This window comes from Carya illinoinensis, chromosome 13 (genome assembly GCF_018687715.1).
Source record: "Carya illinoinensis cultivar Pawnee chromosome 13, C.illinoinensisPawnee_v1, whole genome shotgun sequence".
Classification (NCBI taxonomy): domain Eukaryota; kingdom Viridiplantae; phylum Streptophyta; class Magnoliopsida; order Fagales; family Juglandaceae; genus Carya; species Carya illinoinensis.
The window spans coordinates 7,177,933-7,250,021 of NC_056764.1; the positions used below are offsets into that span (position 1 = coordinate 7,177,933).

Sequence of the window (72,089 nt, forward strand, 5' to 3'; positions counted from 1 at the left end):
TAGAGAAAGCAATATAAGTGAAAACTTTGCTTGGGGAAACCTTCTTGTTAGATGTTGGACTAATGACAACTTTAGAAAATTCCAACGGAAACAAGATCATGTTTATGCCGCGCACTGTGGGCGATATGTACAGAACTTTTCTTTTTAGCTGTACTAAATCCGCAAGCTAAGACTCTTCTTTACTAGCGATGGATGATGCAAGGCTTTTTAGAAATTCATGATCACTCATACCAAACAAATTACCATGGACTGAAGGAATGGAAATTTTGGTGTAATTGTATAACGGGCACGACCATACCATTGGGTTTTGTCGTTTTTCATAAACATTATCAATGATATCGATCTTCTTGATCTTTTTACGTTTCTTCTTGGTTCAGAAAGGTAAAAAATCACCTGAAAACATCTTTCATTTAAATGGCATTTTCTTGTCTGCTAATGACAGAATACTGTTCCTTTGATGTTTGAATTGATTAAACTTGGTGTTATGATCATTCGATGAACTTATATCGTTTTCCACTGACCCAAAATAAGAACTTTCAATTATCTTATCCAGGGGAAAAGAAGAATACTGCATATCCATATTGGAAAAACAATTGGCAAGCGTCTTACCTACAGGGCCATCTGTAATCTAGCAGTCACGCTGGCAGGACAAAATTTGATTGGGAAAGAGGTTCTAGAAGAAACTGACCTGACAGTTCAACCGGGAAATGCCCGTTCTGCACGAGGAGCTCAAGATGGTGAAGCACCGAGAACACCGTCGCGGACATGGTCATTAGTGACGCCACCGGAATATTCCTCCGGTTCCCCACTTCGACAGCCCATACCAAATAAGTATCGGCCACTATGGCACTCACCGGATGTTTAAGCCGGTCCAGGAGCTCCTCAAAGGGCGCTTCCATCTTCGTGCTGATGGCCTCAAGGAATCCGGGAAAATCTTTACCACGAACACGCTCGGAAGGTATGACGTTGGGTATAGTGACGAAGCATATGTTAGCCGGCTTGGTTTGTTCGCCGATGATGCCGAGCCACTCCTCGGTGACGACGAAGGTGACAAGAATGGATGGGCTTTTCAAAACTAGTTGCTTGCAAAGGTTCATCATGGGGTTGATGTGGCCTCGAGCGGGATAGGGCATCGCCACCACGCCGCAAACGACGGATGAATCTGTTATTAAATTTGTAGGATCCATTTCTGTGATCTGTGATAAGAGAGATAATGCTAATGATAAGAAAGATTCAAGAATATACAGTACTTGTGACAAATGTGCACCCTAAGATTAAAAATAAGGGCGGTGGACCGAATGCAGCATTTTATTGTTTATTGTTTATTTTTTATTTTTATTTTAAAATTTGAAAAAAAGTGATTTGTGGGATATCCACCGCTATTTTGAATGAATGGTTGCCGACAGGAAAACAGGGAAAGAGACTCCAACTATGTTCTATTTTGAACACTATGTAAAGTACCTTAAATGCCCAAAACTATGTAAGCAAATTATAAATGTTATGACACATGATGGCAATGCATCAGTAGTATCGAAAACCATCAAGTGGCTAGTAAGACTGTTCAAGCGGGTCGGATAAAAATCTAACCCGGTCTGGAACTCGGATAATCGGAATCCAGTTTCAGATTTTGGCCTGAAATCCGTATTGTAAAATCCGGACCTATTTGGTCTGGATACGGGTTGTCTAACCTGGGTACTGGTTTTAAAATCTGGTATCCAGGTTTATTTACCAATCCATTTCTAATAGAGTTTTCAATTAGCTTCCGCCGCCCCCCCTTTCGTTTCATCTCTCTCTCTCTCTCTCTCTCTCTCTCTCTCTCTCATGCCAAAACCTAGCTTCCTCTGCCGATCAAAGAATCACCTTCATCCTCGTGCCCCTTCTTCCTTGTGCTGTCGTCTCTATTTTGTGGCTTTGTCTTCGTCGTCGTCATCGTCTCTCTCTCTCTCTCTCTCTCTCTCTCTCTCTCTCTCTCTCTCTCTCTCTCTCTCACGTCAAAACCCTAGCCTCCTCTATTTTGGGTTTGTTTTGATGAGAATGTTTGAACGTTTGTTCTCTTTGTAATGGCGTGAAAGTTTTTATGGGTTTGCTTGTTTTGTTTTGGTTTGGAACCTGTCGGATGGGATTTTTACAGGTGTGCTAGTTTTGCTCTGTTTTGTGTAAATCTAGTGAACTGGGTCTCTTTTTTGTGTTTTGTGTAGATCTGGTGAACTGGATCAATCTGTTTTGTGTAGTTTTGTTCTCGTTTTATTGCTTTGTTGGATTTATCTGCACCTTGCTAACAATATGGAGTCTATTTTTGTAGGTTTTTCTTGCGAACTCTATTAGGGAGATGGCAAATTGGAATATGTTTGTGGTTTGGTGTTGAAGATGAAGGAAGTATGTATAATGTTGAGTACACAACATGTGAACTTGGGATTCATATTTTTTGAAGTAGGCTTCCCGTTCTTGTAAAAAATTAGAAAAAATATAAGTTGAGTTTCATTTATATATTGGTTATTTGGTTTTATATAAAAAATTAGAAAACATATAGTTATGGTTTTATATATTTGTTATCTGTTATATGAGTTGATATAATGTGTTTTTTATTACTTGTTTGGTTCTATCCCTCCACGAGGAGCCATTAATTAGTTGATTGCTAGCTGCATGCTAACTGATTTCTATTCTTCCCTTTGCATTTCCTTGTTTTATATAATAGATCTGACTTCGAGTTTTGAAGATTTTAAATCCACCTAGTCCTTGTATTGCATAACTTAGAAGAAATCCATTGGTTCTTTCAAACATGAAATTTGTAAGCCATTGGTTTGCCTTACAAGCAGTGTCCTTGGTTCTTTCAAACTTGAAATTCTTCATTTCGTCTGTCTCATGTGGTGCCTTTGGATGGAGAGAATGGTCCGTGCTTCGAAGATCAGGAATGTTCCTTGGATGAGCTCAAAAGATTCTTTTTAACACTTTATTTTTATGGGCCTCTGTCATTGATTTCAATGAGGCTAGTTCTCATGGTTTCCTTGTATCTATTTTTAGTTCTTGTAACTGGGTGTTCTTGTTGTATACCTCCTGTGTACTTGGACTTAGACTCCTATTTTTTCTTATCAATGAAATTTTATTTTACCTATTAAAAAATTTTATCAATAAAGTTTTGCATTTTATTTGTGGTGTCCTTGGAACTTGTATTGATAAAGTTGGACCAATGATCTATATATCTGGTCAGACTTATGTATGTACCAAATTGAGGTTGGGACTAATCTATTATCCATTAGGAGATGTTATATGATTTAAAGCTAAAATATGATTATGAAAAGCTTGTAAATGAGTGGATTCTTATAAATAAAAAATAGATGAGTTGATTGCTTTTGTCGTGGTGTATGTGTTTGAGCTTGTTGCAAATGCATGCATTTATTGTAGTCGACTACTAATGAACTTTTTAGTGAGTCAGGTGTATGTGGTTGATTTTAAAAAGTTTAAATTAACTCCTATAGGTTTGCTGTTCTACAATGTGGATTAGCATTCAACTGTTTTTCTGAATTATTTCATAGCACTATGCACAACCTACCAATAATTGGTTTATTTTAAAAAGTTTGCTTGTGTGTATTTTTTTTAATTCTTTATTCTTTTGGATGTGCACTTACAAATTCTTTTTTGGATGTGTCATCTTCACTCAGCTGCATAACCTATAAATTTTTTTTTTACCCTGCTGCATATGAGACACATTGGTTTAGTGAATGTTTTGAGGTTTCTTTTAGCTATTACCATAGTGGATCTCTAACACTCAAAATAATCACACGCCCACCATATTTACCATGATAGAATTCTTGTTGAAGCTCTGTGGCTTGTCATTTTGGACAATTGTTTTTGACAGAATTCTTATATTTGTCTGGTCCAGATATTGTTAGCTGCATTGTGGAATTTGTGGGCTGTTGAGGGGGTTACAAGCAGTATTTATTTAACTGATTTCCATGTGTTTTGCTTTATATATATATATTAATGTGCAAGGGGATGCCGTGGCATGTAATAGAAGCTCGATGTGCAAGGGGAGTAATGAAGAAGATCTGGCACCAAGTAGTCCAGAATCTCTTCCTAAACTGATAATCATCAATCATGACAAGTGTTGCCAAGATGACTAACACAAGAGGGGGGGTGAATTGAGTTGTATAAAAAAAATAACAATTATAAATCAAATATATAATATAAAATATAAACAAAATATAAAATAACAATAAATATAAAGAGTAAGGGTAAGAGAGAATGAAAGTTTTGAATGAATGTTGTATACTCTTGGTGTTGTGAATGTGAAGCTCTCAATTGATCTATTTATAGGCATATGAGACTTCATATTCAAATTTAAAAAGATTCACATGTCAAAGACAACATCATTCACTTTTTCAAAAAATTCAAATAAAATGTTCTTCTTTTTCAATTGTCAAAGACAACATCATTCACTTTTTCAAAGAATTCAAATAAAAGGTTCTTCTTTTTCAATTGTCAAAGACAACATCATTCACTTTTTTCAAAAAAATCAAACCTAATATTTTACTTTTGGCATATGACAAAATGAGCACACTTTCATTTTCAAAAAATTCAAACCTAATCTTTTACTTTTTGTATAAGTCTAAAAAAGCATCAATTACTTTTGAAAATATTCAAATAAAACATGCACATGTGAAAGATGACAATCAATCATCTTTAATATTTTCAAAGTTCAACCCTTTAATCAAGGCATGCACATGCAAAAGATGACAATCAATCATCTTTCAAAATTTTCAAATTTAATTTTCAAAAATATTCATGCACATGTGGAAAATGTATTTTAATGCTTTATGATAAAATATTAATTTTGAGCATTAATCCTAATTTCGAATTTTGAAGAGATTTACAACATTACTATATAATTTTAATGTGAATTTGTTCCCTTCTTGCTCATGCTTATTTCCTTGATGTGCTTGACTCCATTGTGTAGACAACTTGAGCTTGAGACTTCTTTATTCTTTGAATTCATTTGTTATCATCAAAATCCATGTGTAGATTTATAATCACATGAAACTTGAAACCTTGAGTTCAACAATCTCCCCCTTTTTGATGATGACAAATATTTGATAGAACTTAAAACCTGTATTAATACTTAAGCTCCCCCTGAAAATATGCGTTAGTTTTTCAAGCAAAAGTATAAATATAATTCCAAGCATATATAACAAGTTTAGCAATTTAAACAATGTTAATATTCTAGTCTAAAACTTCTCCCCCTTTTAGCATTATTAAAAAGGATCGGCAGCAAATAAATGAACTAAAGAAAACGATGAGTTTAATAGTCACTGTAGATAGTTGAAAAATGGAGCCGTCCGTGACCCGACAAGTGCTGCAAAGCCTCGAGGCCTAACTCTATGAATTTAATACGGCTGAAGATTTAAACAATCGCCTGATGTTGTTGACAAACGGGATTGAAGGCTCCGAGTTTCTATAAAAAAATGATCATTTTCATTTATCGGATGCCAAAAAAATAATCGCTTCTTGACCTGAGTTCTGTTTTTCCACAACGATAGAATGGCTGAGCAATTCTCTTCCACTAATGTTCCAGACTTGAATCAGGAACTCTTGACGCATCAATCATCAATCTTCTCTCCTGAGGCCGTCAATACCATGATAGGAGCAGTGAACCGTTTTTCTAGTAAGGCTGATTCTGAGATTATTGCAGAATCAAGAATGCTCAGTAGTCAATATGCTGCCTCTGTTACGATCTTGTCTTGAAGGTTAATGGCGAGAGTGAGTGAGATTGATCATCTTAACATGCAAATATCTGAGTTACGACAGAAGCTTGCTAATAAGGATAGTGAGAATAAAAGGCTAAAGCAAGAAAACCAAGAGTTGAAAAAATTTGCAGATTGGTATGCTCATGATCTGCAACCACGAATAGAGGAGCTGGAACGAGAAAGGGTTCAGATACAAGGTCAACATCGGCAGATAACAGCAGAGGTTCACCGTTTATTAGAAAAATAGGGACAATCTACTGTTAATCTCGCTGGGTTAGTAAGAAAACTTTTGACAATATGTGTCCAGCATATCTTGTATTTCTTTTGACTAAATAAGATTTGAAGAGAAAATAGTTTGTCTTATTCTTTATGCTATCTCTATAAAATCAGTCCTGAAGTTCATCCAACCCGCATCAAGTTTTCATCTCATCTCTATAACTCATCTGCATTCCTTCAGCATTCTCGTTTTAAGCCTTCTATTTTTTTCTCAATGGCTCATTCTTCTAACATTTCTCTAGATCCATCTATGAGGCATTCTGCATCTCAACCTCCTGTCCTTTCTGCAGCTGCCATTGGTGCCATGTTGCAGCAAGAAAATAATAATCAGACTAATAAGTCAGATTCTGATGCTATTTATGACTTGGTGAGTCTTGGGACTCGCTACTCTTCCTCTATTGTTGCTTTTTCTCAGCGGCTACAAGCCAAAAATCATGAAGTTGAAAGGCTCAAAGAACAAATTGTTGTACTTCAACGAATTGTTCAAGAGTCTCATACAAGGGAAGGAATCATTCGGCAGAAGAATAAATAGTTAAAATCTTTATTAGATTCTTCATTCCGCTTGCCGGTTCCCATGAATAAGAATGACATGATATTGTATGAAGAGAATGAGCGTCTCAAACATGAGGCTAAGAATCTCAAGTTTATGTAATAGTATTTAAAAAATCTATCTCTATTTTTATTGACTCTGGTCTATCTTTTAAGAGATATTCATAACATACATCATACCTATTTCTCTTCTGATCATACATAATCTATCTTCTGGTAAAGGTTTTGTGAAAATATCTGCTAACTGATCGTGTGTGTTTGTGAACTCTAATATTATATCGCCTTTTTGCACAAGATCTCGAAGAAAATGATACCTTATTTCAATATGCTTAGTTCTAGAATGTTGTATTGGGTTCTTTGAAAGATTTATAGCACTTGTATTATCACATTTGATTGGAATGTGATTATACTTGAGTTTAAAATCTTCAAGTTGTTGCTTCATGTAGAGAACTTGAGCACAACAACTACCCGCAGCAACATATTCTGCCTCAGCAGTAGATAGTGCAACAGAATTTTGTTTTTTACTAAACCAGGAAACTAATGCATGACCTAAGAAATGACATGCTCCACTAGTGCTTTTTCGATCTATTTTACAGCCAGCATAATCTGCATCTGTATAGCTGATTAGATCGAAAGATGTGTGCTTAGGGTACCATAACCCTAGGTTAATTGTACCACTAAGATATCTAAGAATGCGTTTAACTGCAATTAAATGTGATTCTTTTGGAGATGATTGAAAACGTGCACATAAGCACACACTAAACATAATATCTGGTCTACTAGCTGTTAAATATAATAAGCTACCAATCATACCTCGATATATCTTTGAGTCAACTGGCTTACCAGATTCATCTTTATCAAGTTTAGTTGATGGGCTCATTGGTGTTCCAATTTCCTTAGCATTTTCCATCCCAAACTTCTTCAGTAATTCCTTAATATATTTTGATTGATTGATGAATGTCCCACTTTTTGCTTGCTTAATTTGCAATCCGAGAAAGAATGTAAGTTCACCCATCATGCTCATCTCAAATTCTTCCTGCATAGTCTTAGCAAAAACTTGACACATATTTTCATTAGTAGCACCGAATATTATATCATCAACATAAATCTGAATCAAAAGAATATCATCATTTTCATATTTAATGAAAAGAGTTGTGTCGATTTTTCCTCTTGAAAAACCTTTTTCAATCAAGAAACCACTGAGTCTCTCGTACCAAGCTCTAGGAGCTTGTTTAAGTCCATATAGTGCTTTTGTAAGTTTGAAAACATGATTTGGGGAAATATGATTTTCAAAACCTGGAGGTTGCTCAACATATACCTCTTCATTTATAAAACCATTTAAGAAAGCACTTTTAACATCCATTTGAAAAAGTTTGAAATCTTTATAACAAGCATATGCAAGTAGCATTCGAATAGCTTCTAATCTTGCGACAGGTGCATATGTCTCATCATAATCGATTCCTTCTTCTTGATTAAAACCTTGGGCTACAAGTCGAGCCTTATTTCTAGTAATGACTCCAGACTCATCTTTCTTGTTTCTAAAAACCCATTTTGTTCCAATAATAGTATGATTTTTGGGTCTAGGAACAAGTGTCCAAACATCATTTCTTTCAAATTGATTCAACTCTTCTTGCATAGCTAGAATCCAAGATTCATCAAGAAGTGCGTCATCAATATTTTTGGGTTCAATTTGAGATAGAAAAGCAGTATGATTACAAATATTTCTAAGAGATGATCGAGTACTTACACCTTGTGAAGGTTCTCCTAAAATTTGTTCCACTGGATGATCTTTCACAAATTTCCACTGTTTGGTTGCATCTTGTATTAAATTTTGATGATCTTTCCTGATGGCTCCATGTTGAACTTCCTCTATTGCTTTCTCTTTGTTGAGATTGAGACTTTATGTGTTATTTATACCTTCTGTTTCTTCATCAATAGATTTCTTGGAGAGTGGAGAATTAGATTCATCAAATACTACATGCATAGATTCTTGTACAGTCAAAGTCTTTTTGTTGAATACTCTATAAGCTTTACTATTAGTAGAATACCCGAGAAAGATACCTTCATCAGATTTTGCATCAAATTTGACTAAATTATCTCTGTCATTCAAAATAAAACATTTGCATCCAAATACATGAAAGTAACCAATGTTGGGCTTTTTCTCATTCCAAAGCTCATAGGGGGTTCTATCTAACTTAGACCTTAACATAACTCTATTTATAACATAACATGCAGTACTTACCGCTTCGGCCCAAAAATAACTAGGCAAGTTATTCTCATTGAGTATTGTTCTTGCCATTTCTTGAAGAGATCTATTTTTCCTCTCTACTACCCCATTTTGTTGAGGAGTTCGAGGAGCAGAAAAATTATGTACAAAACCGTTTTCATCACAAAATGTTTCAATATTTTTATTAACAAACTCTTTTCCCCTATCACTTCGGATACTTGAAATAGTATAGCCCTTTTCATTTTGAATTATCTTGCATAACTTGGTAAAAGCATTATGTGCCTCATCTTTATGAGCAAGAAAGATGACCCAAGTATATCTAGAGAAATCATCAACAATAACAAATGCATAATATTTTCCTCCTAGACTTGCAACTCTATTTGGTCCAAAAAGATCCATGTGTATCAGTTGCAATGGTCTAGTAGTGGAAATATGTTTCTTAGTTTTAAAAGAAGTTTTTGTTTGTTTACCAAATTGACATGCATCACAAATTTTGTCTTTAAGAAAATATGTTTTTGGTAAACCTCTCACAAGATCATTTTTTGAAAGTTTGGAAATAAGTTCCATGTTGGCATGACCTAATCTTCTATGCCATAACCAACTAGTTTCATTTTGAGCTGACAGGCAAATAACATCTTGTGAGGTAATTTCTTCAAAATCAATAGTATTAACATTATTGTTTCTAAAAGCAATAAAACAAATATTACAATCATGATCATTCAAAATAATGCATTTATCCATTTTAAAAGTAACTGTAAATCCTTTATCACATAATTGACTTATGCTCAAAAGATTATGTTTTAAATCTTCAACAAGTAGAACATCTTCAATTATGAGAGAAGATTCATTACCAATTTTACCTATTCCCACGATCTTCCCTTTCGAGTTGTCTCCAAACGTCACGTGTCATTCTTCTTTAGATCTAAGATCAAATAACTTAGTCTTGTCTCCCGTCATGTGTCTTGAACATCCACTGTCTAAAAACCACTTATTTTTGCTTGTGGATGACTTCATGCATACCTATAAAAACAATTAAAATGATTTTTCTTGGTACCCAAGTTCTTTGGGTCCTTTATTTATTAGTATTAGAAGAAACAAGATTTTTAGGTACCCATATGGCCCTAATAGTCATTGTATGATTTCTTCTAATAGGACAAGTATGATAATTATGACCATTTCTATTACAAAAATTACAAATAGCATGTGACATATATGAAAAACTTGAATGATTATAATAATATCCTTTTTTGACAAAATTATTTTTATGAAAAAATTTTGAATATTAGTCTTTGAGGTAGAATGATTATCAAAGAAATTTTTATAAGGTTTGTATTTTTGTTTTGGCATATATCCCAAACCTGCCTTGTCAAAAACACATCTTTGACTACCAAGAAGTTTTTCAAAATTTCTTTTTCCATTCGTAAAGTTTTCAACAATATTTTCGAAATCGGTTTTCTTCTTATTCAATTCAAGATTTTCATCTTTCAAAATGATACTTTCTTTTCTTAAAATTTCAATTTCGTTTGTTAAAGAAGAATTTTTCTTTTTCAAAGCAGTATACTTGATACCCAATTTTTCAAATTCCTCATAAATCTCTTCTAAAACATTTTGCAATTCTTCATATGAAGGATTTTCAATATTATCAATATTTGTTACCTCAATGTCATCTTTAACCATAAGACAAAGATTTGCTGATTCTTCATTGCTTGCTTCACTATCTGAGCTACTCGAATCATCATCCCATGTAGCTTTCATTGCTTTCTTGCCCTTGTTTCGATCTTTCTTTAGCAGAGGACAATCTGGCTTGATATGACCAGGTTTATTGCATTTATAACAAATTAAAGTATCGTTTTTACCTGAATCTTTCTTGGAAAACTTTTTGAAAGATTTCCTCGGAGGAGTTCTATTTTTCTTCAAGAACCTCTGAATTCTTCTTGTTATCATCGCAACTTCTTCATCTTTATCGTCATTTTCCTCATCTTCATCACTTTCACTTTCATGAGGAACAGCTTTAAGTGCTAAGCTCTTCTTTGGCTTTCCTTCTTCTTCTCCTCTTTTCAATGTGTACTCATGGGTGATAAGTGACCCGATGAGTTCATTGACTTCGAGCTTCTTGAGGTCTCTAGCTTCAAGAATCGCTGTAACTTTTGATTCCCAACGTTTTGGTAAAGAGTTGAGAATTTTTCTTACTATCTCCACCTTGGAATAAACTTTGCCAAGAGCTGTCAAGCTGTTTATGATGTTAGTAAAACGAGTGTGCATACTAGAAATAGATTCATCATCATTCATCTTAAACATTTCATATTCATGAGTAAGAATATAAATTTTTGATTCCTTTACTTGCGAAGTTCCTTCATAAGTTACTTCCAAGTTATCCCAAATTTCTTTTGCGGTAGCGCAATTCATTATTCTATTAAATTCATTTCCATTAAGAGTATTATATAATAAATTCATAGCAGTTAAATTTAAAGTATAAAGTCTATCGTCTTCACGATCAAACTCTTCTTCTTCCTTTTTGACCTTTACTCCATCAACCACTTTTGTTGGAATATAAGGTCCATTTACAATACATTTCCAGATTTCTCTACCTTGAGCTTGAAGAAATATTCTCATTCTAACTTTCCAGAATGAGTAATTATCTCCACAAAAGAGTGGAGGCCGACTGCTAGATTGACCTTCACCAAATGAAGCTGCAATGTTAGCCATAAGATCTTAACTCAAAAGATAGTTAATCTTATAATAGAGCTCTTAGCTCTGATACCAATTATTGCCCAGATGACTAACACAAGAGGGGGGGTAAATTGAGTTGTATAAAAAAAATAACAATTATAAATCAAATATATAATATAAAATATAAACAAAATATAAAATAACAATAAATATAAAGAGTAAGGGTAAGAGAGAATGAAAGTTTTGAATGAATGTTGTATGCTCTTGGTGTTGTGAATGTGAAGCTCTCAATTGATCTATTTATAGGCATATGAGACTTCATATTCAAATTTAAAAAGATTCACATGTCAAAGACAACATCATTCACTTTTTCAAAAAATTCAAATAAAAGGTTCTTCTTTTTCAATTGTCAAAGACAACATCATTCACTTTTTCAAAGAATTCAAATAAAAGGTTCTTCTTTTTCAATTGTCAAAGACAACATCATTCACTTTTTTCAAAAAAATCAAACCTAATATTTTACTTTTGGCATATGACAAAATGAGCACACTTTCATTTTCAAAAAATTCAAACCTAATCTTTTACTTTTTGTATAAGTCTAAAAAAGCATCAATCACTTTTGAAAATATTCAAATAAAACATGCACATGTGAAAGATGACAATCAATCATCTTTAATATTTTCAAAGTTCAACCCTTTAATCAAGGCATGCACATGCAAAAGATGACAATCAATCATCTTTCAAAATTTTCAAATTTAATTTTCAAAAATATTCATGCACATGTGGAAAATGTATTTTAATGCTTTATGATAAAATATTAATTTTGAGCATTAATCCTAATTTCGAATTTTGAAGAGATTTACAACATTACTCTATAATTTTAATGTGAACTTGTTCCCTTCTTGCTCATACTTATTTCCTTGATGTGCTTGACTCCATTGTGTAGACAACTTGAGCTTGAGACTTCTTTATTCTTTGAATTCATTTGTTATCATCAAAATCCATGTGTAGATTTATAATCACATGAAACTTGAAACCTTGAGTTCAACAACAAGGGCTTGTAATTTTATGTTTTGTAATGTAATGTATAAAATATCCAATAATGAATATATATGCAGCAGTGAGTTGAATTTCTTTTTTCCTTTTAGTTGCATTTAGTTAACAAGATAAATAGTTGTTTTATATATAAAAAATATGTTTTTAAATTATAATAGAATATAGGCTTCTTGAATTTTTTTTTTTTTAAAGAAGCTTTTAAGACTTCTAGAATATAAGCTTTAAATTACAATAAAAAAATTTTTAATAATAAAGACTTCGTTAGGTGAAAAAAAAAAAAAAACGGGTACAGGCCAAAACCCAAATTTCGGATTGTACTAAATCCGAATTTATCCGAGTTTCGGCTCGTGTTATAACCCGTGTATATCCGGGCCGGAATTCGGTATGGGTTTGTAATCTGGGTTCCGGGCCGGGTATACCCAGATATCCAATCCGAAACCCGGATGAACAGCCCTAGTGGCTAGCACGTCTACTACGTACCAAGCCGCTTTCATTTCGATTTGCATATATTTTATTACTTTCAATCGATTAATCCCAACCAATATTGGAAATACATTCAATAAATTATAAATAATTCAGTTTAATTTCCTAGTATGTCACTGTAAGAAAAGAAAACTGTTTATTTGTTATTAGTTATTTTATGCAAAAATGATTATTTACTGTTAAAATGATTTTGTTTTTGTTGTAAATAGTTATTATCATCGTAAATAATCCATCATAAATGCTCGTTTTTATTATAGTGTATATAGAACAAAACCCTAAACAAATTTATAGTGAGACAGTCAATTCCATTGCATATAGATACACATATATATTTTCTCTAGCATTTTTTGTGTGATAGATTCAACAACACAGGAAGAATAATGGGTCTCCATGAATCAAATGAACATAATTGTACTTTATAAATAAGGGGATTAGTAACTTTTAAAATTATTGATAGTTCTTACTAATGCTAAAAGACTAAGCACGCGAAGTTATTTAAACTACAAGTACAAACATATGCTACAAATCAAGTAATTGCTAAATACAACACATTACAATTTGTAATACAAAGCATCAATATTAATGGCCGCCTCCTGTAATGTTCTGGATAAAAGCTTGAAGATTATTTTTAGTTGATCCACCTTCAGCAATCGCTCTGTGACAGGCATTTTGAAGTTCTTTCGCTCACTTCTTCAATTCAAACCCTTCATTATTTTCTTGATTCATAAACCTCTTCATAAGATCTGAAATCTCTTCTCTTGTCACCAAATTTTCAAATTTTACGTCTTTCTTAATCCTCCATCCAATTTTGGTATTTTGTTATTTTTAAATGAATGGCCCTACAGCCACAAATGCAGGGATTCCAGTTGGGATCCAGCAGTGTAAAAAATTTTATTTTGTTTTGTTTTGTCTTCTTCTTTTTTGTTTTGTTGTATTTTTTAATACTTTAAAATATTTTTAAAAAACTAAAAAATCATAATATTATTTAAAAAAACACTACATTAATAATTAAGTAAAAAAATTGAAGTTATTGGAATCCCTAGTTGAGATTTCCGTTTATGGGAATAGCATTTATCTTTTTTTAAACAAAGGGAGTAGCCGCGAGCTCAAATGACTGGCATGTAATCCAATTGGTTCAAAAGTTTGGCTCAGAAGTCTGGATAATGAATTAAGTTGAGATGATATGACAAAATGAGATCAAAATTCAATAAAATATTAATTTTAAATAAAGGGAGTAAAGGAAGTTGGAGCATACATCTCCTTTAATTAATCAATCAAAGTACTTTTTCTAAATTAGGGATGAAACCAATTTTATTTTAAAATTATTTACATAAAATGTTGATTTTAATTGACATAACATCTCTATTCTTCACAATAATATGAAAATACTAGATGTTTATAGTTGAAAACTATATAGTAGGATAAAAATTGCAATACTTTGGATCAATAATACATAATTAATGTATTCTACCTATAATCTTTTTGGATTGTTTAAATTAATAGAACCGCGTGCTATTTTTCCTCAAATAACAGCCTTCCACTTACATAATGCCACCTCATAAATTAGACCGAACTCAACTTAGACTTGTTCACATGGGAAAAAAAAGGGCAAACAGAAGAGATAGGAAACCGATTTGTGCTTTATAGGAATTGAGCTGTGCTTATAGTTTCACTGCCGAGCAGAGTTCCACCGCTAGCAATCCACCACCACCAGTTCGACGGCAAGTATCCATTGCCCACCTCAGAAATTGCCCACCATCTCAATCGTTCACTCACCTAGGCCGATTTCGCCCCACTAGTCCGTCGCCCCCTACGCCAACATGAATAATTGCTCAGATATTCTAGAGTGAAAGTACCCAGTTTCCAAAAACAAAATATGCACAAATCAGTTTTGATGAGATTGGGTTATGGTTTCCTCTTGCGCATTTGTGTCTTCTGGAGAGATTGAATGTTTTGGTTTTTGCATGGTGTGGAAAGTAGATTTTAGCGATAATCCATGATGATGAAGGCCTTTGAGAAACTTTGATTATCAAAATAATATGGAGTCTAGTGGTGAAGATTTGCTAACTGCAATAATCTCTTTGATGAAGCTCTTTTCCCTCACGACTATCGGCTTGGTTGTTGCCCACCTAAAAACCCAAATAATCTCGAGAGCGACATTTAAGCTCCTCAACAAGCTTGTTTTTGCTCTGTTCTTGCTGTGCCTAATCTTTACTGAACTTGGTGAAAGCATTACACTTAAACAAAACCACATAAACCAAGTCGGACTATTTCTTTTCTATTCAAAGGAGGAGAGTAGTGAGAAATAAATGACCATTCTTATTTATACAACAATGTTTCTGGCAAATTTTTATGGGCAACCAAACACCAAGTTAATGAAAGTAACTTCAGAATTCCAATTTATATTACAAATGAGTAGGGAAAAATACAGAATTAAATACCGTGATAAAATCTAGAAAGGGAAAAATCCCTTTCCCTTTGCTATTCGAAAGGCAAATTCAAAAGCCAGAAGGCTTTGGTTCTTCTTATCAGGTGATGTGTGGCACACCATCATAAAGATGAAATGCATACGTGGCAGAACACTATTGCGGGCTGGTTTTAGTGGGTTATAAGTCCAATCGGTCAGAAGGTTTTCTCTTAAATTAAATAATGGCGCTACTTTCGTGTGTCATGGAGTTGTTTAAAATAAAAATACATACACGTGAGGTGTGCAACGACTGATGCGCTACAATGGTTGATCTGTAGTTAAACTCCAGCTAAAAAGAGATTTTCTTTACATATTAATGGATGAAATTGTCCTTCATGCTGCAATTATTTATACAACCCTCTCTAAATCTTAGGACTTGAATGAAGAGTAATACTTTGTAAACTTATGGCCATTTAGGTTTGAGGAGTGAGATTAGAATTTTTGGTTTTAAACAAAACCACATAAACCAAGTCGGACTATTTTTTTTTCTGTTCAAAGGAGGAGAGTAGTGAGAAATAAATGACCATTCTTATTTATGCAACAATGTTTCTGGCAAATTTTTATGGGCAACCAAACACCAAGTTAGTGAAAGCAATGTCAGAATTCCAATTTATATTACAAATGAGCAGGGAAAAATATAGAATTAAATACCGTGATAAAATCTAGAAAGGGAAAAATCCCTTTCCCTTTGCTGTTCGAAAGGCAAATTCAAAAGTCAGAAGACTTTGGTTCTTCTTATCAGGTGACGTGTGGTTACACCATCATAAAGATGAAATGCCTACGTGGCAGAACACTATTGCAGGCTGGTTTTAGTGGGTTATAAGTCTAATCGGCCAGAAGGTTTTCTCTTAAATTAAATAATGGCGCTACTTTCGTGTGTCATGGAGTTGTTTAAAAAAAATACATACACGTGAGGTGTGCAACGACTGATGCACTACAGTGGTTGATCTGTAGTTAAACTCCAACTAAAAAGAGATTTTCTTTACATATTACTGGACGAAATTGTCCTTCATGCTGCAATCGTTTATACAACCCTCTCCAAATCTTAGGACTTGAATGAAGAGTAATACTTTGTAAACTTATGGCCATTTAGGTTTGGGGAGTGAGATTAGAATTTTTGGTTTTAAATCAAAGTTTAAAATATTATATTTTAATATTATTATTGTTTTTAGGTTTGAAAAAATTAAATTCATGAGTTTTGAAAAAGTTGAATTGTTTATTATATTTTATACATAAATTTGAAAAAGTTGTAATGATGAAATGAGAATTTTATGTTCCCATGTCCCAAACTTAACAGTCAAATGCCAGTGGCTTGCCTCCTTCCCCCAAATCCCCCCAATTATAAAAAAACAGACGAAAGTATTGTAAACCTCCTTTAAATAAAACAGATTTATTATTAAAAAAATAAAGTTTTATATAAATATTAAATTTATCCATTTTTTTTTTTAAAGTGTGAAATTTACTGTAAATATAATTTTTCTTTAATTAATTGTGCATATATGCCAATTACAAAGTAAGGATACCATAACAACCGATTCTAAGAATTGAACTAAACTAAAAAACCAATCAAATGCTGAGACAAAGCAACAGATTACTCTACACCAAATGCTAAAAACTATAGCATGAGATGAACACAGTTACCCTCAAAACAATATAAGACAGAAAAAGCAACGATAGATTAGGTAGGAAACAAAGAGGGGGTGACAATGTGTAGAGAAACAACCCTTCTTCACCCTGAATGTTGTGGCGGAGTCTTGACTCTGGATAACTAGTCAGAAGATGGAGAAACTGCTCAATTCAATTGATGCGAGTTTGTACAATGCACTTCATATATGCATCAAAGGGTTGTACAAGAAAATCCTTTGTGACAAACATCTTTGAGTTCACTTGCTCTTGCCCTCAATTATTTCCCCTCTCCACTTTTGGCACAAGCTCTAACATATCTTCTCTAGTTGTCAAAATTTCACTTCCCAGCTCTCATCTCTTTAAGCTCCACCCAACCATCTAGTCTTCTAAGATTTGGTCCCAAGACAAAGGGAAAATAAGCATTGGTACCCCTACAAAAACAACTTCTAGAGTAGAATTCTATCCACAATGTGAGAAACCAGAAAATGAGGGGATAGGAAACAAAAAGGAACAACAATATGTAGAGAAACCACCCTTCACCCCAAATGGTGTGGCAGAGCCTAAATATTATATCTATGCATAGGATAGCGAAACTGCTCATTTTTTGTGGCTTTGAGAAATGCTCTTCATAAATGAGTCAAAGTTTGTACGAGAAGATAAGCCTTCTATAATAACTTTGTGACAAATATCTTTTAGTTCTCTTGCTTTTGCCCTCAATTCTTTCCCTTCTCCACTTTTAGGATTCACAAACCATTGCACAAGCTCTGATATTTCTTCTTTGGTCACCAGAATTTCAATTTCCACCTATTATCTCTTTACCCTGCACCCAATCTTCCAGTCTTCTACAATTAGCCTACTATTTGTTGAGGTCCACCCATGTGTTGATAATCATTCATGTGCATTGGAAAGCATTTAGCATCTCCAGTTATGGTAAATGTCCCTCCACTACGTTATGTTTTGTGGAGGGAGGAGCTCAACCTCTCCTATAAATAGGAGAGGATATTTGAAGCAAAAATCATCCAATAGAGGAGTTCTAAGTGTGAGTTTGTAGTGCTACTTGAGAGATAGAGAGTTGTTTTGAGAGAGTGTTTGTAATCTTGTACAAACACATTGAATAGCAAGTTTTCACTCCAGTAGACAAAGGCAAATTGCCGAATCACTTAAATAATGTCTCTATCTATTTTGTGTTTGATTTCTGGGCGACTCTGGGCACAACACTATTCGAAACTTGATCTAAAAATAAAGGGAAAGTAAGCATTGGTACGCTTGCATAAATAGCTTCTAGAGTAAAATTCCACCCACAAGGTGTCTAGAAACCTCCAATGAAAGAATGGCATAACACCTTCATTAGGTCACACCATGGCACTATTAACCCCTTATCAACACAACTTCCTTTCAACCGAGAAGCTTCTCCACGAGCCACCCACAAGAACCGAACATTACTATCATGTAGCCCTGCAATAATTTCAACCATTTGGGCGCCTGAAACCGAAAGGAAACTTCCTAATGAGATGTACAAGACTGAACCAGAAGGTTGGGAATCTAGCCACTATAAATATTTGGGGTTATTGTGACTGCTAGTAATGGAGGATCCATGTAATGCCTGAATGAAAACAGACTGTACTAGGTGTTTGATGAATATTCTCTAGGTCTGGGAGAATAATAGGTCCAGCTTCTTAGGTGTGTTGGCTTTCTTTTTCTCCCAAAGTCATGATACAGGAAACCTTGCGGCTTAGTAAGACACGTTTTTATATTGAGTTGAGTTAAGATAGGTTGAGTTCTATATAAATAGTAGTGAGTTGATATAATGAGTGAGTTTTGTAGGGCCTACCTAAGATATGTTTAAATGTGTTTAGATATTAAGAAGAGTTTAGATATATTTTATTAGAAATTGAAAAAGGTTGTGGATCTCACGTGTAAAGAGGTTTTGAATTAAAATGAGTTTAGTGATTTAAGATTTTTGTTTTTGGATGTTAGACTCAGTTTTAAATTAGATTACTGAGTTGATCTCAGTTCAGTCTAACTTCCACACGGAGCCTAAATGCACGAAATCACACGTGAATTAGTGGGATTAAAATTATAAAACACAAAAGCTCTTTTACCTCTGCATTCACACAGTCATTATCTCGCAAGCGAAGCTTTCTAAATTTTTATTTGCATTCCTGCTACCCTCCTCCCACTACAAGAAAAATAGATTTTTGTGACCAATTAATAGTAACGAAAAGACTATTAGCAACCAAATTTTTGATTGCTAATAGTCTTTTCGTTGCTATTAATTGATCGCAATTGCCCATTTTTCTTGTAGTGTCCCTGACAAAAGTAGGAACAAGTGCCTCATCAAGAAAACACTATTGATTTTTATAGCCATAGAATTAGAAGAAATTGGGTATTGAAAGTGAGAGAAAAAAATGTTTAGGAAAATAGAGTACTGGGCATGCACTGCTATGAGGATTTGTTTTGACTGAATGCAAGGCTGAAGGACAAAATTGGAGTGACAAATGGATGGAGGATTTAATGCATATGGAACAATTGGCGGTGAGCATTACAGATTCTCTAAGCCAAGCAAATGACTGCTCATCATCACTACATGTCATATACCATACTTATTTTTATTTCTTTTAATTTTTTTACTAAATATGTGATGTAGAAATGATGAATAGAACAATTCAATTAGTTTAAGAATAATAAAGTAGAAAAAAAGATAAAATAAAAATAAATATGGTGTGTTGTGTAAAAATAATGAGTAGCAAAACTAATATGAGTAGTGCTACTTATCATCATATTTTCATCATCACATGATGTAGCATTAGGTGATTGTGTATTATTTGTTATATTTCACTTGTGAAGTTATCATTTAATATCACTTTACAGGATAATAAGAGGATGATAAAAAAAAAAGATGATGAATAAATTTATTCATTTATGGATAAGATCTCTTCATTTAATTAAAATTGAATAGCATCGATCTCAAAGAAACTAAATGCATAGAAATAACATGCATGTGAGCTACACTACAAATTAAATACTCGAAACGTAAATGTGGTATAATGGTAGGTGGGATGAGAACTCGACAGTAGTATTAACCAAAGTTTTGAATACCGTACCGGGAGCTGTACTGGTTAAGACACTGTAACGAAATATTTTGATATAAGTACCGTTTCGTGTACTATTTCGGAATAGTCGATATATGAATAAATTATATATAAAAATTATATTCTATATATGAATAAATTGTATATAAATATATATATAAATTATAAATAGTCTGGTCTGAATTGTGGATAAAAAAATGAGCTTGCAGTTTGAAAAAATGAAAAAAAATAAAGGCTGAAATGTCAGTCAGTACGGTCCAAAATATAAGCCAGTACAAGTCAAAACAATTGAAATTCTGATCGGTACAAAATAAAGGTCTTCTCTGTATTGACTAAGTCATAGAAATGAAATATTTCAACCGACGGTACGGTACAAGATTCAAAACAATGGTTTTAACTCTTTCATCATTTATATAGTCATTTATACAATAATATTATATAATAGAATGGAATATTAGGTATCATTAATTAATTTAATCTGCCTATCATTTTTTTCTATTTTTTATTTAAATTAAATAACAGCAATAATACTTTAGTGTGAGTTGTAGCAATAATATTCTTACTCAATTGGCCTTACCCTTGTCGTATTATTGAATTTATATCAAACGTGAAAGAGTAATACTGTATATAGTTATTTTTGTATATTCTATATACTTTATTAATGTGATTGACTGCATTAAATTTTTTTTAATACGAAATCAATTACATAAGTGGAATGTGTAAAAAAGTACATAAATATGACTGCACATAAAACTTTTGATTAAGTAAATATCAAAGCCCTATTGTCTCATATTTATAACTGATTAGATTATATAAAATCCTGTCAATTCGGACAGACAGCTACAAATTATCTTCGATTTTTACAAAAATCTTAGTTGGAAATCAAAATTATGATATTTATGACGTCCGTAATTGCTTGTGAATCTAAGCTACGACCAACCCTCCTCCCCTGTTGTATCTGCATGCAGGGACGAAGAGCTCTTTTTAACTTCCAATAAATGGATGCGATTGTGTTGTATTGTGTTATTACAAGTAGCATGTCTGCTACTGTGCCACATGTTCATTTCGATATATATGCAAATTTAATACATTTAATAAATACATATATAAGTCAATTGATTAATTCCGACCAATATGGGTTTCATACATTCAATATATAAATACATACTTCAGTTTCTTATAAGTATCCAGAACATATTTCCAATGAGAGTCAATTTCTTTGCAAATATTTTTTCATGCATTTTTTGTCGGATAGATTCAATTTTACTTTCAAGGAAATCAATGAAGAATAACAAACCAATGTGATTTTTTTTTTTTTTTAACAAAGACAAAGGTACGTACCTTTTAATATTATTGGTAGCCATTACTTATGCCAAAAGATTAAGCATATGAATTAGCTCCAACCACAGACACAAGCTATAAATCAAGCAATCACAAAACACCATTGCATATTATAAAGTGATAAATCATGTGTCAAGATTGGCTTCTTGAAATGTCCGTGATGAAGGCATCAAGATAATTTTGAGTTGATCCACCTTCAACAATTGCCCTTTGACAGGCCTCTTGAAGTTCTTTTGCTCGCATCCTCAGTTTGAGCCCCTCATTGTTTTCTTGATCCATAAATCTCTTTAAGAGCTCGGAAATTTCTCCTCTTGTCACCAAATCTTTAGATCTCACATCTTGCTTAATCCTCCATCCAACTTTCCAATCTTCTACAATTTGCTTACAGTTGAGAAATTGATAAAAAATTATGGGTAAAGTAAGCATTGGAACACCAGCAAAAACACCCTCTAATGTGGAATTCCATCCACAGTGTGTCCAAAACCCTCCTATGGAAGAGTGGCACAGAACCTTCAATTGGTCACACCAGGGTACCACAAACCCCATATCACCACAACCATCTTTAAACCTAGCGGTGTTCCCCCTTGTCACCCACAAGCACCTAACACCACTGTCCCGCACACCACAAAAAATTTCGTCCATTTGAGCATCAGAGACCGAGTAGAAACTTCCAAAGGAGATGTATAAGACAGAATGGATAGGTTGAGAATCTAGCCAGTGGAAATAGTCTGCACCATTGAAGATATCATCGGAGGAGCCAGAGGCATTCCCTCGAAGTTCTAAGTAGGGTATGGAAGGGCCAATGGGGTAGATGGGGATTGAAAATTCTGCTCTTAAAGTGTCGAAGACTTGAGGTTCAAGCTCATGGACACAAGTGAATAGCAGCCACTGTGCTTTGGGTACCAACAAAACACATTTCCAGCTAAGAGGCTTGACTTTTAAACCATTTCCAGGTAAAAAGGCAGGAAGATCTGCAAGACGCATAGCTGGGACTCCAGGGATGTAGTCCACAAGCTCGTCTCCCCGTTCTTAATCAAACATGAGGCAAAGACACGTAGAGAAAGCAATGTAAGTGAAAACTTTGCTTGGGGAAACCTTTTTGTTAGATGTTGGGCTAATGACGACTTTAGAAAATTCCAACGGATACAAGATCATGTTTATGCCGCGCACTGTGGGCGATATGTACAGAACTTTTCTTTTTAGCTGTACTAAATCCGCAAGCTAAGACTCTTCTTTACTAGCGATGGATGATGCAAGGCTTTTTAGAAATTCATGATCACTCATACCAAACAAACCATGGACTGAGGGAATGGAAATTTTGGTGTAATTGTATAACGGGCCCGACCATACCATTGGGTTTTGTCGTTTTTCATAAACATTATCAATGATGTTCTTGATCTTGTTACGTTTCTTCTTGGTTCAGAAAGGTAAAAAATCACCTGAAAACATCTTTCATTTAAATGGCATTTTCTTGTCTGCTAATGACAGAATACTGTTTGATGTTTGAATTGATTAAACCTGGTCGTGTTATGATCATTCGATGAACTTATATCGTTTTCCACTGACCCAAAATAAGAAATTTCAATTATCTTATCCAGGGGAAAAGAAGAATACTGCGTATCTATATCGGGAAAACAATTGGCAAGCGTCATACCTACAGGGCCATCTGTAATCTAGCAGTCACGCAGGCAGGACAAAATTTGATTGAGAAAGAGGTTCTGGAAGAAAGAAACTGACCTGACAGTTCAACCGGGAAATGCCCGTTCTGCACGAGGAGCTCAAGATGGTGAAGCACCGAGAACACCGTCGCGGACATGGTCATTAGTGACGCCACCGGAATATTCCTCCGGTTCCCCACTTCGACAGCCCATACCAAATAAGTATCGGCCACTATGGCACTCACCGGATGTTTAAGCCGGTCCAGGAGCTCCTCAAAGGGCGCTTCCATCTTCGTGCTGATGGCCTCAAGGAATCCGGGAAAATCTTTACCACGAACACGCTCGGAAGGTATGACGTTGGGTATCGTGGCGAAGCGTATGTTAGCCGGCTTGGTTTGTTCGCCGATGATGCCGAGCCACTCCTCGGTGACGACGAAGGTGACAATAATGGATGGGCTTTTCAAAACTAGTTGCTTGCAAAGATTCATCATGGGGTTGATGTGGCCTCGAGCGGGATAGGGCATCGCCACCACGCCGCAAACGACGGATGAATCTGTTAATAATTTTGTAGGATCCATTTCTGTGATCTGTGATAAGAGTGATAATGCTCAATAACGTAGAAAGATTCTAGAACATATAGTACTAGTGACAAATATCGGGAATACATTCAATAATTCAGTTTAATTTCTTAGTATGTCACTGTAAGAAAAGAAGCTATTTATTTGTGGCTAATTATTTCATTTATTTGAAACTCTACTTTCATATTTTAAAATTAGATATAATATTATTCAACCAAATACAATAATATTTATTTATAAAGAAAATATGAAAGTAGAGTTTCAAATTTTACACAATTATTGCAAAAGGAACGTCTCGTTACTTGAGTAGCCCGTATTAAGAAAAGGACCACTATCCAACTCCTCACCATGAGTGACCTTTAACAACTGAGTTATACTATACAACCACCCATTCACTGTTCACACAACCACCGCACTCCAGCCAACGTGTCATTTTTTTTTTTTGAAATGTCGGCGTTTTGGTCCGCTGCATCATTTCAATCCCCCCCCCCCCCCCCCCCCGGCGCGTTCTTCTTCACTCTCCAAACACAAGCACATCTTCAACTAAGGTCCTGGACTCCTATGGTCAAATTTTCTCCCTTCAACGATTCAGTTTCACCCACAACAATGGCTTCCACTACCTCTCTATCTTTAACTTCTCTCCATCCTAACTTTCAGTCATCCAAGAGATTTTCATCTTCGAAGCCCTCCTCTCGTCGAGTTTTTCAGTCCGATCTCTGCGTCAGTGTTTGAGAAGCCATCAGTGCCGGTTTCTTCGGTAACGCTGCCTCCACCTGAGCCTACCGAGCTCCCCATCCGTAAAATTCCGAGAAATTATGGCGTCCCTTTCTTTGGGGCGATAAAAGATCGTGTTGATTATATTTATGACCAAGGTCGTGAGGAGTTCTTCAAGTCACGCGTCCAGAAGTACGGGTCGACGGTGTTCAGAGCCAACATGCCACCAAGGTCGTGAGGAGAGGGAAGAGGGAGGATCAGAGGGAGGAGGACGGACGTGAGAGGCCAATTTTTGTTTATGGGTCTGAGGGTTTTGGTCACTCCGGCGTCCTGAGAGGGAAGACGGAGGATCGTGAGAGGGAAGAGTGAGGTCTGAGAGTTTGAATTTCATCTCACCCGATGCAAAAGTGGATTAAACCATGATGTTGCTCCAGACCGAGTTCGCCACGTTGTGCGGCGTGCGTTTTAAAAACCGGGAGATGGATAGATTAATTGTTAACAACCAGGCAAAATTAAGGAAGTAGGGAACATAAATCAACCTAACCCAACTATTCAAAATTTAATGCAACTGGTGGAAAAAAATATTTTTATTTTTTATTTTTTAAATTAATTGAAATGTTTTAATGATTATTTATACATCACATATTTATTGTAAAAAAGTTAAAAAACATATGACGTTTAGATATATATTTTTTTATTGTTGATTTTTTTTTCATTCATTTTTTTTATATTCTTAAATTTTAAAAATAAAAAATAAAAAATTCACAACTTCACTTAAAGAAATTTACTTAATAATCTGAACGTCACCGCTTACGCAAGCTCCGGGCAACTCAGGAACAAGCTGGCAGTACTGAGCCACTGGTCAAATGACAGAGTTAAATGGCAGAGTTAGCCCAATCTGATCTCTGATATGGAATTAACTAATTAAACTAGAAGCGGAATAACCAATGTTGGTGATTGTCGTTTTATTCGACGGCTGGTCTGGTGTGTAAGTTAGAAAAAGTTAAAATATTATTTTTATTTTAAAATTTTAAAAAAGTGATTTGTGTGATGTCTACCACTATTTTGAATGAATGGTTGCCGACAGGAAAAACAGGGAAAGAGACTCAATTGAGTTATTCTACGCATCCATAACTGTAGAGGTGCACACTTTACACACCATACGTGGCGTCTTCTTTTTCTTTTTTTTTTCTTTTTTTTTTCGTTTATGCTAAAATTAGCATTTGAATTTTGAACCATCGATGTATTGAACCCATCGTACTCCCGCGTCCCCCTCCCTCCCTTTCGTCGCCTAGCACACTCAAGCGTCACCGTCCCTATCGTTGCCCAACAACGGCGACTCATCGGCCTGCCTCTGACCATCGCCGCTTAGCCTTTTTTCCCCACAGTCCATTTCAAACAAGGGGGAGTTCATGGGGACCACTCGTCACCCAACACCCGCGTCGCCGTCCCTCTCGTTGCCCAGCACCCGCAAGCCTTCCACTGCATAGTTCAAATCCTTCCCCCTATTTTGGAAGAGTTAAAGCAAAATGAAAGTTCTCCTCTTATTATTTTCTGGGTTTTCTTTGGAGTGAGAAATTGCTCCGAATTTGGTCTTCGTAGCTCCAGAGTTTTTCTACAAAGGTACTTGAAGACACAGAGTAACAGACAGAAAGAAAAAGAGACACTTGCAGCTTGATAAGGCCAAAGGGGTCTAGCACCAGAGAGAGCAAGCCTCCGTACTTTTCACAGACTGGAATATAACTGTGAGTTATTTACGAGATTTGCCATTTTCTTTGATTCACTCTCTGCTCCTCTCGGATCTGCTAATCTCTCGTGCATACCTGAAAATGCAGTTCTAAATTCAAACATTCAATGCCTCGATCCGTGCGGTGTTGTTTTGTTGCTTGTTATTCTTCGTTCTTTGACCTCCACCTCTCTCTGGTTTTGCCCTTCCTTGCATTTCTATTTCTTCATAGTGATTCGATTCGAAAACGTTGTTTATTTATTTAAAGCTTGGTTTGGCTGTTGTGAAAATGTAGGATATTAAATCAAGTAAAAAAAAATCAAATATTAGATTTATGATTCGATTATTATCTCCTTGGACCTTGTTTTTATTTGGAATATAATCTCGAGGTTATATTCTTTTCATGTTTTCATCAATCTACGAATTCAGAAGAACGAGAATCTTTGCTCAGCAAAGACTAATGCATCTGTTTGCTCTGGTTGAGTTTAATCCATTATGTGTGTATATGAAAACATACATATGTCATGTGTTTCTGCCGTAGAAATGCATATCTAAGCTGAAACTTTTACATTTGTGTAAAAGATTTGTAGGCATATGGATGCTCTAAAGTTGAATCCAGCAAATGAGTGATCTCCTTTATTGATTTATTAAAGAATTACTGAAGTATTGGCTTTAATGATACAATAATCTCCCTATTGTCAATATGCCACCTTGTTATTTACTATATCTGAGTGTGTGCCTATTGTCTGTTATTTGTGCTGAACTTGCTTTACTCTTATAATATTGATAAAGAAGCAGTACTAGTAACATTTTGAAGGTGATGACACCATATATATCTTTCATAAATGGTATTGGTTAAGTGAAAACTGGAAATGCCTTATTTTTTGAATGGAACTCTCTTTTTGTGGCAAATAGTCTTGTGCCATTAGCTTTTAATGCTGTGAAGATTTTTAATATTATTAAATCCTTCTTTCCTATATCATGTATCTTGTTTTATGTGGGATTAGTGGCTTACTTGTGCCTGTCCTTGACTGCTATAGATAGTTTTATTATACTTTGTGCATCTGGGGTTTACTCTTTAGGGGTAAATTTGAAGGCTCTGCCTCGATGAGGTTCCACATTATTAAAAAAGGTCTAGCCAAGTTAGAGTCATCCTCAGTTTGATATCTGAATGGTTCAATGGAAAGAGAATTTTCAATTAGAAATGGCAATCTTAGCTATACTAGTTGTTATCTTGATCCCATACTTTGGAAATAAATATTAACTGGTTGGTCAGTAAAGGCTGCAAATTAGTTGGTTGCGGTTCAGCAACACCTGCCCTAAAGGTTTCAAATGATGATCTTGCAAAAATAGTTGATACTTTTGATGAATGGATATTTGTTCGAACTGGGATTCATAACTGTCAGGTTCTTTCAGGTCAATTCTTATTTGCAATACATGATGATGACATATAATGGATACTTGTGAAGCATCTATGGTTACTTTACTTTTGCTAGCCCAAATATTAAATAAAACAGATTGTTCGAGAATGGATGAAGGCAGTTGGTTGTTCTATTCCCTTCGAAACTGTTTGTCTGGTAAAAGCTTATTTTGGTTTTTATACTCAATCCTCTAGGGGTGTAGCATCACCCTTGTTAAAATGCATTATGTTGTTTTTGGGTGCATGCAAATATATTTTGGTTGGGATGAAACAATGATCATCATGGGTAATTAATTCCTAGTTTCTGCAATATATATGTTGTCATTTGCTGGGTGTGATCTGCTATCTCAGGCTTTGCTTACATGTAAATATATGTAAGTTCTTACCTTTGCTTACATGTGTTGCGCATGCACTCCCATCATCTCTGACTGCAACATCATATTACAGTGAATATTTACCTTGAGGAGGACATTCCCAGTTTTGTATACTTGCTAAAGTTTGCACTTTTGGTTCCCACTTGGAGTTGTGCTCTCTTTGAACTTTGAAGCTTGTTGAAGTTTTTTTACTATTAAAATTTCATCATTACAGTGTTTGTGTTCCTTTTCTGATGAGGTTATGATGGTATTCTTCTAAGTCCAAGCTCTTTTTGCTTGTTTATCTTTAGCCAAATTTTCCTCATTTATGGCTATTAGTATATTTACTCTTGCCATTTTTCAGATTTGGTTTCAACCCAGGATCGGATTTTGGCAAGATTGGAAGCAAAGACAAGTGGACAGTTTCTAAGGGTGTTGCAGTGAAGCTGATTGTATATCTTGTATTACTATAGTTTGTCAATATTACTTTCACTAGGCCATTGTAGGACGTTCTTTAAATTGGAGTGAAGATTTTTTTGTAAATGAAATTGATGGCTAATGAGATAGTCATTATCATGTGAACAGTGTACTAATTATAAGTGAAATCTAAGAGTTTTCAGGAAAAGTTACTATGCTAGCAATCTGTGTGTTACAGACAACGGCTCCAGAGTTGCATTACAGGAAAATGCCTCTAGAGTTGTTGTTACAAGCTTTCCAAAGTGCTAAAATCATATTGAGTTTGACTTTAAGCCTCAATAAGTTGTTACGTATTTCCATAATTTCATTTTGTTATACATTTTCAATAACTTTTTAAAAATAAGCAGTTGATGTGTTTTGTCAAAAGGCAAGTCCAGATTATGTTATACCATATGATTGACTTGTGGATATATTGAATCTTAACAAGAGAATGCACAACTTTGATTTTGTTATATATACAAGATGATTGCTTTCTCAGTGCAATACAAAACATACCATTACAGTTGATCCATAAGAAAAAGATGTATTTCATACAACGTGCTATTTATATACAATTTATCCGAATCATTACTTATATATAAAAAAAAAATTATCCGAATCAAGCCAAAATTATTACAAATATGACAATCCAGTATAAACACTAATTTTTTCTTTTTCTTCTGAAGAGTTCTCTCTCTCTTGTACTTTATCTTCCTTTTTACTAACTTCATTCTCACGTAGCAATATGTCATCCCACATCTTCCATAATTTATTCTCTCTTATACGAATGTTTTCCTCTAGCAAGTGAAGTATTTCGCCCAAACGAAAAATTCACATCTCCTCACTTCTCCCTGCACACAGTACCAACATTTAATTCAAATGATAAAGCATAATGTGCAAAATAATATTGGGCCAAGCTCTCTTCCTATCTTGGATCATATTCCAGTTCTTCCACAAAATAAAATCACAACAGTACTTACACACAACGCTATAGGCATTGTGATTTGATATTCAATATTGACTGTCAAGAATAAGTAACCATAAATGATTAACTATGCTGCAGTTGAATCCACAACTTTGGCTGAAAGCAAGAACTTACTCATCTAGCATATACTTCAATCGTTGAATTGCTTTTCAAATCACAAACAATTGCATACCTATGAACAAAGAAACCTGTTACAATAATCAACTAAGAAAGGGGAACAATAAAATTACAAGGTACCAAAATAAAAAATAAAGGAAAACAAGAGGGGCAATACATGATCAGATCGCACTAACAAAGTTGAGAAAATCAAAGAGAGGAATGTGAAAACTTTCTTGCAGAAAGAAAACCAGAAAATAATAGAAATGAAAGTAGAATCTAAATTAGCTTTAATAAATTAATAATTAATAAATGAAACTTAATAAAAAGTCAAAATGAATATTTAATGAAACATATGCCCTTCAAAATTAACTTGACCATACAACTAGGACTAATATTATAGCAAGAAACATATTACATAGGGCCCAGAACGGCACAAGCGCTGAGGTTACCATGTCAAATATTGCCTCAAAATAACTCAGGCAACTAAAGAAGAAGAGCAACATACACAGTGTCTGTAGGAATGACCCCAACCGCTCCTTGTTTCAAAAGATTGACAACTGGTTCCAATTTCCAGTTGTCTGCTCCTGATGAATCAGCTTCAAAATAAAGCAAGACATCCTCCTGATGCTTTCATGCCAATTAAGGTAATATTAAATCTGTTCTCTCTTGCCATGAGAGCTTTGTTCACTATGCTTGTCAATCAACCGTCCCATTTCTTTTTCTTTTTTTTTTTGAGAAAAAAAATCCTTTCGGGAATAAAACTGATGAACAAGTGATCATCACAATGATTTATTTTCTTTGACAACTGGTGGCATTTATTACTGATTGAAGAAAATGTCAAAATGAGTAAAGGACCTGGTCTTTTTTCTTTCCAAATTTCATCAAGCCTGGCCTCCTACTTATCATTTTTATCAAAACTACAACGATCGTATATAATGTCTTATCCTCTCTCTAATGCCATTTTCTAAACAACCAAACAAGTCTTTTGTATGGAAACACTAATTACCAAAAATCAAATCAAGCATGTGCGGTCTACGTAAGGGGAGAGATGACAATAGGGCGAGAATGGGACCTTGGTGAAGCGAGGAGCAAAGCCTTTGAGACGCTTAGGGTTGCGCTTAATGGCCATGGCCAAGACACGGTGGAGCCAGTTGGGTTTCGAAAGGACGAAAGAGACGCTACAGCTTGGAAACCGGGGGACACATGGACTCAAGAAAGACGGCCAGAAACAGAGCGATAGCGCTGAGTCTTGACTGTACAGTTCATACTATGTAGTCATTTTTTAGAGTCTGTACACTTTGGCTGCACTTTTAACTAATTTGAACTGAGATCAGAGAAAAAGACATGGAGGTCACCGGGTCATCATCCATAGGCAATGCAGGGGGTGGGAGTGGGGGAGAGGATGGGCAACACGGGAGGTTGGGGGAGAGGATGAGCAACGCGGGGGTGGGTGAGAGGATAGGTGAATTTCAAATGAAGTGAAACTAAAGAGAGGGAACGGGAATTTCAAATGAAGTGAAACCAAAGAGAGGGAAAGGGAATGCGCAGAGGGGGAAAAATGGAAATTCACCTTAAGGCGACGTAAGGTGTGCTGCGGCTGAAGCCAAATAGTGGCTGATGCGAAGATTAATTCGACTCAATTATGTTCTATTTTGAATAGTACGTAAAGTAACTTGAAGAGTTCTTTTCTGTACGGGCAGAATGTGCCAAGGCAGGTCAAATTATTTTTGGAAAATGCTACACAACCTCCTAACACACCACACTTCATTTTTTTAATTTTTTAATATTTTTTTAATATTTTTTTTGAATTTATTCTTTTTAAATTAATTTAATTTTTTTATTCATTATTTATATATTAAATATTTAATAAAAAATAAAATAATAAAAATTAAAAAAATATAGAGTGTTGCCGTGTTGGGTGTTGAGAGATTGTGAAGATTTTTTCATTATTTTTTTTTAAAAAAGGGACAGGAAAAGAGAAAAACTCGATCCTACCATTTCGCGTCTTCCTCTCGCACAAAATATGCAGCGACCACCTTGGTCACGAGCACCTCCTCCATCCTCCACGAGCAGCACCTCCGTCCTTCGCGACCACCTCCTTCATTCTCTAAAAAAGAAAGAAAAAATAAGACAGAAGAAGAGGAAAACAGAAACTCGATCCTGGCATTTTCGCGTCTCCCTCCCGCACAAAATACGCAGCAACCACCTCGGTCAGGAGCACTTCCTCCGTCCTCGGCGACCACCACCTCCACGGTTCTCTTCCACCATTATCATCTATTCTCGCAAACTCCTTTCTCTGTTTATCTATTTCATCTCTCAGTTTTTATTCACCACTCCATTTTCTACCATTAAAGTATGTAGTCTCGAAGAATCAGTTAAGGCTTTCACTTGATCAAACCGTTTTCCCGAAAAGGTAATATCTTCCACATTTTTAGTTTTTATGTTTATTTGAAAAAAGAATGTAACTTTGATCCATTTTTATTGCTGAAGATAAATGGAATGGTGTTTTATTTATCCTATTGACCCAGAAGTTTTATTTGTTTTCGTTTAGAACCAAACATTGCGTACATAGGAGGGGTTGAGGCTGCGTTCGGTATACTTTTTTCATGTAAGCATGGGAGATTTCCCTCATTGCAAGCCACATTTGGAGCTCCATTCGCTTGCCTGCAGAAGAACTGGGAAATCAAAAACACTGAATTGTAAGTAGCTGAAATCTATGGAATTGTAGTCTTGGTTGCCACAAAAAAAATAAAAAAAAAAAGAAAAAAAAGGAAAGAAAAATATTTGTGCTTAGTTACAGGGTACAAATGGATGAAAAGTATTTCCTTAAAAAATATACACATAACCAACTATTATATTAGGCATCTAAAATGTTCTGTTGTATAATTTGATTGTGACCGTGTGCAGGATATTTGAATCTAGGATGCAAGATATTAAGAAGTATTATGTTTGACAGAGGTCTCACTCAAGGCTGATGGTAACTAATGTTTAAGAATGCATGATGTCTGCTGACTTAATGAAATTGAAACTTGAAAAGGAGGATATCCCTCTCAAGTAATTAAAACTATATAAAATGACATGTAGAGAGAGAGAGAGACACACACACAGAGTAAAAGATGCTTCATTATTTGGCACGCTGTAGGAATAGCATAAATTATAGAACAAAAATTTTACCTCTCTATCAATGTTTTTGCATGTGAGATTGGCTGCACTTCTTTCATAAATTCTAGTTAGTTCAACACCAAGACTTGCAAGTACTTACTCGAAATGACACAATTAAGTAGCAGGCAAACACAATATAAAAATGATCATGTATTTTTGTGAGCTGCGTTGTAGCAGTAAAAAAGAAAAAAAAAGTGTTTAAAAAAGGTAAAAAGAAAAGAAAAGAAAAGAAAAAGATAACCTAATGCATTAATTAGAGATTCCAACGCATCCTGACTTACATAATCTTACCTGCACTTGCAATTGTTAATATGCATTAAAAGCTACAGTTATTTCCCAATCTTTTTATGCAAACAGTGGTTGAAATTGAACAACTTGATCTGTTGGATTTTTTGACATGCAATTGATTAGATTTCCCGTTCAATTTTCGACAACTATATAACTACATATATAACCTGTAAAAGATTTTACTTGTCATCAAGAGTTACCACCATGCATCTTCCTATATATAGATCATTAATTCTAGTTAGGATGTATTGAAAATATTAAGTTCATTTAAATCTGGTCAGTTGATAAAGCTAATCATGTGCTTATGTGTGGATTATTAATTGGGAGTTGGGTGCATGGAAGAATAGGATTGGGCTTTTGTTGAGATTCACAGCCCACGGGACAATTGGGCTTTTTAATCAAATCATAGTATACCTACCACTAATTTCTCTTATTACTTATTTCTTCTCTTCTTTATTGTTTAATTTTTAATATATGGGTTTAATAAAAATATATGAATTAAATACACTAGCATACTTTAATAATTATTCCGGTAATGCACAATCTAAATAAAGATGTTTCAAATTTAATTATTGAAACATCATTATTACAACCGTGAAGGTAGGATTCGGTACAATTACCTAAACAGGCTCACATGTCACCAGCATTATTATTATTATTCATAGTTACCAAAATAAAGGCTAGTGTAATTTATAAAAGATGATTTTTAATATTGTAAAATTTTCATTAGATGGAGAAAGGAAAGGAGCATGCATCTCCTATAACACCGACGACCGCAGATGCCGTAACAAATCCACCAACCTAGGTATTCATTGATTAACACTGCTTTTTCACTTTGAGTTAATTATAATGACTGGTTTTGTTCCATAGATGATACCAAGACCATTCTATCCACTCGGGTCAACGCCTCCTCCTGCTATTCCATCAACCAATCTACCAACCCAGGTGATGTTCTTGTTAAAGCTCTTTCATGGCTTTTGTTCTAATAATGTATATACTTTATTGAAATTTGTTTTCATAGCCGCATTTTGAATGGTTTCGCATGTAATTCCGGAACAATTGACACAATCAACTGACGTTTTGTATGTTAGGTGATACCAATTTCGCCCTTTTATCCGAATTTCTTAAACTATATGCATGGGCACCATCCACCATTGGGGTATTCGTGGTTACCACCACCCTTTGTGGATCGTCCTGATACCAACCCATCTACATGGACTAGTCAGGTAATAGCTTTATTCATTAAATAGTGGCACTACTTTTTATCATGGTTGTAATCGATTTAATTGCTTCATTGGGTGTAAATTGCAGGGAAACCCACGACCCCCAAGAGATTCATCACTTAACCCTTTGATTGATTTACACTCCGCAAGTTCAAGTAATGTGGATGAAATTGAAGATGCCATGCCTGCCTCTACTCCCTCTGTGCATGATAATGTGCATACCGAGGGGGCTGTAATCGTTGAGGAACCGAAATTGGGAATGATGTTTAATTCTGAAGAGGATTTACTTGCTTAAAAGATATGGGCAACAGTGCGGTTTTGGGGTAATGACACAAAGGAGCATAGATTTGAGGATGAGAGCCTTAGATATGTGACATTGGGTTGTGCCCATGGTAAGAAGGCTCAGAATCGTACCTCAAATGTCGCGAGGCCACGTCCGACATCAAAGACTGACTGTAAGGCTAGGATAAATGCTACGTTAGAAAAATGGGTGTTGAAAGTGTCGAGTGTGTACAATTCCCATAATCATGGCTTAAGTCCCCAAAAGTCGAGATTCTTTCGCTGCAATAAAGAAGTGAGCGAATCTGTTAAAAAAGTGTTAGATATAAATGATCAGGCTGAGATTAGAATGAACAAGAGTTTTGCCTCTCTTGTTCAAGAATAGGGTGGGTTTGAAAACTTGCCATTCAATGAAAAAGATTGTCGGAATTATATAAACAAGGCACGGCATCTTCGACTTGGGAAAGGATGTGCTGGAGCTCTCCGTGAGTATTTTACTAGGATGCAATATAAGAATGATGGATTCTTTTCATTAATAGATATGGACGATGAAGGACGATTGAGGAATGTATTTTGAGCGGATGCACGAAGTAGGGCAGCCTACAAATATTTTGGTGATGTCGTTACATTCGATACGATATATTTGACAAACAGATATGGGATACCGTTTGCACCGTTTGTTGGTGTCAACCACCATGACCAGTCAATTCTGTTGGGGGCAGGTTTAATATCTAGTGAGGATACTGAAACGTTTACTTGGTTATTTCAGACTTGGTTGAACTATATGGATGGTGTAGCTCCAAAGGCTATTATCACGGATGAGGATAGAGCCATGAAAAATGCAATTGCACTGGTCTTTCTAAATTGCTGACACCGATTCTGCTTATGGCACATATTGAAAAAATTACCTGAAAAGTTAGGTGCACATGGTGCATACAAAACTTGGTTGAAATTTGAGTTGCTCAACTGTGTGTATGACTCTCAAACAATATAGGAGTTTGAGAGTTCTTGGGATGCGTTAATTATGAAGTACAACTTGCAAGAGAATGCTTGGTTGTAGAGCTTATATGCTGAACGTATGTGTTGGGCTCCAGTATTCATGAAATATGTTTTCTAGGTGGGAATGAGTACAACCCAATGAAACGAAAGCATGAATGCTTTTTTTGATGGGTATGTTCATGCCAAGACAAACTTAAAAGAGTTTATTGATCAGTTCGATAATGCGTTGAGGAAGAAGATTGAGAATGAAAATGCGTCGGACTTCCAATCATTCAATGTCACTATTCCCGTTGTCTCTCCCTCTCCACTTGAGAAGATATTTCAGAATATCTACACTTGCAACAAATTTAGAAAAGTTCAAAAAGAAGTCATAGGGATGCTTGCAACTCTTTTCACTCTACACCAGAAGGATGTTGTAATTACAACATACCTTGTAGAAGATGAAGTGGATGTTGATGGTTTCATCAAGGAGGTGACCCACTCAGTATACTTTAATGAGGCAGAGTGTGAGGTGAAGTGTTCATGTGCCTTGTTTGAGATGAGAGGCATATTGTGTAGACATGTATTAGCCATTATGAGAGTTAACAAAGTCCGTTCAGTGCCAGAAAAGTACATACTAGATCGATGGCGGAAAGACATTAAAAGGACATACACTCTTATACGAAGTAATTATGACATGGTTGATCAGAGACCTGAAGTTAGAAGGTATTCCCGTATCATCAAGAAATGCTACGAAGTAACCACAAATGCTGCTTCATGTGATGAGTATACTGAGGATCTGGTAGTTAAGTTAGATGCAATGAACATAGGCTACCGCACCAACAAGCCGCCCTCGAAGGTTGCAGTTACAAGTGCCGATGGAATAGAAGGTGGGAGTTCTAAGAAAGTATTGAGTCCCCTTGTAGTTAAGGGAAAAGGCAGACCGCCATCTCTTGGGAAAAAATCTATGGTTGAGAGGGTGAAACCCATGACGAAGAAGCAAAGTCAGAAAGGAAAATGAAAACAGGTAAACTCACCCTCCTTGGTTCTTAACATTTTAGCTAGTGTTAATTTTTTTGAGTAATTTTTATTTTTATTTTTTTTGCTTTGTAGCCGCATGGAATAGAAGGCGAATCCCTCTCCAATTGTAGGTCACTATTTCGGCAAATAGATGTTGGGACACAACACTTGAACCTCGTTCAGGTTACATACGGTTTTGTAATGCCAGGGCAATTCCCATTAATGTGTTTAAAATGCTATTTTAATTCTTCTATATTAAATGAAGATGGGTGCTATCTAATATTTTGATTATGTATTGTTAGCCGCATCAAAATACATCTGACATGTTGGACATGAGTGTCACTGAGTTAGGCTTTGCAGTGAATGAGACTCAAGAAAGTGTAAACCATCTTCTTTAATGATGTCATACTTAGGAAATGTTGCTGGTTTTGCTCAACTACTGAATTGATTTTTAACTTTTATGTTATGTTCACAGATGCAACTTGGGGTGGATGGAAGCCAGCCGGATAGCACGCCTGGGACACAACCATGGCAATAAGTCATTTTATGTGGTTTGTATCTCGAATGTTGATGAAATCCAATATTATTTATAATTTAGCTTGCGATTGGGGAAAAATAAAACTTACTAATGGGGTGTGTGTACATGCATGTTAATCTAGTAGATTAGAATATGTATACCCGGTTTTAAAGGTAAACTCAATTTTTAAATAATTTCTATGGCCGGCTAGTGTGGTGGAGTATTAGCCAAGATGTTGAGCTGAAGGTAGGCTTCTTTATGGCTGTTCGGTATGTTGGGATTGGGTACTAATAAAGGAGCTTCCATTTCTTGCTTTAAAATCTAGTTTGATCGTAATTTATACTATTTATTGAGCGTATATAGTTGATTTGTTGTGCTTTGCTTTCAGTTCGAAAATGGGTAGCTTCATGGCAGTTTTGTATAAAAATAGGAAGAGTAAGGCTTGAATGAAGGGGATTCGAGCAGCTCGGTGTATAGTTATAGGGTCATTATGTAAAGCTATTTGCTTAGTGGAGCCACTCTTGCAATGCCCAACTTTAGATGTACTATTTATTTTTTGATGGATGGTGTTGAGAAGATGTAATTATTTTTTGATGGGTGGTGAAAGTGAGCTGTTGTAATTATTTATGGGTGGTGAAAGTGAGTTGTTGTAATTCTTTTTTGGTGGGTGCTGAAAGTGAGGGGCTGATATGATTTTTTGATTGCTTCCTACTTTTTTAGCAAAGCTGGGAAGGACCATGTATTTTTGGAAGTGTTAATGTTGCATAATATATGATATTTGATTGCTTCTATTGCACCCCAGAAAAATTCCAACACAGGTTATGACTTTCTGATATTTATGGTTGAGTCGAAATTTTGAAGATGATTGTAATTATCCAGATTCAATAGAGAGTAACGCAGGTTTTAGTTATGGTTGTTTTGTTGTATTTGTTGGGTCATAATTATCACGGCCTGGTTAACCAAATGAATGCTACATTTAAGAAGGTTGCACTCTCAAACATACGAGATTAGAAAACATAAAGGACTCATAGATTCCTTTGTGATTCATTGCCTTTAATTGCTTCAAGTTTTCTGGGCAGCAAATCTAGGCACGTTAGTAGAGCCAGTTTATTAATGCAATGAATCACTTTCTTCCAGATTTGCTTATATTGTCGCCCAAGAGCTTACAACAAGTCAACCAATATTTATGCTTTTTTCAGCTGTATTGGGCACAAGATCAAAAGCTCACATCCATAAAAACAATTATTTTTCCAGAAACATAAAAACGAATTTATAGTACTACTAAACATAAAAACTGGCCGAATGCAATTTCAAAGACTAACTGAATACTTGTCAATATATACAATCAATTACTTATAATCAAAAGTGTTGTCCCACATGTTCCAAAATACACTACGAATTTATAGTACTTCTAAATTCCAGATTCACTAGTGGGCAGATTTATACAATCACATGACGGCCAATAAGTCATTGTGATCGAGTCAAGTATAAATAAAGTAATATAGGGATCGCCCAATAGATACGCAGATGTGGACGTTCACACCGGACTCCTGAGACCCGCTTGACAATTTCGCGATGTATTTTTCATACCTCTTCCATCCAAGTTCGAACCTCTTCCTCTCTTTTCCGGACCTCTTCCTCTCTTTTTCGAAACTCTTCCTCAAATTTTCGAAGCTCTGCCTGTGTTTTCCGAAGCTCTTCTTCCTTCTGACACATCTCACCAAATATTTTCATCAGTTCATTTTCGCTTGCCTGATCACTATCTGCCCATTTGAAATAGTCGCAGTGTGGTAACCCCTGTATAAACAAAGAATCCTATTGCAAATGTAACAATATCACAACATTTAGTCAAACCAAAATGCGTACAAGAAATATGACTTGAACTGAATAAAAAATAAAAGTACCTTCTTATTGTACTTTGAATACCCAAAGAATGCTCGACCTGGGTTCCTTGGCATATTTGATGTTCCAAGTGAAGCAGGGGACCCACAAGTGCACATTGGGTTGTTTCTCAAAGTATGAATAACAAGATCAGATAAAGAAGCTGAAGATGAGACCTTTTCTCCTTCAAACATGTTCCCAATCAAGGTGGGGGTATACTGTTGCTAAAAAAAAGTGTTTTCATTCACTATGGTCTGTTGGGGTTTAGAATCATTTTTTTAGAGAAGAGAGATGGAGTGTTGGAGTGTTTGTGCAGATTAGTGGAGTATTATTGGAAAGAAGAGAATGCATGAAGTTAAACCAAGTTAACCATTTAATGAAAACTAGCATTAATCTTCCAGTTGGTCCTGCCCCACTACTTCTATTGCAAGAGGAAGATCATACATGAGCTTTTCTGCATATGTGTGGAGGTCAATATTTGCAAAAAAGGATCAAAGGTAATAACAGATTTAATCATATTTATTCAGTGCCTTTGTACATAATAGACCTAGGCCAAATGAATTTATTGTGGGGCATATCTTATGATGCACAATATGAAAAGATTTTGCAATTATCAATGGATCAAACTGCACAACCCAATGGTGCTGCCCTCCACCTCAATCAATCCCGAATATAATTGTCTCAATAAGTAAAAATAGATAACAAATCTCTATAATACACAGGGTTCCAATAAACACTTGAAAAATAATAGGAAATTATAAGTGATAACCAGTTATTGATTGCAACAATAGAATATATATAAATCATTTTGATTGCAATGACTCTTGACAAAATATGCAATTATTGTTTAAAAGTGAGTTGTAGCCTATTGAGGGTGAACTGCCTTCTCTGTTTCACTAGTTAATTTCAGTTGGTCTAGTATTTAAAAAAGGAAACGCTTGGGACATGTAAATGTGTTGTCTTTGTATTCATGGTTTTTTAAACACACATTGGGATGTTGTCTTTGTAGCATCAAATATATGATTCCAAACAATGTAGCATCAAATACATTATGGAAGCACGTGCAGTACCACACCATGCTGTATAGGAATATACATTCATATATATGATTATATATATAACGTATAATCACAAGAAAGTAGAGTAGATTGTATACCTGTGAAGTCACTTTATTTACTCAGAGAATCCTCAAACCATTTTACATTGGACGTAGTTTCGCTAAGAAAACTCCTAATTTTCAAATGGAAATTTTTAAAGAGCTAATTCTAACCTGGTAGTTAGCATTGTATGAAAAAAGATGCAGATTGGAACTCAAGTAGCTAGTTTGAAGTTCCTAAATGGGTACTTTGATGCTACATTGCCTATACTTTCTTATCCTTTTTCAACTTGTCACCAGATCCAATTGTTTTGGTTTTTCTATTACTTGTGGGGAAATTGATTGAACTTAGCATCTGGGTTGAGAAAATCTACTTTAGAACATTGAATCTAGTGCTCCCAAGGCTTAGTGTTAGTGTGTTCTTTGGCTTGAGTCATGGTTAATGGTGTATTTTGGGTGTACTCTGTCAGATCTAAAGTTTTATGATGTTGTAAGATGTTTGATACATGTGTTTTCTGAAGATTCTTTTTGTTTGCGATGGTTCAAGTCTTTTGTTTTCATTCTCATAACATACTATAACACTACTAGAATATGTTTGCTACTTATCCAATAAAATACTATGTCACCATCGGGGAGAATGTAATTTCTCCATACCAGCTTAGCCTCTAATCTTGTATGACAGAATAACTTCATGACTGACCAATTGGAGATTTCAAATGATAAATTCAGATTTAACAGTAAAAATATAAATGATGCATATTGAAATAGTTCACTTCATTCATATTGTTGCGGTCATAAGTTTTTGATATTGTGGTCTCACCATTTGGCTATAGCAAATTTATGAGGACGCTCTTAGATGTACCAATCTCTCTTCCATTTCTATTGCATTAGGTTTTCCACTAAGTTTAGGGATTTATACGTACCTATGTAGTTTTATCAAAAACCAGGCAGCCATGTCATTCATTCTACGTTTCGAATGCCCATAAATTTAAAGTCAATTAGTTTAAAGTTTGGCATGCTCGTGTAATTTTACGGCTCTCAAAATAGAACATCAAAACCAAAACAACATTACAGGTCTCACAATTAAAACATTAGCCAAAAAAATCCAAGTTTAATTCCTCAAAGAAACCCAAAATTTTTTTTTTTGGGGGTTTTAGGGGCTTCTAAAAATTCATCAAATCCCCCTTTTAAAAAACACCATATGCAGATTGCTTCCACACGTATAGATCGAATAACCAAAACAAGAGTATATACAATATGTTATAGATCGAAGAACCAAAACCTATTAAGCTCGGTTTAGGGTTTCTCAGACTCCTTGGATCTACGTCGCGGAGTCCACGAACAACAACGATCACATGAAAAACCAAAAACACTAGATACATCTATAGGTCAATAACCGATAGCAGAAGATACACATAGAGAGAGAGAGAGAGAGAGAGAGAGAGAGAGAGAGAGAGAGAGAGAGAGAGAGAGAGAGAGAGAGAGAGAGAGAGAGAGAGAGAGAGAGACCTTCGAGCTTAGCTCTAGGGTTCCTGCACCACTACATGGAGAGAGAGAGAGAGAGAGAGAGAGAGAGAGAGAGAGAGAGAGAGAGAGAGAGAGAGAGAGAGAGAGAGAGAGACCTTCGACCTTAGATCTAGGGTTCCCGCACCACTTTTCCCTCAAACCTAGGGTTCCCGCATCACTTTTTCCTCAGATCTAGGATTCCCGAAGAACTCCTTAGATCTACGCCGCGGAGTCTTTGAACTCAGACGCCCTCTGGAAATGTTTGGGGGAAGACGAGGGGCTTTTTGATGGGGAGGAAAGATTTCGAAAGGGAAGACTAGAATGAAGAGAAGTTCAGAATGAAAAAATAAGAGGAAAAATTGAAAACGCGAATACACTCTGATACCTTCATAGTGAAATGCTCAGTTTCGTTTAATCCACGTCAGCATTAGTGCGTCGTTTCATCCGCAAATGGTCTGCAAGAAGACTTTTCCTAACTTAAATGCCCAAAACTATGCAAGCAAATTATAGATCTTATGACACATGATGGCAATGCAGTAGTAGTATAAAAAACCATCAAGTGGCTAGCAAGTCTACTATGTACCAAGCCGCTTTCATTTCGATTTGCATATATTTTATTACTTTCAATCGATTAATCCCAACCAATATAGGTTTCATACATTCAATAAATTATAAATAATTCAGTTTAATTTCTTAGTATGTCATCACAAGAAAAGAAAACTGTTTATTTGTGTCTAGCTATTTCCTGTAAAAATGACTATTTCATATCAAAATGATTCTATTTTCGTCTTAAGTAGTTATTATTGTCACAAATAATCCGTCATAAATATTCGGTTTTCTTATAGTGTGTATAGAACAAAACCTTGAACAAATTTCTAGTGAGATAGTCAATTTCATTGCATATATATACATATATATTTTCTCCTGCATTTTTTGTGTGATAGATTCAAGAACTCAAGAAGAATAACGGGTCTCCATGAATCAAATGAACATAATTGTACTTTAATAAGGAGATTAGTACCTTTTAAAATTATTGATAGTTCTTACTAATGCTAAAAGACTAAGTACGTGAAGTTATTTAAATTACAAGTACAAACATATGCTACAAATCAAGTAATTGCAAAATACAACACATTACCATCTGTAATACAAAGCATCAATATTAATGGCTGCCTATTGTAATGTCCCTGATAAAAGCTTGAAGATTATTTTCAGTCGATTCACCTTCAGCAATCGCTCTGTGACAGGCATCTTGAAGTTCTTTCGCTCTCTTCCTCAGTTCACACCCCTCATTATTTTCTTGATTCATAAACCTCTTCACGAGATCTGAAATCTCTTCTCTTGTCACCAAGATTTCAGATTTTACATCTTTCTTAACCCTCCATCCAATTTTCCAGTCTTCCACAATTTGTTTACAGTTTGGGACTTGATAAAAATTATGGGTGAAGTAAGCATTGAAAGACCAGCAAAAATACCCTCTAATGTGGAATTCCATCCACAGTGTGTCCAAAACCCTCCTATGGAGGAATGGCATAGAACCTTCAATTGGTCACACCAAGGGACCACGAACCCCATATCACCACAACCATCTTTAAACCTAGCAGTGTTTCCCCTAGACACCCACAAACACCTAGTGCCACTGTCCCTCACGCCACCAACAATTTCATCCATTTGAGCTTCTGACATGGAGTGGAAACTTCCAAATCAGATGTACAAGATAGAACGAATAGGTTGAGAATCTAGCCAATGGAAATAGTTTACACCATTGATGTTGCCATCTGGGCTAGATGCATTCTCTTGAAGTTCTAAGTAGGGTATGGAAGGGCCAATGGGGTAGATGGGGATTGAAAGTTTTGCTCTTAAAATATCAATGACTTGAGCTTCAAGCTCGTGGACGGATGTGAATAGTAGATATTGTGCTTTGGGCACTGACAAAATATAATCCTAGATAAGTGGCAAGGCTTTTAACCCATCTCTAGAGAAAAAGGTAGGAAGATCTGCAAGGCATGTTGTAAGGACTCCAGGGATGTAGTCAACAAGCTTGTCTCCCCGTTCTTAATCGAACACATCACAGAAACACAGAGAGAGCTATTAGCTAGATGTTGTAATGAAAATTTAAAAAAAAAAAAAAATCCATAGAAACAATATGATCTTTATTCAACTATTGGGGTAAGTACGGACAAGTTTTCTTTCTAGCTATATTAAATCCACAAGCTTGAGATTCTTTATTAAGGATTCATGATGCTAACTAGGTTTTTGTGAAATTAATGATTGCGCATGCATATCAAACCCATGACAAATATTGAAGGAATGGAAATCATAGTTTCAACTGAATAACGGCCCATACCAATTGAGTCATTGACTATTGGCCGGAATTTGTTGTTTTTCAAAACATATTAATAGTCACTTTTTTCTTGTTGCATTTCCCTCGGTTCAGAGTGACATAAATTCTCACATATGACACATTTGTGTCGCATGAAGTACAAGATTTAATTACTTCCCATATGACCTTTATAATAGGAAGAACATGATATGCTCTGTTACCTCATTCACCAATCTTTAAGCCCTTTGGAGGTAAGTTGAGATCAGTCTATACTTTCATATATTGAGCTTTGCTACCCATCATCTCCACATATCATATATCACACTTATATTTTTTTTTAATTTTTTTTATTGTTTTTAAATGAATTGAATTTTTCTATTCATCATCCACATATATATTTGCTAAGCAAAAAAAATTAAAAAAGAATATTCAGTGTGTATTGTGAGGACCATGATATAATTTTTTGACTCAATTAGTCATTCCTATTGGCCCAAATTAAAACTTTCGAATACCTTAAATCCAAGGGTAAAAAGAGAATGCGTAATCTATATGAGAAAAGTTTAAAGCTTCTTATCAACTAGTGAGTGGTGTCTGGTCCATTCTCTAATCCACAAGGCACACAAGTAAGGCAAAATTTGATAGATAGAGGTTTTGGAAGCATCTCACCTGATAGTTCAATCGGGAAATGCCCGTTTTGCACTAGGAGCTCGAAATGGTGAAAAATCGAGAACACCATCACGGACATGGTCATTAATGACGCCACTGGAATATTCCTCCAGTTCCTCACTCTGACGACCCAAATCACATAACAAACCAAAATGTCCTTTTTTTTTTTTTTTTACAAAGACAAATGTACCTTTCAATATTATTGATAGTCATTACTTATGTCAAAAGATTAAGCATATGATTTAACTCCAACTACAGACACAAGCTATAAATCAAGCAATCACAAAACACGATTGCATATTATAAAGTCATAAATCATGTGTCAAGATTGGCTTCTTGAAATATCCGTGATGAAGGCATCAAGATAATTTTGAGTTGATCCACCTTCAGCAATTGCCCATTGACAGGCCTCTTGAGGTTCTTTCGCTCGCATCCTCAGTTTGAGCCCCTCATTGTTTTCTTGATCCATAAACCTCTTTAAGAGTTCGGAAATCTCTCCTTTTGTCACTAAATCTTTAGATCTCACATCTTTCTTAATCCTCCATGCAACTTTCCAATCTTCTACAATTTGCTTATAGTTGGGAAATTGATCAAAAATTATGGGTAAAGTAAGCATTGGAACACCAGCAAAAACACCCTCTAATGTGGAATTCCATCCACAATGTGTCCAAAACCCTCCTATGGAAGAATGGCACAAAACCTTCAATTGGTCACACCACGGGACCACGAGACCAATATCCTCACAACCATCCTTAAATCTAGCATCGTTCCCCCTTGACACCCACAAGCACCTAACACCACTATCCTGCACACCACCAACAATTTCATCCATTTGAGCATATGAGATCGAGTTGAAACTTCCAAAGGAGATGAACAAGATAGACCAGGTAGGTTGAGAATCTAGCCAATAGAAATAGTTTACACCATTGAAGTTACCATCGGAGGAGCCGGAGGCATTATCTCGAAGTTCTAAGTTGGGTATGGAAGGGCCAATGGGGTAGATGGGGATTGGAAATTCTACTCTTAAAGTGTCAAAGACTTGAGGTTCAAGCTCATGGACATAAGTGAATAGCAGCCACTGCGCTTTGGGCACCAACAAAACACATTTCCAGCTAAGAGGCTTGACTTTAGATGAAAAGGCAGGAAGATCTGCAAGACACATAGCTGGGACTCCAGGGATGTAGTCCACAAGCTCCTCTCCCCGTTCTTAATGAAACATGAGGCAAAGACACGTAGAGAAAGCAATGTAAGTGAAAACTTTGCTAGGGGAAACCTTGTTGTTAATTAGATGTTAGACTAATGACAAATTTAGAAAATTCCAACGAAAACAAGATCATGTTTATGCCACTGTGGGGGATATGTACACACAACTTTTCTTTTTAGCTGTACTAAATCCGCCAGTTTAAGATTCTTCTTTACTAGCAATGGATGATGCAATGCTTTTTAGAAATTTATGATCACACATACCAAACAAACCATGCACTGAAGGAATGAAATTATGGTGTAATTGTTTAACGAGCCTGGCCATACCATTGGGTTTTGTCGTTTTTAATAAACATTTTATCAATGATCTTCTTGATCTTGTTACATTTCTTCTTGGTTCAGAGACGTAAAAAATCCCATGAAAACATCTTTCATTCAAATGGGGTTTTCTTGTTTTCTAATGACAGAACACTGTTCCTTTGATGTTGGAATTGATTGAACCTGGTCATGTTATGATCTTTCATTGAACTTATATCGTTTTCCACTGACCCAAAATAAGAACTTTCAGGCCTTGTTTGTAGGGGTGTGGAAAATTTCGAAGTGTTCGGAGGGTTCAGAAGTCGGAGTCGGAATCAGAGCAGTTCCGACTCCGTAACGGAAGTCGGAATCGAAATCGGTAAACCATAGGTTCTGAATTCTGAATTCGATTTTGACTTTAAAAAAAAAAAAAAAACTAGATGCAAAATGGCGTTGTTTTGCATCTAGTTTTTGTCTACCTGTTAATTGGAATGGCGTCGTTCCATTTAAATGAGAACGACACCGTTTGAATCATGGCTAAATGGCCTCTGCGAGGGCCATAAGCCATTCTTCCTCTGTTCCTCACTCGAGTCCTCGACCAGTCGACCATTTCTCATTTTCTCCCCTCACGCTCAATGTTCACTGTCCTCAGCTGCTCAGCACTTAGCTCAGACTCATCTCACCGACGACGCCACAGCCCCTCATCTACCATAGTCCGCCGTAAATTGGCAAAGGTTGCCGTCGCTGCAGTGTCAAATTGCAACCAAGATAATACAATCGATAAATTTAAACTTTTGCATTGTGTATTTACTCCAAATTTTTGATATTATTTATTTGATAATTAGAAATTGGCCGTGAATGTTCTGTTTTCTACGTTGGCTGTGAATGTATTGAGGAGGATGATGGTCTTTTTCAACTGTTGTGTGTTAGTTGGATGGACTTTGAAGGCTACAGCCTACTTGTTTGTGGAAATGTCGCAAAGAAAGTTAGTAACACGATTTTATTTTACTTGTATGAGTTATTGACATATTGTATTTTAATGTTCTTCTATGTTGTTTATGGGTTGCTTGAATGCAGATTTCTGGCCAAATGGTGTTTTAATTTTGGTTTCAAAATTTTAAATTAACTGTTCTTGTAGCACTTGTCAAACCTAAGAAAATGTGGATACAAAACAACTAGTCTCATTCTCACGTGACTAAAATGAGGTATCTTGAGAAATGTGAATATGTCATCTTTGAAATAGCTTTGTTAATTCAATCGGGACAAAACAAATAACCCTTCCGATCACTCCCAGTTGAATCCAATGTTGTTGACTGGAAACTCTTCTTTGTATTGGTGCATTGAGCCATTTTTTGCTCTTTGTCAGAGTCCATAATGGATGTTTCCTTCTGAGGCAGACTAGCTGTAATACTCTCTTAAAGCATCTTTGGCCTGCAATAGGAGAATAGATAGATTTGAAGCGAAATAACATACAGATATCTTGAAACATACATTTTGCTTCAATTTAAGAACATCTCAGCAGAGACAAGCTTTTCTTTCACTTTGTCTATGCTGCAATTCAAGGCTATATTTGGTCAAGAGAAATTGTGAGGATGTTAATAATTCTTTGAGATGTATTGTTTACTCGGTTTTGTGAAAAGAGATGGAAAAATATAAATATATTTTGTATTGGGGTTTATCAAAAGTGGATAGGGAGGGCTGAAACGTTGTTTAAGTATTGTCTTTTTATTCTATTTGTTTAAATTACTATAAAAAAGAAACCATTTTGAGTGGCACGTTAGTCTTTGGACGATTATAAATGACTAGTTACTTGCCCCCTTCTAGAGGCAAATAAAATTCTATTCTCCGATATATTCCCTAAATCAGAATTTCTTCAGCCCCATTCAAAAGAATATTTGTCTCGTGATCTTTTCCTTGTTCTTTTTTGTTCTTTCTTTCTTGGTGGTATCCTCTGATCTGGTGCTATTCCAAAACAACATTAATGCAGCATCCAAACAGCCAAAAAGATGGATACCTAGCTAGCTAGCTAGCTACCTAATTGAAGTTCTCTTTTAGCTGTATATCATTTTCCTTACTAGGAAATTAATTAAAACAATTAAGAAGATCAGAATCAAAGCATATGAATATGTGAAAAGTTCACTGATCAATATGTTATTAGTTATTTTGTGACATGCCTAGCTGGTGGCAGCTAAATATGTTAGAGCAGTACTCGTACTTAATATAGCTTTCCTATAAATGCATTTTAATTCATATTTGGAAAAGCAAGTTACTTTAATTTTACTCCTTTTGTAATTAAATCATGCATGTGCTTTAGTACAATAGCAATTTCCATGCATATTGATCTTCATCTATACCATTGAATTTGTTTTTACTCTTTCTTATAATATTGATTCTTGATTTTATTTATTCAGAAAAAAATGTGAAGATAATAAACCTAAATAAATCATAATCAATGAATCAATCCCAATAAAGTTGTTCTCATTCTCACGTGCCTGTTAATTCGATTGATAGCTATTAGCTACACGGGTCTTGATTGATCACCTGTTTTATTGTTTATTTTTTTTTAATAAACTTCGTAATTTTTGGAACTAAATGTGTCAGATTTCAAGCTATGGAGGAAGAACCATATGGGATTCTAGAACAAGATCAGGATGCCACAATTCCGTCCCCAGCATCGAGATCTAGACCCACTTCCAGAACACAAACTCATGTGCAAGTAGTCGATTCCCACTCCCGGTAAACATAGAAGATGAGGATATATTTAATGATGAGGAGGAGATGGGTATTGGGGATGAGCCGGATGTACCACTACCACCTTCATCCTCGAGGGCCAGACCACCACGTTCACAATCAAATAAAAAAAGGTCGTGGACGTGGGAACATTTCACAAAGGTTGACGGTGATCCCTCGAAACCGCACGCAGCTTGCAACTATTGTGGTACAGAAGTTGCATGTCATTCAAAGAAACAAGGCACTGCTGGTTTGATATCACATCTAAATAGTTGCCAGAGGTATAAGATAGCGAAAGGATTGGCAGCCCGAAATCAGACAACGCTATGTTATGAAACTTCTACTGCGACTGATGGTACGCAATCCAAGAAAATGGTCATCCCTCAATACAGTGAGAAGATGTTGAGAGATGTGCTTGCCAAGATGATCATTGAAGATGAGATGCCTTTTACTACAGTTGAGAAAAGAGGATTCCGAAAGTTTATCAAGCTTATTGAGCCATGATTCCCATTGCCGTCACAGTATACAGTGATGCGAGATTGTATGAAAAGACATTTGAAAGAGAAGGCTGGAATGAGACAAATGTTTGTGACGACCAGCCAGAGAGTCTCATTTACGACTAATACATGGACGTCTATACAGAATGTTTCCTACATGTGTATTACAGCAAACTACAGCAAACTACATGGACTTTAAAAAAATAGATTATTGGATTCAAAGAAATAAATGATCATAAGGGTGCATCAATTGGGGCAGCAATGGATGATTGCTTGAAAGATTGGGGAATTCAGAAGGTTTTATGCATTACAGTTGATAATGCCAGTGCTAATGATACTGCAATTGAATGGTTCAAGCGGAATATGAGAGTGAGAGATGATGTCATCCGGGACCATGAGTTTATCCATATTCGTTGTTGTGCTCACATAATCAACCTGATTGTGACTGAGGGGTTAAAAGAGGTTGACAATTCCATTACAAAAGTCCGCAACATTGTGCGGTATGTGAGGGCTTCCCCGCAAAGGCTGAAAAAATTCAGGGCAATAGAAGAACAATTTGGGATAAAACATTCTCGGACGCTGTGCTTAGACGTTCCCACTCGATGAAATTCTACTTACATGATGTTGGATGTGGTACAGAGGTACCAAAAAGTGTTTGAGCGGATGGAGGTGGAAGATGGGGGTCTTAAGTATGCTTTGCTGGAGCCTGTAGGAAAGGGGCTCGGTCTGCCGGACACACATGATTGGACGAGTGTAGAATTCTTTATCACATTTTTACAAATTTTTTATGATATTACAATGAAAATATCTGGATCCGCATACACGACTGCAAACTTGTGGTTCAGTCAGATCTCGACACTACACCACCACTTGGAAGATGGTTGTGATGACCCTAGCGGACTGTTATCTAATATGGCTCAGAGGATGTTGTCCAAATATAATAAATATTAGGGACAAGCTGAGAAGATAAATAGATTACTCTTTGTGGTTGTGATCCTTGACCCCCGAATCAAGTTGGCCGTGATAGAATATTGGGCAAATTCCGTCCTCAAGGCAATGAAGGCTGCATCGTTTATTACAACGCTTAAAACTGATCTCGATGACTTGTACAACCACTACAGAAATAGTGGACAACCTTCATCTTCAGCGGGTACCTTACACATGACTCCGACACCTCCCTCTGATGACTTTAGCCCGACTGACACATTGCCTCGACGTCGTAAGAATTACGACATCATAAATGAATATCATTAGCTCGTTGTATCGAAGAATATTATGGGGTGTACTTCAAAGGTTGAACGGTATTTTATGGAAGAGGTCGAGGCACCTAGTCCTGCATTTGAGATATGCATTTGGTGGAAGGCTAATTCCATCAAGTATCCAACCCTTTCCTGCATTGCCTGAGATGTGCTAGCCATTCCTATTACGACGGTTGCATCTAAGTCGGCGTTTAGCACTGGAGGTCGAGTCTTGGATGCTTTCTGGAGTTTTTTGTCACCGTCAACCGTAGAGGCCCTCGTTTACATACAGAACTGGATCAATGATACACCCCTTGGACTAGATAGCATTGGCATTGATGATGAGAGCTATAGGCGAAGATGGTAACCTTATTTTACTTATTTTTTTTATTATTGATTATTTTAATTGTTTTTATGATTTCATAAATTTATTTAATTTATATTTTTGTTATCATTTCACAGATGTAATTGTGAACCCCAGTATAGTTGCTGATGAATGATGGAGTATGGATAAAGATAAGTTGATATCAAAATTAACTTAATCTTTATTGGTATTAATGGTAATTAAATTTTACTTTTACTGTGTTCAATTTTCTGTATCAATATTTGGTTACATTTATTGATTGAATACTTTTTTATATTAATTTAGGTACTTCAAATGACCAAGTACGATGCTACAAAGTGCAAAGGATGTTTTTTATTTTGGTTGAATCAAAATATTTATTCTTATGGACTGTTTAATCACACTTTGAAATAGGCTGTTATTCCTATTATTAATTGTTTAAGACTTTCTGAATTATGTATAATAATTAATTATGCAGTCTAACGTGCTCAAACATATTTGACCTTTTGCATTGAAAATATTGTCCATAATACTCGTTATACCAAGAAAATTAATTAATTCATTAATTAATTATACAATTTAACGTGTTCAAGTTTTTATATATTTCAAGAAAATTGAAAATAACAATAAAATCTGTACAAAAATTACCTCAAATTAATAAAAACTAAAGTTTCACCTTTCAAGTACTAAGCTAGCATCACTATCACATGCAAAAACAAAAAAGATAAATACTAATAGAGTAGAAAATACTTAATACATATTCAAATTCCATTCAATAAAATAATTCCTATTTGTTTAATTGAAAAATACTAAACAAGAATAATTTATATATAAAGTGAGAGTTTTTATGAAACAAGGATAAAATAAATTTAAAAGAAGATAAAATGTATCAACCACTACAAGTCGGAATTAAAGTCGGAAGTCGGAATTCCGGTCCCGATCGGAAATCCGACTACCGACAGTAATCAAAATTCTGAATTCCGTTCAGATTTCAGAAGTACAGAATTCCAAATTCTGAACGGAATCGAACTCAGATTCCTGTCAGAATTGGAATCGGAGCTCGATTTCGACTCCGACAAAAGTCGGAATCGGAAGTCAAAATTCGAGCATAGCCCTACTTGTTTGGTTAACCAAAATAAAAAATGTCATCTCATTTCATCTCAACTCATCATTACTTCTTTTTCAAATTCCTATACAAAATATAATAAACAATCTAACTTTTTTAAATCTCAATACAAAATTAATATTCAAAAATTATATTATAATAATATTTTATTCATTACTATTTAAAAACATCTCATCTCATCTCATCTGTATAATCAAACGAGCCTCAATTACCTTATGCCAGGGAAAAGAAGAATATTGCGTAACTATATTGGAAAAACAATTGCCCAGCGTCTTACTTACAGGGCCATCTGTAATCTAGCTGTCACGCAGGCAGGACAAAATTTGATTAGGAAAGAGGTTCAAGAAGAAACTGACCTGACAATTCAACCGGGAAATGCTCGTTCTGCACGAGGAGCTCAAGATGGTGATGCACTGAGAACACCGTCGCGGACATGGTCATTAGTGACGCCACCGGAATATTCCTCCGGTTCCCCACTTCGACAGCCCATACCAAATAAGTATCGGCCACTATGGCAGCCACCGGATGTTTGAGCCAGTCCAAAAGCTCCTCAAAGGGCGCTTCCATCTTCGTGCTGATGGCCTCGACGAACCCGCAAAAATCTTTAGCACGAACATGCTCGGAAAGTATGACATTGGGTATCGTGGCGAAGTGTATGTTAGAGGGCTTGGCTTGTTCGCCGATGATGCCGAGCCACTCCTCGGTGACGACGAAGGTGACGATGATGGATGGGCTTTTCAAAACTAGTTGCTTGCAAAAGTTGAACATGGGGTTGATGTGGCCTCGAGCGGGATAGGGCATCGCCACCACGCGGCGAATGACGGATGAATTCGTTAATAAATTTTTAGGATCCATTTCTGTCATATGTGATAAGAGAGATAAATTAGGGGTGTCAAATTGTGTCAACGGGTCGTGTTCGTGTCGTGTCAAAACATGTATATTATACTATATAGGTAAACCCTAACCCGACCCGTTAAATTTATCGTGTCAAAATCTCAAACCCTAACACGACCCATAAACATAACGTGTCGTGTCGTGTGAACTCATTTTGACTTATTAGTGAATATTATTAAATAGGTTGACATGAAACAATACAACCTATTTCAAATTATTTATATAAATAGGTTGAATATGCCTGAAATGAACCTGTTTGACTTGATTAAATTTAACATAATTTTCTATAAATGTTAAAATCACAATATCTATAAAAATTATAAAACTAATTACAAGTCTAAAATTATAATCTAAATAATAAAAATATCGAAATTAAAATTCTAACAATTTTACTTTTGGGTAGAAGGGTATAATTGTAACTTTAACTTTCTTAACGTGTCATAATAGGTTGACCCGTTATCAACCCGTTAACCAATCGTGTCTTAATGGGTTAACCCGTTTTGACCCGAATCTGTTAAGAATAAATCCTAACCCGCTATTATCGTGTCGTATTCGTATTGAATTAACAAATCGTGTAACATATTGCCACCCCTAGAGATAATGCTCAATAATGTGGAAAGATTATAGAAAAGTAAAAGACAAGAATATATGGTTCTAGTGACTAAGGTACCCCACAAGATTGGAAATAATGTCTTCACAATAATAATCTGAACGTCACCGCTGACGCAAGCTCCGGCCAACTCAGTAAGAGCATTGGCTGACTTATTCGTCGTTATCTTGATCTTTAAATTTGAATAATATGTCTTTAAATTTATCTATGTTAATTTATGCATATCTAAATTTTTACATAGATATGAAGAGCGATTTTTTTTACCCTCCAAACATTATTTTTAATATTTTTTCTCTCTCATACTCATTAAAATCAATTTTATAGAATTGTATTAAGATGATTTTGATATATGAAATTTGTATTAAATTGATTATACAAAGTATTTTTTAATACATATTAATATTTATTGATAAAATTGATCATTTTGATATATGAAATTAGTAATATTTAGATATATGAAATTGATATTTTTGAACACATGGTGCTAATTATAAAATATATAAAAAATAATAATTTTAAGAAAAAAGTTAAAAATAAAAAATAATAATATTTTATTATTATTTGATTCAAATATGCATAATTAAATGTGAAAGTTTTTTTTAATATGCAAAATCAATATTCAAAAGATATAATTTTAAAGATGTATATGGAGAAACCAATGCTAGTGCCCTAACAAGCTGCCTATATTGAGCCACTAATCAAGGTAATTAAGAAAGAGAGCAGCAACGCTCATTGTTACCTCAAGTTATTTTTTGGATTTTTTTTTTAATTTGGCTAGCACATTATCTATTGTTGAGAGCTATCATTAGTTGTAGTGTATATTTTTATTTTTATCTGATATATATATTTATATATTTAACACTTTTAAATATTTTTTTAATAAAAAAATACTTATTTAATCATTAAGGAAAAAAAAGAGCCAACGGTAACCCCCAGTAGTAGCCCAAACATTTCTCTCTATGTTTTTTTCATATTTTTTTAATATATATAAATATTTTAAAAAAATAAAAAAATACATCAATACATTTAAAATAATTTCTTTAATCATTAAAAAAAAAATTCCACCAGTGATCAACTAGAGCGATATGTATTATGTGGCAAACTTACTTTTTTCATTAAGAAATTGATAATCATTAATTAAGGTAAGTTTTATAGCTAAAATGAGATATAAAATTCACATTTTAATTTATCATTATAATTTTTTTAAATTTTTATATAAAAAATAAAAAATAATTTAACTTTTTCAAATTTTAATTCAATTTTTTTAAATTTTAAAATATAATAATATTATTAAAAAATAATATTTTATTTAAATTTTAACTTTTATTTAAAATTAAAAGTCATCGTCCCACCGTCCAAACCTTTCTTAAGACAGAGTTAGCCCAATCTGACATGGGATTAATTAATTAAACTAGAAGCGGAATAGCCGATGTTGGTGATTGTCTACCACCCTTTTATTTTTAATTTTTTTTAATTTTTTTTTTAATCTATCTTTAGGTAAAGGTATTTTTAGGATAAATTTTTTATTATTAAGAATGCGAGACGATGTCAATGGACCAAGGAGTTATAAGAATGTTTGAGACTCCATTGCTTTCTTAAAGCAATGAATGGTTGCGAACAGGAAAAACAGGTAAAGAGACCCTATATTCTATTTTGAACACAACGCACCAAGCCACTTTCATTTCGATATGCAAGTTTATTACTTTCAATCGATTAATACCAACCAATATGGGTTTCATACATTCAATAAATTATAAATAATTCAGTTTAATTTCTTAGTGTGTATGTATAGAACAAAACATACCCTGAACAAATTTCCAGTTAGACAGTCAATTCCATTGCATATATTTTCTCATGCATTTTTTGTGTGACAGGTTCAAGAACTCATGAAGAATAACGAGTCTCCATGACTCAAATGAGAATAATTGTACTTTAATAAGGGGATTAGTACCTTTTAAAATTATTGATACTTCTTACTAATGCTAAAAGATTAAGCACAAGAAGTTATTTAAACGACAAGTACAAACATATGCTACAAATCAACAACACATTACAATTTGTAATACAAAGCATCAAGATTAATGGCCACATCTTGTAATGTCCGTGATAAAAGCTTGAAGATTATTTTCAGTCGATCCACCTTCAGCAATCGCTCTGTGACATGCATCTTGAAGTTCTTTCGCTCGTTTTCTCAGTTCAAACCCCTCATTATTTTCTTGATTCATAAACCTCTTCAGGAGATCTGAAATCTCTCCTCTTGTCACCAAATTTTCAGATTTTACATCTTTCTTAATCCTCCATCCAATTTTCCAGTTTTCCACAATTCTTTTAGAGTTTGGGACTTGATCAAAAAATATGGGTGAAGTAAGCATTGGAAGACCAGCAAAAACACCCTCTAATGTGGAATTCCATCCACAGTGTGTCCAAAACCCTCCTATGGAGGAGTGGCACAGAACCTTCAATTGGTCACACCAGGGTACCACAAACCCCATATCACCACAACCATCTTTAAACCTAGTAGTGTTTCCCCTGGACACCCACAAGCACCTAATACCACTGTCCCGCACACCATCAACAATTTCATCCATTTGAGCATCTGAGACCGAGTACAAACTTCCAAAGGAGATGTACAAGACAGAACGAATAGGTTGAGAATCCAGCCAATGGAAATAGTCTACACCATTGATGTTGCCATCCAAGTTGGAGGCATTCTCTTGAAGTTCTAAGTAGGGTATGGAAGGGCCAATGGGATAGACGGGGATTGAAAGTTTTGCTCTTAAAATATCAATGACTTGAGCTTCAAGCTCGTGGACGGAAGTGAATAGTAGATACTGTGCTTTGGACACCGACAAAATACAACCCCGGATAAGAGGCAAGACTTTTAGCCCATCTCCAGAGAAAAAGGTAGGAAGATCTGCAAGACGTGTTGTAGGGACTCCGGGGATGTAGTCAACAAGCTCATCTCCACATTCTTAATCAAACACATCACAGAAATGCAAAGAAAGCTATTAGCCGGATGTTGTAATGAAAATTTTAAAAAAGTAAAATTCCATAGAAACAATATGATCTTTATTCAACTATTGGGGTAAGTACAGACAAGTTTTGCTTCTAGCTTATCCACAAGCTTGAGATTCTTTATTAAGGATTTATGATGCTAACTAGGTTTTAGCAAAATTAATGATTGCGCATGCATGTCAAACCCATAACAAATATTGAAGGAAGGGAAATCGTAGTGTCAACTGAGTAACGGGCCATACCAATTGAGTCATTGACTATTGGCCGGAATTTGTTGTTTTTCAAAAACATATTAACAATCACTTTCTTCTTGTTGCATTTCCCTCGGTTCAGAGTGACATAAATTCTCACATATGACACATTTGTGTCGCATGAAGTACAAGATTTAATTACTTCCTAGATGACCTTTATAATAGGCAGAACAAGAGATGCTCTGTTACCTCATTCACCAAGCTTTAAGCCCTTTGGAGATAAGTTGAGATCACTCTTATACTTTTATATGTTGAGTTTTATTACTCATCATCTTTACATATTATACACCACACTTATATATATATATATATATTATTTTTATTCTTTCTAAATGAATTAAATTTTTCACTCATCCTCCATATATAAACATTTAGTGAGAAAAAAATTAAAAAATAATATTCAGTGTGTAGTGTGAGGATCATGATATAATTTTTCAACTCAATTAGTCGTTCCCACTTGCCCAAAATAATATCTTTCAATTACCTTAAATCCAAGGGAAAGAAAGAGAATGCGTAATCTAAATGATAAAAGTTTAAAGCTTCCTATCACCTGACAGTTCAACCGGGAAATGCCCGTTCTGCACTAGGAGCTCGAAATGGTGAAGCACCGAGAACACCGTCGCGGACATGGTCATTAATGACGCCACCGGAATATTCCTCCGGTTCCCCACTCTGACGACCCAAATCACATAAGTATCGGCCACTATGGCACTCACCGGATGCTCAAGCCGGTCAAGCAGCTCCTCAAAGGGCGCTTCCATCGTCGTATTGACGGCCTGAATGAAGCGGGGAAAATCTTTAGCACGACCAATCTCGGAGGGTATGACGTTGGGTATCGTGGCAAAGCGTATGTTAGCTAGCTTAGGTTCTCCTCCAATGAAGCCGAGCCACTCCTCGGTGACGACGAAGGTGACGAGGATGGACGGGCTTTTCAAAACTAGTTGCTTACAAAGGTTCATCATGGGGTTGATATGGCCTCGTCCGGGATATGGCATCGCCACCACGTGGCAGACAGCGGTTGAGCTCTTTTTGGTAGGATCCATTTCTGGCAGCTGATCTTCACGGTCGACGCAAGCTCCGGGCAATGGCAGGCAGCAACTCCGGAACAAGACGGGAAACGGGAGGTAAGAAATTGATCCTAGAAAGCTTGGCAGTGGCGGCTTAAATAGATAGAGAAATTTAAATTTATGACAGTAAGAAATAATTTAAATGAGGGAGTTACCTCAAGCCGGTATGGGATTAACTGCTTAATCTCGATGTGGCAGTTGGAAATTCTCGTAGGTCTGGCCTCTTGGTGAATTGGTGAGTGCCGTGTTGACGGACGAGTATTGACTTGGCGGTAGACTTCCCCTGAACAATAATTATTTATCGATAATAAAATTCATTACATTTAAAGATTGTGTATCTTCAGTTTATAAAATAGGAAATATTTAATCATCCTATAAATTTATATAATAAAGTTTTAGCAATAATATATTATATTGTAAAACTTTGTATTATAAAATAAATATTAAATATTATATTAAATAATGTCATTGTATAAATTTTTGTATATAAAATTTGTATGCAGAGGTATTTTTTTTGTTAAAAAAAAAATCTATATCATATACTTACGTTTAGAAGCCTCAAATATATATATATATATATATTTTCTTGACTCAAATAATGAATTTGGCCCACGTACGGTCACTGGAAACAGCTTGATAAAATAAGAGCATGCCTACTTCTGCCATGATGCCAAAATCAACAAAGCAACAAGGCTAGTTGGACAGCAGCAAGACGACAATTGCTAATTGAAGACACCCGAAAGTTTATTTGAATTGTCCAAGAATAATTTCAAGTTTTTCACCTGTTTGGTTTTTGGTTATTTTTAAATAAAAGGAATGAAAGGAAGTTGGGAGTATACTTCTCCTTTGAATTGAAAAAAGCTAAATAACTTTTTACTATTCACCCAACTTCTATACATCACACTTTTTATAATCAAGTCGATTTTAATTGACATGAGTTCTTAAAATTATTGTAAGTTTAAGGTTGAGCATTAAGATCTGTGATGACGAGAATGAACAAAATCCCGACCACTCGTGTCAATGGGCCGCTAATTCAAGGGCATGGGCGAGGACTAGATGTCGCCACTTTAGCTGGGTGGCGAACCAAACTTGGTGGAGCTCGTGTCAGGGCCCGGCCCGGACCACCACAGGATTCGAATTCAGCACTCCAGAAATTTTACCTTTGAAATGCTATTAATTATGGTCATTCTCGATCACCAATAATATACAAACCGGTACCGTAACAAATAAGAAACTTACGGGTCAAGAAAAAAAAAGAAGATAAAAGATCACCTTGAATTAGAAATTAGCCCTTAAAATTTATTTATTTATTTTTATGTAAAAATATGGTTATTGGGATTTAATTTTTTTCTTCTTTTTAAAAATAAAATCTACTTTTCTTTATATTATTGGGTTATATGTTGAGTCAGGTTTGGAGTTGAAAAATCGAGGAATAATGAGTTCACTCCACTATTGCTCGACCTACTGCTCGAGCAAAACGAAGCTCAACCTGTGAGTTTGCTAGATTCTCTGGTGACAATGGGCTTGAGCGAGACACAAACTCTAGTATTTGCTCAAGTCATGCTCGACACCTCACTCGAACCAATGGTGATTGGTTGTTTGCTCAAGCGAATGATGTATTTTTTTCTAGATTAGGGTTTCTAGTGCCGTTTCTATATATATGTGATATTTTGACTTATTGTATACGATTTTCAACATATTTTTCAGATAAAATAATAGTCAAATGAGTGCATATTGTGTGAGAGAATAAAAGCCCTAGAGAGACTGAGTTGATATTGAGTGATTGTAATTTCCTTTGGTTAATAAGATTTCTGCAACTCTTTAGACATATGCAATATCACTACAACAAATAGTGGCTTTTACCATACGTTTTTTTTTTTTTTTTTTTTTTTTTTTTTCAGCGGCAGGTGGGAAAAAGTGTCTTTTGCCACCAAAATTGTTAGAGAGAATAAACATAGGTATTTTCCTGTAAGGTTGTCGTGATGGATAATGTTTGATGGTAAAAGAATTTTTCCTACCACATCCGTAGTTTTTGTGACCAACTTATTTAACGGATAATAAACATGGGCAGCATATGGACTTTTAGTGGAAAAATAATTATTGTGACGAGTTAAACTGTCTTTTTACCATATAATAAAGTAGTTGCAAAAACTATTTTATTTGTACCCTTATCAATGTGGCTTATATGTTTTTACCCGCTACTAAATAAGTAGTTCCCACGAACGTTGCTCGTGGCAAAAAAAAAAAAATCTATATTTCCATTTTCCATTTTACCCATCATTTTATCATCATGAGCCTATAACCCCCGCAAATTGTGTATAGATACAAAATATAGTATATATATATCTTAAAATTTAAATACATATCTAAAAAACACAGTGTATAGATAGAAAATGTGACAATTAGTTTAACTTTATAATAATATTATATATTGCAGAAAAGAAACAATTTTGAGTTTTTTATATAGAACTAATAATAATATTATTTAAATATTCTTAATATATTTTATTTTTATTATAACTTAGTGAGTAGTTATATTTTATCTAAATCTGTTAAAATAAGTAGCAGAATGCTTAAATCAAATCCTTTGCAATTTACTACAATAATTTAATTATAAATCAATACTTAGTAATATATTTTAATTGTCATAAAAGTTAAGTGCCTTTCTTGTAAAAATAGATTGGGAACTAAAACAAATTCTAAGTGAAATTAAGCCAAAATCTTGTACGCAATCACTTTTTGTCATATTTTGAATTCAAGAGCAATAAATACTAAGGTCTTCAATGCAGTACATGGGTTGTGTTTTATTGAAAAAGCTAAATGGTATTTTTGTAACACTCCAGCCCAAAAACTAAAACCTGTGGACGTAGACTACCTAAACGGCAGCATTTTGGCTATAAGAATGAAAAGGAGATGTGCGAGTTTCTCTTCCCTCCTATCTCTCTCTCTCTCTCTCTCTCTCGCTAAACACTATCTTTCATCTCTGCGATCGCTTCCTCTCACAGCCCCTGCATCATTCTCTCACACCAAACCCCTCACTCACAACTTAGCAACCCTTTGTCGTCGACACCGTCTTGTTCTCCTCCACTTCAGTTGTCTCTGAGGCTACATATATTATTTTCCTCTCTCTCTCTCTCTCTCTCACTCAGCGAGCTAATCGATATGTGAATAGATCTATGCTTTTTAATTTTCAAAATGTTACATTTACTTCACAAATCATTACAATGTTTCAATTCATTGCTAATTGCTTCATTCCATTTAGGTTTTTTTTTTTATTATTGAATTTATATATTTGGGATTTAGGGGCTTTTACAGATTTCGAAAACTGATTTAGGGTTTATATTTTTTTAATTTTGGAGTGGTTTAATAAATATGATTTTAGGTTTATTGTGTTTTAATAATTTTGTTTTTGGGTTTATAATTTTATTGTGGTTTAATAATTTTGTTTTAGGGTTTATATGTTCTATTGATCATGAGGCATGAATTTATTTGGGACTTGTTTTCAAACAACCAAAACATCATCAATACTTGGTTCCCATATACTCTTTTTTTTTTTTTAAGGATTTCCCAAATACTCTTAATAGCCACACATCACCGTCACTTGCTTTCCAACGACCCAAACTAACATTTCCTTGACCCATAATTTACGAACAACCAAAACATTATCTATTCTTATAGATACTCTTATGATTAATTTTTTGTGGGACCTGTGCTTTGTTATGAATATATGTATACACTCGTGTGGGTATACTTTGTGGAATGTTAAACTGACCAACCTGTGTTAGTTTTAAGATTTTGTTTTGAGAAGGTTTTTTTTTTTTTTTTTTATATATAAGTAAATGATAGTATTAATAAGAATAGGCATAACCAAAGTACAGAAGAATGTATACAAGAGATAAAATCTATCTAGGTCGCTAAATAGGACAAAAGGAAATCATGAGTTTTGAGAAGAATTAAATGGCTACGAACCAAAAACTTCCATTGTCTAAGAATGTTAAGAACAGTTATTGGGTGGTGATGAGTATTCCAAAGGTATTAACCCCATGTTTCCTAGGACCAATTGGTTCGCCTTCATTTGCCTGCACATTTTAATCCCCCAGTTTATGACGAACTAATTATGTGAAGTTGGTTTGAAAAATTCTCCAGGCCACAGGTTTGAGAGTGCAAATTAAAATGCATAATAAATAGCATACATATGTCCAAGATTTAATAAGTCGTTTATTTTCTAATGCCCCAAGACCTTATTGTCTTCTGGAACAAAGCCCATGTGAATGTCGATATAGTTTGCATATCATATATCGGCAATCATTGGGACTTTAAGTTTTAATTGTAAACCTTAAGTTTTATGAATCTTTAAGTTTTATGTCTTTAAGTTTTATGATTCATTTATGGTATCAATTACTTCATTTCTTGACTATGTACAAATGGATTGGTGATTTATGGTGTATGAATGGAAGCTTTTTGTGCCTTCTATTTCATTTAGGTTATGAACATTGAAATTTTTATATTTTTAAGATCCAATGCAAATAGTTATATGTTGTTGATTCTAAAAATGTTGATATTGGAATTAACTTATAAAATAAAATCACTCATGAGTTACTTGGGAGATACCTTACATGAACTGTAGTAATCTTTCTTGTAGGTTAGTATCTCTTTCATACTGAGGAAGAATTTTGGATACATTTCTTGTTTAACTTGAGCTAGGGATCTTATCTTTATTTGAGCTATGAAACATATGCTCTTATCTCATGCAGTTCTTTAATGTCAAAGCCATGGGGCTTAATGTTGAACTCTGTCTTTGTTTTATCATTAGGATTTCTCTGATGTTTTTACCATGAAGATCATAAAAATCTATATTCTTTCTAGCATCTTTGTACAATTTGTGATGAAGTTTTGTCTTTTAGTTGTCTTTCCTTGTATAAGACATTGTGCATGTAATAAGATTAGCTTTCTTATGTTGTGCTTCGTTCTGATATTCATGTATAGGTTTAGATAGCCCTTATCAATGATTAATTCATCTTATTACTTGTAAAAATGTCAAACTTCAAATTATTTTAGACATTTCACCTTTTAGATTCTTATCTGGGCAGCTTGATTTGGAAGGTAGATAATTTTGTGCTCACCACTATTTTTTCCACTTTCTTTAAAAACTCTTCCAAACTATCTCAAATTATGAAGTGGAACAATCTGGTGTGAATATGCTAAAAAATTTGATATTTTAAAGCAAATTTTACTTCTAATAATTTGGTAGAAGTTAGTGGCCATATTACTAAAAATACGTGGTAAGGGGTTGGAAAATAAGGTGATCACGCATTAATATAATTGATATTACAATTCTTCTAGTATACAAACATGTTTGTATACTGAGAATTTAATGTACAAAAACACTAGCATTTTATACAAAGCTTCTCACCCCATGTTTTTATATTCTCATTCTCCTTGACAAGAGAGTCATGAAGTTTAAACAATTGTGAGTCAAAGGAGGATTTTGGTTGGATGTCTAGAATGAAAGAATTAGAGCTACTTAGTCTTCAAACGAGCACGTGCAATTCAGGTTACCACAAAGCCACCTGTCTTGGCTGTAGGCCCAGCTTGTTCACTAGCACAGTTTTCTCGGTCCAGCTCCTGTTTGTTCTCTGCCTCAAACATGAGTATCCAGAAGATGAACCTAAAGTTGGATCGAGAAGAATACTTATGGTAAACAAAATGGTAGAAACCATTAACAGAAGGTGTTTTTTTTTACAAGTATGGTATCATTCACAATCTTCAAAAATTAGCTTCCTAATTTGTGTCTTGTTGTGATATCAGAAGATATCACAGTAGACTTAAGTGGATCCACCTAACGGTAAAAGCTTACTGAATTCTAAACAGATGCGCAACGATGATCTTCCAAGTTTAGCTCAGCTTCCACATTTCCCTACATACATGTGTTGTACTGTGCATAGTAATAATTATACCATTTATATGACTTAACTGCACACAAGATATACTGAAGGTCCATGCAATGCACAATTATGATTGTGTGATAACTTCTTGAGTTGTTACTTTTTTTTTTTTTATTAATCATCAACCCAAAAGGATGACTAGACTTCTTGATATCACTGACCCCTCTGTTCCTAATAAATAGGTAACTTATTGATTAGGAACAATTAACTTTAAAAAAAGTCTTCTTGTGATAAACTAGTTTCAAAATTTAAACCAGCAATAGGAATTTGCTCTAATGTTTTGTATTATAAATTGCACATAGGCTACTAGCCAAAGCTTAATTATGTCTCCAAGAAAAATAAGCTCCCGAACCATACTCCCTTGGTCTTCAAAATCCTATATGTGCAATGTAAACCACTCCTGTATGTAATACCCTTTGCTTCAATATTGTGCTTTTACAGCTTCATCTAATAAATTGTTTGGCTGGGAAAAACTGTAAAGTTAAGTTCAGTCATTTACTTAACACATGCTATATATATATATTTTAATATACATAGAAATGCGACCCATTTTTAACACGTTAAGAAGATCCTTTGTCATGAATTGCTGAAATAATTTTCATTTAGCCGAATTACGTAAATTATCTAAAAATAAGCTGAAACAAGTTTCTCAAGTCAAAATTAACTGGAGGCTAACTATGAGATTTCTGAAACTGTTTTACCAAGGTTTGATATTGATGAATACAAGTACAAATATCTAGTTGATTGGATAGCATTCAATATAAAGGGGAAGCTCAATTCTTTTACTCTCATTTGAGTTGAATGCATTCTACTATGTCTATTCCCTCATGCTAGTTTTAGTCATGGCATGTAGATTGTGATTGACTCCAATACAAGTATAACCTATTAGATAGTAATTATACTTGTTACATTATAACTTTCGAATCAAATGAGTCATCAACATGCAGTGGGTGATTAAATGAAGAATTGTGATTCATTGTTTAGTATAAGCATGTCTCATCACGAGTAGAATTATCTTGCTAGCTAATTTTTAATTGTTGCATAAATGTTTTGTTTATGATCACTATTATTCTTGTGTCCATAGCTTGATTTTAATTCGCTTGTTAAACTCTCATGCTTTGTGGATGGTGAACATTGCCTGCTTTCAGGAAAATAGTAGTCATATTGCACAAACCCTACTCAGAGTTTGGGCTCATACAACGGTTTTAGCTATAAATCTTTGTACTTTTTATAGGTGGAATAATTGTGATTTGCTTATTTAGGGACGAAGTATACTATAAGTCTTCGGTGGTATATATTTATTATGTTGTATCTTCCTCTGTCCCATTAACACTATTGTAATTAAATGTGCTTTGGATTAGCTTTTTACTAATACATAACTACCTTAGTGGTGAAGGTGATGATGGTTTGAATGAACATTTCAAGCTCATAAACATATCTATATGTATAATCAGGTTGCATTCTATGGGGGTAGAATCTGACATAGGTCTACCATATTGCAAAAACACTACTTTGAGCTTTGGAAGCACATATCATGTCCTTCCATTTAAATGATGGAACATTGTAATAGATCTACACAAACTCCATCAGTCAATCAAATAAAACTATTTGATTGAGCATCTAGTACTTTTGGATAGGTGCCTTAAATTATACCTAGTGCATGTTACATGGGCTTAAAACTGCTTCAAGCCAAAACCCTATCTTACTTGATGTAGGGTTATGCAACAGCATAAAAATTCCATTAACCATTTATGGCAAACTATTTGTTGATTATAAACCAAAAGTTATCACGCTTGAAAGTCTAAGACATATACCAATTTTATGTCCCTGTACACCTCTATCTACCTACACCCCACAAATAGGCATTTGTTACCAATTTCATAGTTGCTTATTTTGGGTATTTCATTTAGAATATAGATATGGTAGTAAATCTTAGCAAATAGCTGGATTGGTCATTGCACAATGTATTCCAGCTATCTTAATTAGTAATTTCCCACTACTTGTGTAGCTGGATAAGATAGATAAGGCTTGGATATATATTGAGGACAGATTGCATTCCAATGAGTATGAGGAAGGTGTTAGACAATTCTTAGCCATGATGCAAGCTCATGCATCAACACCTGATCAGATTAGGTGTCCATGTAGGAGATGTCATAATAGAGCTTTCCACTCTATTCGTGTCGTTGAAGATCATTTGTTTTTAAGAGGGATTGATCTAACTTATCAAGAAAGGATTTTTCATGGAGAAAAGGATCCGATCCTAAACTCTACTTTCTCTAACGAAGAAGAAGATTATTCATCTGCTTACTATCACTACATTGATGATGTTGACGAGATGTTAGATGACATTCACCATGGGTCGTTTATGGATCAGTTGGGTAGCAATGAAGGAAATGCGTCAAGCCTTAATTATAAACCCTCCACCTCTAATGCTCCAACCAACCATAATTTCGACGAGTTGCTTGCCGACGCACGACGACTACTTTATCCTGGACGTGCCAAGTTCTCAAAACTATTATTCATTGTCAAGTTGCTTCACATCAAGAGCATAGGTGATTAGACTATGAAGTCCTTTGACATGGTCATCAAGCTTTTACATGCTGCATTTCCCGATGTAACATTCCCAGACTCATATAACGATGCTCGTCGCTTGGAGCGTGGCTTGGGTTTTATTTATGAAAAGATACATGTGTGCCCAAATGACTGTGTATTGTTTTGGAAGGAAAATGCATCGTATCATAAAGGCCCTAAATGTAAAGCATCTAGGTGGATTGCAAGTACAAGTGAGCAACGAATGGTACCATAAAAGATTCTAAGATACTTCCCCCTAAAGTTGCGCTTGCAGAAGTTATTTATGTCAACCAAGAAAGCCAAAGCCATGAGATGGCATGTCGAGGAAGGTGTTGGCAATCCGACATACATGCGACATCCAGCAGATTCAAGAGTATGGAAAGACTTTGATAACACTCATGTTTCCTTTTCCCAAGAGCCCCACAATATTAGATTTGGTCTAACGAGTGATGGATTTAACCTATTCAATAACTTGTCTAGGCCGTATAGTATTTGGCCGATACTACTGGTGCCTTACAACTTGCCCCCTTGGTCATGAATGAAAGATCCATACACCATGTTGACATTGCCAATCCCCGGCCCTAAGTCCCCAGGAAATTATATTAATTCTTGCGTCCTCTTGTCGATGAGTTGAAGAAATTATGGGAAGATGGTATTCATACGTATGATGCGTACAGTTAACAAATGTTTAGCTTGCATGCAGCACTACTTTGGTCTATCAATGACTTTTCCGCATACGCCAATCTTTCTGGGTGGAGCATGAAGGGCAAGATGACATGACCTTCATGTAAATCTGACACAAATTCACAATGGTTAGTATATGGGCGAAAACATTGCTATATGGGCCATTGATGGTAGTTGGCACCAGATCACACTTGGAGACATAAAAAAAATGCTTTTAATGAGTGCGAAGAGCACTGACTCCAACCATGAAGGGTCAAGGGAGAGGCTTTGCTAGAACAATTACGTGAGGTCTCTCATTTCCAGTATGGTAAATCTTCTTCAAAGAGGAAACGAATGCCTTATCAATTAAATTGGACCAAAAAATCTATTTTCTTTGAGCTTCCCTACTGGTTAGACTTGGGGTTAAGACATAACCTGGATGTCATGCATATTGAGAAAAACATATGCGATAACGTGCTGGGAACATTACTGAATATTGAAGGAAAAACTAAGAATTTTGCCAATGCCCATAGGGATTTAACAAACCTTGAAATAAGGAAAAAATTACATTTACAACAAGATGGGGACAGTATTACTATGAGTCTTGGTTACTACATGTTAAACTTAAACGAGCGAAAGCTTTTTTGTGATTGGTTGTCAAAAGTTAAATTTCCTGATGGATTTGCATCGAACATTACTCGTTGTGTGAATGCTAGTGATGGAAAGATCAGTAAAATGAAAAGCCATGACTGTCATGTCTTCTTGCAAGCACTATTGCCGGTTGTGATTGGTGGGTTCTTACGGGCTGATGTGCGTCAAAGCTTAATAGAATTAAGCTCCTTCTTTAAAAAATTATGTTCACGAACTTTAAACTTATCAGTGTTAACATGTCTTCAAGCTAATATCCTCATGATCCTCTGCAAACTAGAAATGATATTCCCTCTAGCTTTTTTTTTATATTATGGTGCACCTTGCAATTCACTTGCCAGAGGAGGCAATCATGGTAGGACTCGTGCAATACAGGTGGATGTACCCTTTTGAAAGGTATCTAGGAAAGTTCAAGCGGTATGTCCGCAACAAAGTCTAGCCAAAGGGTTCAATTGCTAAGACATATGTGCATCTCGAGTGCTTTACATTTTGTTCTATGTACCTCTATGATATTGAAACTCGATATAATCGCGAGGAACGCAACATTGATGTTAGTTTTGGGACAATTGAATTGGGAGATGAGCTAACCATATCTGTTTTCTCATAAAAGGTTCGACCATTGGGAACAACAACTTCCCACAAATTAGCTGACACACTACTCGTCAAGGCCCGATGGCATATCCTTAATAATTACACGGAGATTGAACAATATATTGAGTAAGTGCATCATCTTTAGCTCGACGTTCACTTTATGTTATGTTATATAATGTTATTAGTGTATTGCAAATTGATTGGGTCACATATATTGACAAGGAGCACTAGAACAAGATCCAATAAGAGGACCCTCATAACATCGACAGGGAGCACTATAAGTTGCAGAACCACGTAAATTGTGTGTTGTGTTCGCTTGTTTACTTTGGTTGCCTTCGTTGGTGTATGTGTTTTATCACAACATATATACCCTTGGTTTTAGCAAAGGACTACTACATTAGTGTGAATGGAATGATAAAGAATTTAATTATTAAGATGTAAGATCATGATATCAATAGAGTAATAAAATATGAGAATAACTTCAAACATGTTTAGAGAACAATGACAACAAACGAATGTAGACCACGTAGAAGATGTATCTTTAAGTTGGTGGGATGTGCTGTAGAGGAAAAACAAATTATTAGGTCACATGTCATTGTCAAGACCAACTCCCCCTCCCCACCCCCTCTATGCCTCTCCTTCACGAATTCTAACCCCTCTCTCTCTCTCTCTCTCTCTCTCTCTCTCTCTCTCTCTCTCTCTCTCTCTCTCTCTAAACTCACTTTGTCGAAGCCACCAAGTCATTAGAACACACTCCATCAAAGCGCTGTCTCTCACCTTCCCACCGACGAAAAATTCTAAGAATTTTTTATTTTTTAATTGACAACAAACATGAACGGCGATGACGAAGCGGCAATTGTACTACATATGGATAATCCACCATCAATTCAATTTACTTCAAAATTTGAAAACTCAAATACGTTTTAGACATTTGCTAGGGAAAATGATCAACTTGGAGTTTTATCAAGAGCTGCTGTTCTCAAGAATGAAAAACTTTGGTTGAATTTTCTTTTTCCCCTCAAAAGCAATACTTGTATCATTAACTTCTATCTACACTAATAAAAAAAAATGAAAACTATAATTAAGTTCATTTGACAATGCTTCAAATTTATATAAGATTGTATGGTTGATTAAAATTTTTGCTTCAAATTCTACTGTCTATAAAGATTATACCTTGGATGACAAGGGCTATGACTTCAGATGTTGGTCGACAAACTTTGGATGCGATTGTGGGTGTGACGGTTTGGGTTCGATGGTCTGGGTTTGCTGAAAGGGACGTTGCTCCTCCACCGACGATGTGCTACTAGTTCTTGTGCAAATCGTGTGGCTGGGTGTTACATAGGTATTTTAGGAATTTTTTAATACCTTTGTACGGCTAGGGTTAGTATAAATATATATGATATAACCCTACTTTTTTCATAGTCAAATTTAGCTGCCACTCGCTTCTGTGTATGTAGGCTGCACATTGCCATACCACATTAAATCTGTGTGTTTTTTTCTTACTTTCTCTTTTCTTGATATTCTGTACTACTCATCATAATCGCCACACGTTTCACAACATGTGTGTGTTGTTGGGTGGTTTGGTTATATAAAATCAAACCATCTCATTTCATCTCATATAATCATTATAATTCTTCAAACTTACACATAAAATATAATAAATAATTAAATTTTTTCAAATCTTAAAATAAAAATTATATTATAATAATATTTTATTCAATTTTTAACAAAATATCTCATTTCATCTCATCTTAACTGTGTAACTAAACGAAAATAAGTCCTCAAAAAGTATCCCTGAGCAAGCATTTCTAATAGGCCAATAAACATGCATAAGTAGATCATCAAGGTGTTATCATGATCCATACCTGTTCAGTATGTGTTTTTTATATGTTAATGTTACAGCGACAAATTAAAGTACGCCACGTGAAGAATATAATATCAGATCTTAAAGATTAATTTGTGAATTAGCGTACGTAGTAATTTTAAATTATCTCAAACTTTATGATGATCTGTCTTATTTTCTGTCAAAAAATTTTGATTTAGATAGAGAAAACGACTTAGAAAAGTAGTGAAGACGGTCTGCTCACATGCATGCAATTAAACTCTACTCACTAATTAAGCATGCTGCATATGTAGTACTTAAACATGATGAATGTGAAATCTCAACGATCGATATATGTACACGCACACACTATATAATATGAATATTACATGTTATAATTCTCGTGTTTTTGGAACCCCCAAGAAAGGTCTTATATATATTACCCTTCCCGACCGTCATGGATGCGATCACGATCAGACGTCGATTTTCTTCTAAACCCCACAAAATTACTTTCAAGCACCCATGATCAGTCCCTAGCTAGCTCGTTTATATAATATATATATATATATATATATATATATATATATATATATATATTTATATATGGGACCACCTAAAGTGTTGGACGGCACACAAAACAAGTTGAACATGAAAGCTCCCTTACAAAAATACAAAATATCTTACACTTTTCACCAATAGAAAGTTTTGTAGCTCTCAGAGAGAGAGAGAGAGAGAGAGAGAGAGAGAGAGAACTAATTTGGGGTTGTAGAAAAGGAACTCATCGTGTTCATTTGGGCTAAATTCTGTCGCAGCCTGCAGGTAAGTACTCATGAATTCACGATGTTTTCTTGGTATATATAATATGTATGAATTCAGAAGAGGATTGATACGATTATTACCAACGATCGATCGATCCGGCCTTTATCTCGACTGTACTTATGTACTATATATGCCTCGGATTAGCTTTAATTCAACTTGCATGCATGCATGCTTATGTCGCGTAATTATTAATCTATCTTAAACATTTGAATTATGATGGGGGTATCAACCTCTAATTACCAGCTCCCACAGGAGCAACAATCCCCTTACAAACACAATTAGGGTCCATTTGGATATTTAAAATATGTATATCTATTAATAGAAGTGAAATGATTTGAATTAAGATACTTTATTGAGTTTTGAAAAATAAGTAAAAAAAATATTAAATAAAAATATTATAAAGTTATAAAATTGTTTTGAATATAATTTTTAGTATAATTTTTATTTTAAAATTTGAAAAAATAGTATTATTTTTTATGTTTTGTTTTAGAGTTTGGAAAAATTATAATATTTAGGTAATAATTAGTTGAAAGACTTAAAATGTTATATCACTTTTAATGTCAATCACTTCATAAATTGTGTGCGTGCGCGTACGTGATGAACGCTGAAGTGATCGATCATGTTGTCAATATATAACGAAAGTTCAAAGTCTCCTAAGATTAAGGAGGTACCATCCAATCCTTACATGATACAAGGAATGCTAACCAAAAAAGACTTAAGAAAAGTAAAAGGAAAGGCGTGAAGGCTAAAAAAACATCAATATCCGATGTGAGATATTCCATTATTCCACCACATTGATACATGTCTGCCACATCAGAAAGTCCATAATTACCCCATGACCAGTAGTACGTCGTACTCTTCAATTTGAATCATCAATCGCGTACTGCTATAATGAGGCACAACCTTTGATCTAGACGTTGGCACCTTAACGATGGTAATTGATTGGTTGTGTAAGATGGGTTGTTTCCAGTACTGCCAATGGAGCCTCCTGATCATGATGATGCATATTCTGGCAGTAGCAGACTATTATAGATCAAAAAGACAGCCAAAAGCAAAGAAAAAACCAGGAAAAAAGAACAAGATACAAATGGTGATGGAGATGGATGAGGACCACCGTATAATATGCTGAATACAATATTATACCCCCTTAAATACAAATTAATTATATATATCCCTCTGAATGCTGACCGTTGGATTGCTGAAGAAAATCTTGTGATCATGCGGTTCACGATTTGAGAGGGATATTGGAGATAGACCATGATATATATTAATTAATGGCCGGGATCTGTCAATTTTGCATGAT

General features: G+C 35.0%; 5 protein-coding genes, 4 long non-coding RNA genes and 1 pseudogene across 15 annotated transcripts in view; 3 read left to right on the forward strand and 7 right to left on the reverse strand.

Annotated features, from left to right (window-relative positions):
• Window positions 1-1,263, reverse strand: part of LOC122292596 (UDP-glycosyltransferase 87A1-like) — a 5,452-nt gene extending 4,189 nt beyond the window's left edge. Inside the window, exon 1 of one of the 2 annotated variants that reach the window (XM_043101024.1) lies at window positions 689-1,263. In XM_043101024.1, coding sequence (XP_042956958.1) covers window positions 689-1,187 — 499 coding nt within the window. In that variant the 5' untranslated portion in view covers window positions 1,188-1,263. The remainder of the gene's footprint in view (window positions 1-688) is intronic. The other variant, XM_043101023.1, reaches the window with a different exon arrangement.
• Window positions 1,264-21,618: 20,355 nt separating this feature from the next.
• On the reverse strand, window positions 21,619-23,848 carry LOC122292714 (UDP-glycosyltransferase 87A1-like). The gene is made up of 2 exons (XM_043101195.1): window positions 23,266-23,848; window positions 21,619-22,556 (listed from the first exon to the last, which is right to left on the reverse strand). The coding sequence occupies exons 1-2, from the start codon at window positions 23,762-23,764 to the stop codon at window positions 21,661-21,663; spliced, it is 1,395 nt and encodes a 464-aa protein (XP_042957129.1). The 5' UTR covers window positions 23,765-23,848; the 3' UTR covers window positions 21,619-21,660.
• Window positions 22,486-23,870, forward strand: LOC122292715. Its single transcript, XR_006236996.1, has 2 exons — window positions 22,486-22,596; window positions 23,127-23,870. It is a non-coding gene; the product is annotated as an uncharacterized LOC122292715 (long non-coding RNA).
• Window positions 23,871-25,589: 1,719 nt separating this feature from the next.
• LOC122291480 lies at window positions 25,590-28,618 on the forward strand. The gene is made up of 2 exons (XR_006236642.1): window positions 25,590-26,223; window positions 28,342-28,618. It is a non-coding gene; the product is annotated as an uncharacterized LOC122291480 (long non-coding RNA).
• Window positions 28,619-28,885: 267 nt separating this feature from the next.
• LOC122291562 lies at window positions 28,886-31,034 on the reverse strand. Its single transcript, XR_006236681.1, has 3 exons — window positions 30,023-31,034; window positions 29,533-29,590; window positions 28,886-29,284 (listed from the first exon to the last, which is right to left on the reverse strand). It is a non-coding gene; the product is annotated as an uncharacterized LOC122291562 (long non-coding RNA).
• A 459-nt stretch (window positions 31,035-31,493) lies between these two features.
• Window positions 31,494-37,778, forward strand: LOC122292541. Of its 6 annotated transcripts, none has more exons than XR_006236953.1 (9): window positions 31,494-31,930; window positions 32,069-32,216; window positions 32,425-32,494; window positions 33,698-33,772; window positions 33,838-33,912; window positions 34,059-34,193; window positions 34,279-36,474; window positions 36,561-36,847; window positions 36,943-37,776. It is a non-coding gene; the product is annotated as an uncharacterized LOC122292541 (long non-coding RNA). The 6 variants fall into 6 exon arrangements; XR_006236955.1 differs by lacking the exon at window positions 32,425-32,494 and having other exon boundaries at window positions 36,561-36,650; window positions 36,770-36,847; XR_006236952.1 differs by lacking the exon at window positions 32,425-32,494 and having other exon boundaries at window positions 31,494-31,770; window positions 31,872-31,930; window positions 36,943-37,775.
• A 488-nt stretch (window positions 37,779-38,266) lies between these two features.
• Window positions 38,267-41,391, reverse strand: LOC122292540. The gene is made up of 2 exons (XM_043100941.1): window positions 38,889-41,391; window positions 38,267-38,781 (listed from the first exon to the last, which is right to left on the reverse strand). Exons 1-2 carry the CDS (start codon window positions 39,057-39,059, stop codon window positions 38,569-38,571), a joined length of 384 nt encoding a protein of 127 aa, XP_042956875.1. The 5' UTR covers window positions 39,060-41,391; the 3' UTR covers window positions 38,267-38,568.
• Window positions 41,392-42,629: 1,238 nt separating this feature from the next.
• LOC122290897 lies at window positions 42,630-44,755 on the reverse strand (annotated as a pseudogene).
• A 23-nt stretch (window positions 44,756-44,778) lies between these two features.
• LOC122290757 (UDP-glycosyltransferase 87A1-like) lies at window positions 44,779-52,721 on the reverse strand. The gene is made up of 2 exons (XM_043098385.1): window positions 52,247-52,721; window positions 44,779-45,662 (listed from the first exon to the last, which is right to left on the reverse strand). Exons 1-2 carry the CDS (start codon window positions 52,689-52,691, stop codon window positions 44,779-44,781), a joined length of 1,329 nt encoding a protein of 442 aa, XP_042954319.1. The 5' UTR covers window positions 52,692-52,721.
• Window positions 52,722-55,288: 2,567 nt separating this feature from the next.
• On the reverse strand, window positions 55,289-57,833 carry LOC122291241 (UDP-glycosyltransferase 87A1-like). Its single transcript, XM_043098894.1, has 2 exons — window positions 57,211-57,833; window positions 55,289-56,365 (listed from the first exon to the last, which is right to left on the reverse strand). The coding sequence occupies exons 1-2, from the start codon at window positions 57,701-57,703 to the stop codon at window positions 55,473-55,475; spliced, it is 1,386 nt and encodes a 461-aa protein (XP_042954828.1). The 5' UTR covers window positions 57,704-57,833; the 3' UTR covers window positions 55,289-55,472.
• Window positions 57,834-72,089: the final 14,256 nt, after the last annotated feature.

What these genes read in the sequence shown, in the direction of transcription:
- LOC122292714 (XM_043101195.1), bottom strand. Translation starts at nt 23,764, where the DNA reads ATGGATCCTACAAAATTATTAACAGATTCATCCGTCGTTTGCGGCGTG. An exon ending in TTTCCCGGTTGAACTGTCAG is followed by an intron (nt 22,557 to 23,265) that starts GTCAGTTTCTTT and finishes TGTTTGATTAAG; the next exon opens with AACGGGGAGACGAGCTTGTG.
- LOC122292540 (XM_043100941.1), bottom strand. Translation starts at nt 39,059, where the DNA reads ATGTTTGAAGGAGAAAAGGTCTCATCTTCAGCTTCTTTATCTGATCTT. An exon ending in ATTCAAAGTACAATAAGAAG is followed by an intron (nt 38,782 to 38,888) that starts GTACTTTTATTT and finishes TTGTTTATACAG; the next exon opens with GGGTTACCACACTGCGACTA.
- LOC122290757 (XM_043098385.1), bottom strand. Translation starts at nt 52,691, where the DNA reads ATGCCCTATCCCGCTCGAGGCCACATCAACCCCATGTTCAACTTTTGC. An exon ending in TTTCCCGGTTGAATTGTCAG is followed by an intron (nt 45,663 to 52,246) that starts GTCAGTTTCTTC and finishes TGTTTCATTAAG; the next exon opens with AACGGGGAGAGGAGCTTGTG.
- LOC122291241 (XM_043098894.1), bottom strand. Translation starts at nt 57,703, where the DNA reads ATGGATCCTACCAAAAAGAGCTCAACCGCTGTCTGCCACGTGGTGGCG. An exon ending in TTTCCCGGTTGAACTGTCAG is followed by an intron (nt 56,366 to 57,210) that starts GTGATAGGAAGC and finishes TGTTTGATTAAG; the next exon opens with AATGTGGAGATGAGCTTGTT.